General features: G+C 45.9%; 1 protein-coding gene and 1 long non-coding RNA gene across 3 annotated transcripts; one reads left to right on the forward strand and one right to left on the reverse strand.

The window, feature by feature from the left end:
• Positions 1-14,406: 14,406 nt before the first annotated feature.
• Positions 14,407-21,880, reverse strand: KLF10 (Kruppel like factor 10). Of its 2 annotated transcripts, none has more exons than XM_025394678.1 (4): positions 21,544-21,880; positions 17,804-18,037; positions 16,788-17,700; positions 14,407-16,013 (listed from the first exon to the last, which is right to left on the reverse strand). In XM_025394678.1, the coding sequence occupies exons 1-4, from the start codon at positions 21,577-21,579 to the stop codon at positions 15,754-15,756; spliced, it is 1,443 nt and encodes a 480-aa protein (XP_025250463.1). In that variant the 5' UTR covers positions 21,580-21,880; the 3' UTR covers positions 14,407-15,753. The 2 variants fall into 2 exon arrangements, with proteins under 2 accessions (XP_025250463.1, XP_025250464.1); XM_025394679.1 differs by lacking the exon at positions 21,544-21,880 and adding an exon at positions 19,412-20,338.
• Positions 21,881-22,451: 571 nt separating this feature from the next.
• On the forward strand, positions 22,452-29,117 carry LOC112630739. The gene is made up of 2 exons (XR_003120927.1): positions 22,452-22,751; positions 28,910-29,117. It is a non-coding gene; the product is annotated as an uncharacterized LOC112630739 (long non-coding RNA).
• Positions 29,118-71,456: the final 42,339 nt, after the last annotated feature.

Raw genomic sequence — 71,456 nt, forward strand, 5'->3', positions numbered from 1 at the left:
CATAAATATTTGTGTAACTGAAAGCAAAAGTCAGTATTAATGCTCATCACATAACATATTTCAGTTTCTATCCCTTAAACACACACACACACACACACACACACACACACCCCACATACCCCAAAAGCATGGATATCATGTGAATGGCTGGTTTCTCACTGTGAAAGGAAAATAAATCTTGGGGTCACTAAGCTAAAAGGAAAAGTCAAGCTGGGAACTGCTTGGGACCAACCTGCCCCCCATTCTATTCAAAGTCACCCCTCTCCTCGCTGACACAGATGCATATCTGATTGCATCCTTTGGAAGGGTTAATGAGAAACTCAGAAGATGCAACCATTTTTCTCTCATCTCTCTGTGACTTGGAAGCCCCGCCCCACCCCTTCAAGTCTTCCTGCCTTTGCTTCAAGTTGTCCTGCCCTTCTAGACCAAACCAATGTACTTCTTACATAATTGATTGATGTCTTATGTCTCCCTAAAATGTTTAAAACTAAGCTGTGCCCCGACCACCTTGGGCGCATGTCATCAAGACTTTCTGAGACTGGATCAGGGACACAACCTCAACCTTGGCAAAATAAACTGTCTAAGTTAACAGAGATCTGTCTCAGATTTTCTGGGTTCACACTGTGGTCTCCCCAGACTGCAGTCTGAATGCAGTGCTCTGCTGCCTGAGGGCTGGCCAGTGAAGACAGAGGTCCCTGAAAGTGAGGGTTGGAAGTGCCACATCTGATGTCAGAAAAAAGGCTACTTCAGCAGGGTGCGGTGGCTCACGCCTGTAATCCCAGCATTTTTGGAAGGCTGAGGTGGGCACATTGCTTGAGCTCAGGAGTTCAGAGACCAGCCTGGGCAACATGGTGAAACCCTGTCTCTACCAAAAATACAAAAACTAGCTGGGCGTGGTAGTGTGTTCCTGTAATCCCAGCTACTAGAGAGGCTGAGGCAGGAGAATCACTTGAGCCCAAGAAGTGGAGGTTGCAGTGAGCCAAGATCATGCCACTGCACTCCAGCCTGGGTGACAGACTGAGACTCTGACTCAAAAAAAGAAAACAAAGAAAGAAAAAAAGGCTACTTCAGCCCCCCAGTAATGTCCCAGCATCCTCAGTTTCCTCTGTGAGCATAAGCACAGGTCTTTCAGCAAGGATGGCAGCCAGGGTTCAGTCGGCAGGCAGCTCTGCCTAGCAGCTGATGTGCGGAAGATTTCAGGCCAAGGTTTCCCTGGAATCCAGTTTTGGTTTTTCTTTCCATCTCTTATTCCCTTCTCTTCCTTCTCTTTTCTGGCCTGAGGAGCCAGTTCGTGGTTCTTTGCTATGGCAGCCTGAACAAACAGATACAAACTCTTTCCAGGTGGCTCTGGGATGGGCCCTTTCCCTCCCCTGCCCTGCCATGGGCGTTAATCATGAACAGGAGTTGTATGTGTGCCATGGAGCGGAAGAAGACATTGCTAGACAAGAAAAGTAATAAGAGCAGAAACAGGCATTGACAGGATACTCTTGCAGTGGGGATGGCAGGTGGGAGTTAGGATAACACTGCTGATTAACATTTATCGAGCAACTCCTATATACATGCTAATTCCAGTGCAGTATGTCTGCTCACCCCTGAAACAATTCTTTGGAGGTGAGTCTTACTATCATGTCCATTCTATCCACACATGAGAATAATGGCTTCAGAAAGTTAAACGTTATGTCCAAGATTAGGTAAGTGGGGAAGCCCATGGGTTGAACCCAGGACCACAATGGTTTGTTTTCAAGTTTCCAAGCACAGGAGAATAGAATTTGTGCTTTAAAGCTCACCCTGATCTTCCCTTGGGGGTTTAGCCTGGGCCTGAGTTGAGCCTCCTAGGATCAGCCTAACCTGAAGTTGTTCTTGCCTGTTAACCTCCATCCCAGACACAGCCACTGGGCAGGTCCGGGGCTAAACCAGCCAAACCAGAGCAGAGGAGTCAGGGCTGGTGCCAAGTTCCTGCTCCAGTCCTCTTCCATGGTGGCAGCTGGCCACTGCAGAGACCACCCAGGGTGCCTGTGCACTGGCCAAGAGATGCAGGGTGGTTTAGGCACGGCCATATGTACTCCCATTAAAGAGGATTTTCTACACAGCTGCTAAAGAAAGCCTGAAAACAAAACCAAACAATCCCCCAAAATGTTCAGATTCCGAAAAAAAGGCTGAAAGCCTCTTCACTTAAGCAACAGCCCGAGGAGAAGGAGCCAGTTTGTAGCTCCAGTTTCAGCTCCTACAAACAGGCAGTCAGGGACTCAGCTGTCTTGCCTAACTCTGGAATCTTTATTATCAAATAGCACATGTGTCACTCCAAGAACCGTGCCTACGAAGTCATCTATGAGAACTCCCTTTTAGCCCCTAAAGACAAAGGTCCCAAATAGGTCAGCCTTACACGCAGACAGGATCCTTGTGGCTGTTGACACACGGACATCGTCATTCTCATAAGCACGTCAATGTGGCATTCGCTCTGTGCCAGGCATTCCTATGCTCCTATGTGCTCGTTCATTCCAACCTCTTACTTCATCCTCACTTGCCCAAAGTCGCTTAGCCAGCTATTGTTGGAATTAGGATTTCAAAGCCAACAGTCCAGAACTTGTGCTTTTAATCACCACACTACACTACCTTTCTTTTTCTTTTGTTTTGGGTTTTTTTTTTTTTTTTGAGACAAGGTCTTTCTCTGTTGCCCAGGCTGGAGTGCAATGGCACCATCTTGGCTCATGGCGACCTCCACCTCCCGGGTTCAAGCAATTCTCCTACCTCAGCCTCCCTAGTAGCTGGGACTACGGGGGCCTGCCACCACGCCCGGCTAATTTTGTATTTTTTGTAGAGACGGGGTTTCACTGTGCTGGCCAGGCTGGTCTTGAACTCCTGACCTCAGGTGATCCACCCACCTTGGCCTCCCAAAGTGCTGGGATTACAGGCATGAGCCACCACGCCCGGCCTACACTACCTTTCTTAAAATATTTGGGGAAGTAGAGCCAGGCACGGTGGCTCATGCCTGTAATCCCAGCACTTTGGGAGGCCAAGGCAGACAGATCACCTGAGGTCAGGAGTTCGAGGCCAGCCTGGCCAACATGGTGAAACCTCATCTCTACTAAAAATATAATTAGCCGGGCGTGGTGGTACTTGCCTGTAATCCCAGCTTCTCAGGAGGCTGAGGCAGGAGAATCGCTTGAACCAGGAGGTGGAGGTTGCAGTGAGCCAAGACTGCGCCACTGCACTCCAGCCTGGATGACAAGAGTGAGACTCCGTCTCAAAAAAACAAATAAACAAAAAACAAACAAACAAACAAACAAACAAAACTGGGGGAAGGAGATTACATTTTACTCCTTTAGCATGTATAATATCCTCACCATTGAAACTAGGCACCAGGCAGCAATTGCCAGTCCTATGTTCTTTCTTCTCTAGTCTGCAAAGCTGCTAAGGACAAAACTCTGGGGGCTGCTTGCTTCCCTGCTCCCTGCAGCACCTCCCAGAGGGTTTCACCCTCCCGTTGTCCTTCCTACACATAAGATGTTTCAGGTGAGAGGAGTAGATTATCACCATGAAATATTTGTGAATCCCAAAGTTAAGGCCTTAATTCCAGAAGGCCTCATGAGTTATCTAGATGGTGTCATTGGAACGATTAAAACAGTGGTTCATAACCTTTACTTTGTCTCCTCCAGCTCAACCATGGCTCTAGTGGTGTGTAAAGTGGGAGGCAGATGTAGCTTGCTCCTGTGTCTGGATAGACCAGGTAGACACTACCAGCCACCTTGCATCAGTGCTTCTTTGTTCAAGGTCCAGTGAGCTTGGATTTGGCCCCTCTTAATTATGCAAATATAAGGTACTTACTGTCAAGGAGGAAGAGTTTAGAGGTTTTTCTGTCCTTTAAAGTCACCCCTTTTAATACATTTTGATATGCAGAAGTGCCATATCAAATGGTGGCTGCAGCTGCCAGCCACCTGTGGCTACAGAGCACTTGGAATGAGGCTAGTCCCTACGGAGACTAGACTAGATTGCAAAGATTACCACGAACATTAAATTAAATGTTTTTTAAATAAAAATTTTAAATTTAAATATAAAGTTGTTTTTTGTTGTTGTTGTTGTTGTTGTTTTTGTTTTTTTTTTTTTGTTTTTTTTACTTTTTTCATGTGGCTACTAGAAAATTTCAAATTACATATGGCTCACATTTTTCTAAATCTATATAATCCACTGCTCCCTCCTTGGAAGGAGGGAATAAGTTCACTCGGAGGCAGTCTCATGAGACAAAAGGGATTGTGTCAGTCAGGATACATTATATAAGATATAAGCCAAAGTTCTGCTGTGGTAACAAATAATCCCTCCAATCACAATCACAATTAAACCAGCAAGGTTTAATTCTCACCCATGATTCCTTGTCATAGTTGCTGCAGAACTAAGGCTGACTAGCCCCAATATTGCTGGTCACCATAGTAGAGAGAAAGTCATTATTTCCATTCACAGCCCATTGGCCAGACCTCCCAGACACAAGGGGGAAGCACAATGCTACCATGTGTCTGAAAAACAGAGTCTGAAATGTATATATATATTTATATTTATATTTGTTTTGTTTGTTTGTTTGAGACAGTTTCACTGTCATCACCCAGGCTGGAATGCAATGGCATGATCTCAGCTCACTGCAACCTCCACCTCCCAGGTTCAAGCAATTTCCCTGCCTCAGCCTCCCGAGCAGCTGAGATTACAGGCATGCACCACCATGCGTGGCTAAAGAGTCTGAAATATTTGATGAACTCAGTCTTATGACCTCTATAGAGATGGGGACTTAGGCCCCCTTTCTGTATGAAAACTGTTGTTATTAGAACCACACTGGCAAAGAATAGAATGGATGTAATGAATGGTATCAGAAGGCATCATGGCCAGGCCATAACTCCAACCAGCAAAGCTGACTAAAACCTTGACTGAATGTTCCTAGTTGAACTAAATTTAAATTTGGGAAGAAAATATATAATCTCTTAGAAAAATCAAAGTGAACAAATCTAAATGTGGATTTAAAAAAAGACCATCATGATTAATGATATTGTTGGGAATAGAGAGAGGATTCTGAATCTGATTTATGTCCAAAGAAGGACAAGCTTACTTTGGGGATAATTAGAGAAAAAAAAGGATTGTCACAAATAATGCTTTTAAACATGTAATGAAGGAAAACTTTGTTGAGGATAAAGAATATTCCATGACCAAGAAATACGTTAGTGCATAGTTGAAAAATGTGTCTGCCTATTGGCTGGGAGTTGCACTTTGCACTGGGCATAATGTCCCTTTGTGACATGGGCTAAGGGTGTGGGAGCAGCTCTCTAGATTTACCAGACGCTAGAAATAGAAACTTCAGACCAGTTTAGAAAACACTGTTGTTGGTGGACAAGTGTGGTGGTGCACGCTTTTAATCCCAGCACTTTGGGAGGCTGAGGTAAGCAGACTGTTTGAGCTCAGGAATTCAAGACCAGCCTGGGCAACATGGTAAAAACCCATCTCTACCAAAAATTAAAAAATTAGCCTGGCTTGGTGGCATGCATCTAGGGTCCCAGCTACTCAGAGGTTGAGGTGGGAGGATCACCTGAGCTTGTGGAGGTTGAGGCTGCAATGAGCCCTGATGGCACCACTGCACTCCGGCCTGGGTGATAGACCACGATCCTGTCTCAAAAAACAAGAAAAAAAAAAGGAAAAGGCAGGCAGGAAGGAAGGAGAAATGGAGGGAGGGAGGAACGAAGGAAAGAAAGGGAGAAAGGAAGGAGGGAAGGAAAGGGAGGAAGGAGGGAAGGAAAGGGAGGAAGGAGGGAAGGAGGGAGGGAGAAAGGAAGGAAGGAGGGAGGGGGAAGGGAGGCAGGGAAGGGAGGGAGGGAGGAAGGAAAGAAGGAAGGAAGAGAAGGAAGGAAGGAAGGGAGGGAGGGAGGAAGGAAAGAAGGAAGGAAGAGAAGGAAGGAAGGAGAAGGAAGGAAGGAATGAGAGAAAGGGGGAGGGAAGGAAGGGAGTGAGGAAGGAAAGAAGGAAGGAAGGAAGGGAAGAGGGAAGGAAGGAGGGAGGGAAGAAAGGGAGGAAAGAAGGAAAGGGGGAGGGAAGGAAGGGAGGGAAGAAGGAAGGAAGGAAGAAAGGAAGGAAGGAAGGAAGGGAGGGAGGGAGGGAGGGAGGAAGGAAAAGAAAGAAGGAGGAAGGGAAGGGAGGGAGGGAGGAAGGAAGAGGGAAGAGAGGAAGGGAGGAAGGGAAAGAAGGAAGGAAGGAAGGAAGGAAGGAAGGAAGGAAGGGAAAGGAAGGAGGGAAGGAAGGAAAGGAAGGAAAAATATACTGCTATTGGTGTATTATGATGGAATAATATAGACTGACATGTTGACCAATTTTGATCCTTCCCAAAATTCATGTGTTAAAGTCCTAACCCCAGTACCTCAGAATGCGACTGTATTTAGAAATAGGTTTCAAAAGAGTTAATTAAGGGTAAATGAGTTCACTGGAACAGGCTCTAATTCAATATGACTGGTATTGTTAAAAGAAGAGATTACGGCACAGACACAGGAGGATAACACAGGAGGAAGACACAGGGGGAAGACAGCCACCCACAAGCCAAGGAGAGAAGCCTCAGGAGAAACCAATCCTGCTGACACCTTGATCTTGGCCTTCTAGCCTCTGGAACTGTGAGGAAATAAATTTCTGTTGTTTAACCTACCCAGTCAGTAGTTCTTTGTTATGGCAGCCCTAGCAAACTAATACAACCCTAGCAAACTAATACAAACGAATACAACTAATACAAACTAATACAACCAGTATACCAGACACTCTTCTATTTTTAAAAAAGGTTGTCAAAGCTTAGAAGTTTCAATACCGTTGTCCCAATTAGTAGAAATCTCTAGAATCTATATGTTCATTGTTCCTCTGTCTTGCCACTTCCCAAATATATTGTCCAATTAAAGAGCTAAAATCAGCATGGAAACTGGACTAAACTGAATGTTGTCTTTATTTCAGGACTTTGGGGTCTTACTGCCTACTCTGTAGAAATACTTTACTGCTTGTAATATCCATTGCTAAATCTGTGTTAGCAAATTATCCCAAAATGTAGTGGCTTAAGATAATTATATAATTTATTATCTATCACAGTTTCTGTAGGTCAAGAATCGGGGATGGCTTAGCTACCTTGTTCTGGCTCAGTGTTGTCAGAGGTTACAGTCAAAATATCAGCTAGGGTTGCCGTCATCTGAAGGCTTGATTGAGACTGGAAGATCTACTTCCAAGTAGCTCTCTCACTTGGTTGGCATCATGGTGCTAACTGTTGGCAAAAGGTGTAGTTCTCAGCATGTAGACCTCCGCATAGACCTGCTTGTGCGTCCTCACAACATGGCAACTGGCTTCCCTCAGAGTGAGTGATCCAAGAGGATCATGCTGGAAACAATAATATCTTTTATGAGGAGTCTTGGAAATTACATACCGTCATTTCTACACCATCCTACTGGTTGTATAGATCAACTCTAGTCAAAATGAGCAGACACTACATGAGGACGTGAATATCCAAGAGCAAAAATTATTGGGTGCCATCTTGGAAATGAGCTGCTTCATTGCTTCATCCCAATTTTGTGAACATTCGGAATTTGACCTTCCTCCCTAACAGGGACCACAACATGACAATTTCTATGCTGACATCGGATTGCTGCCCCACCTATAGGGGCCTTTTTCTGTCTTAATAATTGATCTGAGTTGTGACAGTACAATACCCACCACTGATATTTGGGCAGCCCTCTTAGTGTTTGACCCCCCTTCCTCCACTGCCAACACCCCCCCCCCAGCACACACACACACACACACACACACACACAGTTTTCAAGCCTAATTGTATCTTGAGAAACAGGTTAGATGAGCATTATAACCTCATTGTATAGATACTGAAACAAAGCTGTGAAATAGTTAAATTGCTTACTTAGCTTACATTTGTAGCCAGCATAGAAGTGATACCAGCATGATGGTCCCATGACCCCAGGAGAAGATTCCTTTCACAAGGCCACACTGTTTTACTTTGTCTAGTGGTAATAAACACTCAGTGCTAGTATTTATCTTTTCAATGAGATTGTGCAAACTAAAAGGGTGCCTTTTTGAAACTGATATTCAAGCTTCACACAGCTTAATCAGAGAAATAGGAAACTGCTTCTACCACAGCCTGGGTCATCCTTTCTTCATTTCACGTTATTTCTTAACTTTTCTTCTCAGAATTTTATATAGATTTTTCTAAACCCAGACTGTGCCTCCAGTTTAGAATTAAAATTTAGAATTAAAAAGTAAATTCTTCCAAGAAAATAAAAGAAAGATAAGGTGTCACCTTTTTATATTTTGGGGGCATTTTCTCCCTTTCAGCCTCTGGCTGCCAAGCTGGTCAATCAAGGTCATGCAGGGATTGTTGGCATCCATGGTAGAGAGCCATGAATTTCTAATCTCTGTCAAGATCAGGATGCCAACTGGCAGGGGAAGCTTAAAACAACAGACGGCTCCATTTAGTTTTATTCCTTCCGTTAGAACAAGCCAAAGATGAGAGAGTTGTGCTTCCTTGGAATTCTGTGTCTGTCAATTTGAGGCTGCATTATGTGGGCAGACATGGCACAGGTGTGGCCTGATGATTTCCTTGGGGCAGGGATGTTTTTGTCACTCATGCTGATCCTCATTCCCTTGGGATTGTGAATTCCTAGAGCTCTGGGCATAACTTTATATCATTTTTAGCCCATGCTTGATGGGCATCTGAGATTGGGCACTTCATCATGAATGAACTAAATTCAGACTTGGAGAATTCCCTCAAGCTGCGATCATTATAAAGAGAACAAAGGGATTTCGGTAAATTGACGAACTCAGTTCATACATTGGAGGCTTCTATGGTAACTCTACCCAAATGTGTGCTTTCTAATTAAATGATAAGTACTCATGCTCTAGCTTTCCTCAGCAAATGGCCATGGTTTCATGCTTTGTGCTTTCCTTCCCATTAGGTTGACCTCGCTGCAATGAGATTTACTGTAAATGGGGTACCCAAATAATTACCATACGTAGGTAGAAATGTGGGCACCCTGGATATCAAAATTCTCTAATCATCCAGTTCTAGGTGGCTTCCCTTTTTTAGAATTGGCAGCCACCCTCAGTGGGCATTCTAAAGCATCTGCTGCCATGCGTGTGTTCCCAGACACCGGTGCTGTAATGGTGCCAGCAAACATCGAATGCATTATACTTCCCAGGGGCTTTTGTGTACAAAACTTTATTTGAACTCATCAGTAGCTTGATGAGCTGAATAGGGCAGGTGCATTTAGTCTCATTTTTAAAGGCAGACCCAGACCCAGAATGATAAAGCAAGCTTCTTAAGGAATAAACTAGTTATCAGTGTAACCAGGACTGAAACCCAGGTGTGGTGTTTTGTTTGTTTTTGTTCAAGACAGGGTCTCACATGCTGTCGCCCAGGCTGGAGTGCAATGGCGCAGTCACAGCTCGGCAGCCTCCCAGGCTCAAGTGATCCTCCTACCTCAGCCTCTAAGTAGCTAGGACTACAGGTGTGCACCACCATGCCTGGCTAACTTTTTATTTATTATTTTTATTTTTATGTATGTATTTATTTATTTTTACTTAATCCCCAGTGTGATGGTAACGCCTGGCTAACTTTTTCCTTTTTTTTTTTTTTTTTTGTCCAGAGGGGATGTCCCTATCTTGCCCAGGCTGGTCTCAAGTTCCTTGGGCTCAAGCAATCCTCCTGCCTTGGTCTCCCAAAGTGTTGGGATTACAAGTGTGAGCCACCACACCTGGCCCATGGTGGGTAATTGTATGTGACAACTCGATTGGGCCACAGGATGCCCATATATGTGGTCAAACATTGTGGGGGTGTGTGTGAGGGTGTTTCTGGAGGACATGAACATGTGGATTGGTAGAGTGGATACAGTAGATTGCCCTCCCCAATGGAGATGGGCCTCATCCAATCAGTTGAAGGCCTGAATGGAGCAAAAGGCTCAGAAGAACCCTTGCTGCCTGACTGCCTTCGAGCTGGGACTTTGTCTTTGTTTTCCAGCCTTTGTAGTCAGATTGAAACATAGTCTCTTCCTGGTTCTTGAACCTGCTGGCATTTGGACTGGAACTACACTATTGGTTCTCCTGGGTCTCTAGCTCGCTGACTGCTGATCTTGGGATGTCTCAGTCCCCATAATCACATGATCTGATTCCTTTTATTCAGTTTCATATAAGGAATACATATGTGTATCTGTTCTGTTTGTTCCATTGGTTCTATTTCTCTGGGAGAATCTTAATATAACAGGTCTTTTAATTTGATCACTACTCTTTCCCTGATACTGACACCTCCAGGGCACAGTTACCTGTGTAAAAAATTAGAGGCAGTGCTCTTTGAAAACCAGCTTTATCATTTTTCATGCTTTGCTTAAGTTGGTCAACAAAATGCCAGGACTGGATTAAGGCATCAGAATAAAATTCCCTTAAGGTGTTGCCCAGAAGATCTTATCTAGTTCCAGGGCTTTGCTGATGTCCAGTGCGCTTGACGGAAGTCTCCATTTCTGTCTCCGCCTTATTCTGAAAGTCTTCTAAACAGAAGGGGTAGGGTAAGAGCCAAGGCAACACTTCTTGGCCCTTCCAGGCTGAAGCATTAGACTCACACCAAGGGCCTTAGTGAGCCTAGTGTATGTCTGTCTTGATCAGATTTCTTCCCTGCCCCCTTAAAAATGCAATGAAGAGAATTCAAATGCCATGAGACTCTTTAAGAGTTTGGAAGATGGAATAAATGGTCCTTCCAGCATGATCAAAGAATGATGGGAACAAGAAAAAGGCAATCTTCAGCTTCTCGCCTCCTTTTTCTGTATCCTGCACGTCATGTAACAACTTCCTAGTTGTTCTCCCTCCCGAAAATTGCACAGGCCTCTTTGTGGCTCAACTTTCAGTTTGGTAAAATTGTTAAGCCCCTAGCACATGTCGGGGACTGTGCTAGATGCTGGTAATGTAGCAGTGAGCTAGACCCACAGGATGCTTGTCCTCATGAAGTTCTACAGTCAAGGAATAAAAGACATGAAGTAAAGGGTAATAATGATTATTATGATAGTGAAAATGTCAAAGCAAAAGAGCAGGGAAGGCCGGGCGCGTGGCTCACGCCTGTAATCCCAACACTTTGGGAGGCCAAGGCTGGTGGATCGCCTAAGGTCAGGAGTTCAAGACTAGCCTGGCCAACATGATGAAATCCCCTCTCTACTAAAAATACAAAAATAAGCCGGGTGTGGTGGTGGGCACCTGTAATGCCAGATACTTGGGAGGCTGAGGCAGGAGAATCACTTGAACCTGGGAGGCAGAGGTTGCAGTGAGCCGAGATTACGTCATTGCACTCTAGGCTGGGCAACAGTGAGACTACGCTTGGGGGGGGTAAAAAAAAAGGGGTTGGGGGGCAGGGAAAACATTCCCGGAAGACATAGCACATAGGAAGGCTTGGAGCTTAGACACAATGTACAGTATAAGATGGAAAGTGGTGTGGTGGGAGGTTGGTAGAAGCCAAAAGGTGCAGGGTCTTCTAGACCTGTTTAGTCCACTGCAGCAGCCGCCAGCCACCTGTGGCTACAGAGCACTTGGAATGAGGCTAGTCCCTACGGAGACTAGACTAGATTGCAAAGATTACTACGAACATTAAATTAAATGTTTTTTAAATAAAAATTTTAAATTTAAATATAAACTTTTTTTTTCTTTTTTTTACTTTTTTCATGTGGCTACTAGAAAATTTCAAATTACATATGGCTCACATTATATTTCTATTAGACAGCACTGTTCTAGACCATGTTATAAAACCTAAACTTGACTCTGAGGGCACTGGGAGATTTCTGAAGTGTTTTAAACAGAAAAAGTGGCATGATCAGGTTTGCATTTTCAAAAGACTCTGTTGTGAGGAGACTGGATAGTAAGAAGACAGGACAGAGTCAGGGAGGCCAGTTAGGGGTGGCTGCACTGGCTTGAGTGAGAGATGCTGGATTAGACAGGGTGGCAGCAATGCAGGTAGAAAACACTTTTAAAAAGTAGTTACTAATACCAAACAGGTCTCGTTCCAGTGAGAAATGATAGGTTGAACCATATAAAATTTTCATCTTCAGTTATTAAAAATGGTTGAATACTGAAAGAGCTAATAAGGGCTGAAGATGGAACAACTGAGTCACAGAATAATTAAGTATACTGTTAGAACTCAAAGAATGAGATAAATATTCAAGTCCATGCTGACATTTAAAAAAACTGAATAAATGGAGAAGAAACAACTCTTACAGAATTCCAACTTAATATATAATGAGGGAATTAGCATATCACAGTAATAATTGCCCCAGGCAAGATTTCCTTAAGGATACTAAAATAAATGGGGAAAAGTGTAAGCAGAAACAGGTTATTTGCATAGTCTTAAAGTATGTCTCTCTGCATATTTAATAACTATAAAGAGAAACATGGTAAATTTACAGTGGAAAATTCCAGCAGATATTACCCTAGCCAAAGTGAGTGAGGTTAGCATCACTAGTAATGCATATGGACACCATGTGTTCGTAGGTAAGATGTGTTGAGAAGGGCATTATCACTCTGGGGCATCTTTCCCACATACCCCATAGCCTCAATCTAATCGTGAATAAACATCAGACAAACCCACATTAAGAGATATTCTGCAAAGTAACTGACAAGTAATATTCAAGTGACAGGACTCACAAACTACTACAGATTGGAGGAGGCTACAGAGACATGACAGCTAACTGCAGTTTGAGATCCTGGATTAGGTCCTGTAATAGAAAAAAGCAGAAAAGCTAGTAAAAAATTAAGCTAGTAAAAAGGTGTTTGTGCTTCAACTTTTCTCCATTTTAGTATCCTTATGAAAACTTAATAGTATTGTACTAAGTTTAACTTATTAGTTTTGGGCGCCTGTAGTCCCAGCTACTCGGGAAGGCTGAGGCAGGATAATCACTTGAACCCAGGAGGTGGAGGTTACAGAGCTGAGATCATGCCACTGCACTCCAGCCTGGGCAACAGAGTAAGACTCCATCTAAAAAAAAAAAAAATTAGATCCTGCTTCAACATTCAACTCAAAAACAATAACTCTATTTACAAGATTCTTAAGGAAAGATCTCGGATACTAACTAGGACTGCAAAGAACACAGACAACGGGTGGCACAGTTTCACTGGCCACATCATTACAAAGGACTGGGCATTAGGGGAGGCAGAGAATATTTCAGCCGTCTTCCTCCATTCCCACTTCTGGAGACCTGCCACCATGAAAAGCTCTAAAGGAAGAGGATCTTCCAGGCGCCCAACACCAAAGCTACCCAAGAGGCCAGAATGGCAAAGCCTCTCTCCAGCAGCTGTGTCATACTCATGTGGTATTAAGTTTCCAAGAAAAGTAGCAACAGGTGTACAGATGTCCCAAGACACTTGTCCTACAACTAGTGCCAAGTCAGTACACGGCCCCTTACCATGGTGTTTGTTCAACAGTAAGGCAGACTCTAGGTCACTGGTTAAGTTGGGCATTGTGGAAGATGTTCTCCTGACCACAGGGGGATTTCAGTGCAAGCTAAAATAGTAATCTACAAAATTATACTCTATGCACCAAGTAGCATTTACAGCCCTTAGTTTTTTCTACTGATGAGTGACTAACAAGTGTTTCTTTTCAGAAGTGGATTACTTTTCATGCAGCTTAAGTACCAATATGTTTATTGCATTTAAGGTATCACTTAATTGTCCGAGTTAACTTCTAGAGGTGAGCAATTTACTCACTGTTTAATAAGTCAGCCTTCTTTTCATTTGCCACAGCAGTTTCATTGCTTGTAATTATTCACTGTGGTGTTCCCTTCAACTTGAATACTACTTAACAAGATTTTATTGAGAGTCGGGGCTTTCAACCCCAAATCACCAAAATATTCAAGAATGCTTAAAAAGTAGCACTTTGGGAGGCCAAGATGGGCAGATCACTTGAGGTCAGGAGTTCGAGACCAGCCTGGTCAACATGGCAATACCCCGTCTCTACTAACATAAAAATTAGCCAGGCGTGGTGGCGCATGCCTGTAATCCCAGCTACTCTGGAGGCTGAGGCAGGAGAATCACTTGAACCTGGCAGGCAGAGGTTGCAGTGAGCTGAGATCATGCCACTTGCACTCCAGCCTGGGTGACAGAGTGAAACTATGTCCTGAAAAATAAAAAACAATGTTTAAAAATTAAATGTGGTTTCTTTAGAACTGGCTGGTTCACATATTACCTCACCAGATAGATAGATACTTGGCCTCACTTTGTATACTCTCTAAATCAATTCATGTTAAAGGCATACTCCTACAGTTCTAAATTTGAATGAGATCCTTAGAGAAATTCAGACGCTAAGTCCTTGGATAATAGAAGTGATCAATGTCAAGGTGAGAGTTGAGAATGGTTTTTAAGAAATGCAATGACCATTCTATATACCAAAGGAAATTCTTTATTGTAAACAAGATATAAAGTACAACAAAAGAAATATTGTGCAAATTGTAAGTCACAAGGAATTTTTTTAATTAAAACTTTTGTTTTCCAAGGGTCCAAGTTTTGATGTCAGAAATCCACACCCAATATACAAAAACAATGTTAAATGGGAAGATATAGTGACATTTTTCACTATATATTTGAAGCAATTTACTTTTGTTTTGCCACTGTGTATATCATCCACTATATAACAGAATAAAAGAGAAATACTGTTAACAAAAGTGAATGTTCTAATAATAATTTTTCTACCCAACTACCTCCACATCCCCAAAAAACTCCTATAAATTAACAGGACAACATTTGTCCACCTGTGAATAATAGTCACTAATTTTCTAATTCCATAAAGCACACATTATATCCTCATAACATAAAGGTACTTTACTGATGACATAAGCCATCTTTTTCAAGAAGTTATCTAAGATTCTTAATATCCCTTCTTTACAATATATATTTTCATCTTCAGATTTTTTTTCTAAACAAAGTGCAGTGTATCTTAGAGTCTACAGAAAACACATTGGTATACAATTTTCAAATCTACACAAGAAACTGCAGGCAAACTAAAGTTCAAAGCATAATGAAATGCCTAGATACAGTCATTTGTTAAACTTTCAAAACAAAAATACAAAAACAAATTGTAGCTGTGCTTCAAAGCAATTAAATTAAGGAGGATTCCAATTCTTTGGGCCCTCTTAGCAATATACAGCCGTTCAATTCCAAATATTCACAATAGTGTAAAAACGACAGTTCTAGATATATTTAATCACTACATCCACGATGTTGACTGGAAAGACTAGGAATAATAAAGAAGATAACTCTAGAAAAAGATGACAATATTTGTAATAATACAAACTGATTTTACATCTCCATCTCTGTACCGTAATGTTTATTTCCAGCCTCCATATTCTTGAAACCAGTGCTTTAGAAGAATCACATTGAAAAGTTGGTCTCAAGTATAAACAGCAAAAGTAAAGTAACAAATATGCACACAGATTCAAAATCTGTGCTACCTGTGTTGACCTCATCTGAAACCTTCAAAAAAATATTCAAAGGAATAAAAGCTTTCTCATCTCTCTTATGTGATAAGAAATGAAACCTGCCATTCTGTGACCTGCCTGTGGCCGAAGCCCTTTTTGTCACCTAACCCAGGAGGGGCCTTCGCGCCAGGCTATAGGGCTTCTGCTTTAAGCCCATGTTGTGGGGCCACAGACTTGCAGTGGAACCATTTTTACATCACCACTGGCTCCCGCTGAGACCAAAGTTAGTTCTGACTCTTCACTTTCCAGTCTGTCACTGTGTGGGAGCAGGGGTTGGAGGTAGAGCAATGTCGTTTAACTTGCTCACTTCCATCTGCCAGTTTGGTAGTTTCTTGGCTGATAGATGGCGCCGTGCATGCTTGGTCAAATGGTCACTCCTCATGAACCGCCGGTCACACATGGGGCACGCAAATTTCTTCTCACCCGTGTGGGTTCGCCTGTGTCTGGACAGTTCATCAGAACGGGCAAACCTCCTTTCACAACCTTTCCAGCTACAGCTGAAAGGTTTTTCTCCTAAAACAAAGAAATACAAATCATTGTTATGCATAAGATTGTGGTAAATTATATGTTCAAATCTAAAAGTATGAGGAGATATATTTTAAATAATAAAAGCTAATAAATCAAACCGTCAAATGAATACGAGATATGTATTGCTCCAATTTCAACTTGTCACTCGATCACATTTACAAAACTCTTCTCCTCATGAAATAAGGCAGCCGGGTGGGGTGGTATGTATCTGTAGTCCCAACTACTCAGAAGGCTGGGGCAGGAGGATAGCTTGAGCCCAGAAGTTTGAGACCAGTTTAGGCAACAGAGCAAGACCTCATCCCTTTAAAAAGCCAAAAATGAAGACTTCCAAAAATGAAAAGACTTCCTGACTTCAACTATGATTCAAAAGCTTTAAAGATACCTTATTAAAGTAACTACTCAGACATCTACAGAATCATCATTTGAGAGACTGAAACAAAAGCACATAAATCAAGTCTTTGTTTATACACTTATTTATTTTTAAATTATTTGTAGAGATGAGGTCTCACTATGTTGCACAGGCTGCTCTTGAACTCCTGTGCTCAAACAATCCTCCCACCCTGGTCTCCTAAAGTGCAGGGATTATGGCACTCGTGAGCGGCCTCCAATAAAGCCTTTTGGAGGACCTTGCACTGGTAAATACCATCCTCTAAACTAGCTAAGTCAAGTTCTTCCTTATCATCCTGGGTTTAAATGTGTGATCACAGCCAAAACCTCTTCATTTAAACACTAAAGACATAAGTAAGAAGTGGCTGGTACCTGTGTGCGTCCTCGTGTGGGCCTTCAGATGGGAACTTTTAAAGTATGTCTTGCCACATCCTGGGTGGCTACAGATGTGACTTCTTATCCTTGATGAATCAATCTGAGGAGTGACTTTTGCTGCTGAAGGGGAAAACCCAGGAGCAGGGGCAATGGGAGAGAGTCTGGTGCCATTCGGGCTCACCACTGGAGGCTTTGAACTTTGCACAACGGGCTGGGGTACCACAAACATGACGGCGCCTTTGGGGACTTGTGTGCCCATGAACACAACAGGGGGGCAAACGGCTGGTGGCTGGCTGGGAGGAGTGCTGGGAACGACTGTTGTCACAACAGGGTTGCTGGCAGGAAGGGGAACCATCTGGCAGATGACTGGCATAGGTGGCACTCCCCCTGCAGATACTGCAGGTGGAGAGACCAACACTGACTTCTGCTGTGGGGACACGGGGGCTGGCTGAGACCTGCAGATGACCGTCTCTGAGGAAGGCACGGAAAAGTCATAAAGTGCAGCACTTGCTTTCTCATCAACATCTGCCACTGTGCTTCTCTCACATTTGGATCTGTTTGGTGACACAGCGGCACATGGTATGTTCTTTCTTGCAGCCTCAACAGTTAGGTGGGTTCTTCTTCTAAAAGAATTGTCCTGATAGTTGAGGATGCTGGCTGCTTTCACTGGGCAGGACTGGTGGTTACACAGCTGGGCATCAGCTGTATGACGAATCACACTTGTTGCCTGAGCTTTGGGGAGTTTGGGGGCAGATCCTGGGCTCTTTTCTTCCTCTTTGAAAGGTGCAGCAATGTGAGGTCTGGCAGTATCTGAGAGTGACTTGAAGTGTACAGTAGATGGCGCTGGTGCCATCAGATTGGACACTTGAGAGGGTTCAAAGTCAGAAGGACTGTAAGGTGGAGTCAAACACTAAAGAAAAGGGAAATATATAAGCATGAGAAATCTACAGTTTATTATGTAAATTTTAAGAAATTCTGTAATTTACATCTATCTTAAAAACAATAATACTTACAAATGCTGGGATTGTATGAAAATCAGGTGTTCCAGGAAGCAGATTCTCTTCCTCTGACAAATCAGATACTGGTGTAACCGGTCTGTTTTCAACGTATTTCTTAAAGTCAGACTTCCAACTGCAGCTCATTGACATAAGTGCTTCTACAGCTTCAAAATCACTTTTCTCTGCAGTTTTGTTCCAGGAATACATACTCTCTTTTGGCCTTTCAGAAATCATTTTCATTCTTTCTTCCTATAAAAACAAGAGGAAAGTTTATAAGCATGTATTTTTTTTTTTTTTTTGAAACGGAGTCTTGCTCTGTCGCCCAGGCTGGAGTGCAGTGGCCGGATCTTGGCTCACTGCAAGCTCTGCCTCCCGGGTTTACGCCATTCTCCTGCCTCAGCCTCCCGAGTAGCTGGGACTACAGACGCCCGCCACCTCGCCCGGCTATTTTTTTGTATTTTTTACTAGAGACGGGGTTTCACCGGGTTAGCCAAGATGGTCTTGATCTCCTGACCTCGTGATCCGCCCGTCTCGGCCTCCCAAAGTGCTGGGATTACAGGCTTGAGCCACCGCGCCCGGCCTATAAGCATATTTTTTGTCATCCAAATGACACACAGAGATATGAGCAAATACTGTTTTTTTTATTAACAACTCACACAACTTTCCAAGTTAAAATCAGAAATAATTTTCCTCTCACACCTACTATGATACTTAGGAAGTTCAGCTACACTTGTTAGGTAGGTAACCCAAACCTCACAGTAGTGGCAATAAAATCTTCCTCATTCTTTCTCTAACACTTAAGACTTTAACATTGATATCCTTTCATGGGAGAGAGGCACACCTAGTCCCATTAAGGGGACTAAGACGAAAATTATCAATGCATTTGTGATCCAAAAAGAGAAGTATTCGGCTAAGAAGAAAAAAAAGTGTTTTATAAAGACTTTCCAGAGTAGCTACTTGCAACTAGAGTCGGACAAAATAAGGGAGAGTGCTGCGAAAACTTTATCTTTTTAAAATATTACAGGTATGGTATGAGGTCTTTTGAGGTACAAATTCCTGATAGACAAAAAGAAAGCCAAAACCTTCTAATAAAGACAAAATGTAGTAGAGCTCTGGCCTGTTGCTCTGGGTCTGACCTTTGGAAAGTCACTTTGCACTTTGGGATAAAAATCAAAAGATAAGGGATCCTCAGGGTATCTTTCAAGTTAAAATTGTACTATTTAAGATCTAAAGTTATTTGGTAACTTGATTATGGTGAAGAAAAATCAAGTGAAATACATAGAAAAAAATTCCAACGCTTATTTTAATTAACTTTCAACCTATTCATATTTGTGCTCCCTTTTACTGAATCTATTTGACACAATGGTTTGCCATGCATAACTACAACTTAGTTAATGCAAAATTACTAAAAACTGGATAATCAAAAAATGTAACATTCTACCTGGAATTTGCGAAAACCTACTTTAAAGAGTGAGCATAATCAAATAGAATATATTTTAATTCCTTAAAGAACTGCTTGATGACAAAATAACAGCACATGTTTTGCACTTATGTGTAGACTTCCTACCTAATGTTTTATAGTAAACTTCTTTGAACTACACTATAAAAAAAGGTACTACCCACCATTTCTCCTATTTTTCATTAAAAAAAAAAACAACTGTTCAGACTTGTTTGGTCAAAGCAGAGATTGTGTAAAAATACCAAAAAAAAAAAAAAAAAAAACCAAACAAACCATTCTTTACGTTGCAAGGGACTATCCTCAATACTAGTTTTTCAAAAAAGCATGATGCTTTCGTGTTGAAATCCTGACAACGAGCCATTGCTCTTGAAATATCGCTAACAATGCAATTGCATAATCGCGCCCGCCTTTATGTAAGCTGCAATGGACAGCGCGCGTGTGTGTAACAGCCCCAAGACGCCAATGCAAAGAAAGGAAAAAAGAAAGGCAGGCGGCAGGGAAGGAGAGCGTGAGCTGGGAAAGACAGGAAGGGAAACAGGGAGGGGAGGAAAGGGAGTGGGGCGCGAGGCAGGAAAGGGAAGCGCGGGCGGAGGCGCTGGCGGGGGAGGCAGACGAGGGGCGGGGGCGGACGGCGGGGGAGATCCTCGCTGGCCGGGACCGACGGATGGGGCCGCCCTAACCTCAATGAGGCTCGCGGGTGAGTCACTGGGAACATTCCTCGCCGCTCGCACGTCCCCGCGTCCCTGCCCCCGCCATTGGCCGGCCGGCTCGGCGGCCCGGGCCCGGATTGGCTGTGCGGCCCGGGGCGGGGGCGTGGGCGAGGAGGGGGCGAGGCATGTGAACAAAGCGTGATCAGCGGCTGCTCCGGGAGGCGCAGGAAACGTGAACTGGGAATTGCCGCGCCGTCACCTTTCCCCTACTTCCTGAGCCTGCGGGCCCCCGCCCGCGCCCGACCCGGGGGAGGGGCCGCGGGCGCCGCCGCCAACCGCCCGGCCGTGCGCGCCGGGCCCTCGGGGAGGGGCGGGGCTGCGGGCGCCAAGCTCCGGGAGGCGCCCGCCCCTTCCAGCTCCCCGCGAGCCGCCGTTCCCTTAGGAACCGACAGCGGGGCCGGGCCTCGCTCCCGCCCCTGGCGGAGGCCGGGGCTGGGTCACTCGGGGACGAGAAGCTCCCCGGGCGCACCCGCTCCCGACCCACCCCCGGCCTCCGCCTCAGATGCGGGAGGAGGAGCCAGGTCCCCGCGGAAACCCGGCCGCCGCCCTCCTCCCGCCAGCAGCCCCCGGGAACCCGGCCGAGCCCTCGGCACTTCCCGCCCACGCGGCCCACGGGACCTCAGACCACCCCGTCTCTCCCTGCAGACGCGGCGCCCCCTCCCCGTGGCTTCCGGCAGCTCCAGGCCCCTCCCGCCGCGCGTCTCCACGGGTTCCCAGACGTGCAGCCCCCACAGGCCCCGGCTCCAGACGCGCGGCCCCCGCGTCTCGCGGCCCAGCTCCCCCCGCCCACCTTCCCGCCCCAGCTGCTAAGTCCCGCTTCCCACCCTCCCGCCCCCGAGGCGGCTCCCCGCCTCTTCCAAGGGGTCGTCAGAAGGCGGCCACCTGCCCCTGGGGTAAGAGTCCCCCTCCAGACGTCTGGAGGAGCAACTCGTCCCCCAGGGCGGTCGGCGGGCCCTCGTGTCATCCCCTGTGCCGACGCCAGGCGCCCCTTCCCCCAGCCGCCGGCTGTCTGCTGAGCAGCCCCCGTCTTCCAAGCGTGGGTTCAGACCCCCAGGATGGGTAGCCCACTAGCCTCTCCTGTGGACACCCCGCCTCCCGAGTGCTTGCGAGCAGCCCACTCCTACCCTGGCTCGCGTTCCTGAGCCAGACCGGGCATCTCTCCTCGGTGCCAGGTGCAGGGTAGCCCCCTTGTCCCTCTCACGACTCCCCTTACATGCCGTACCCCAACCTCGCTGCAGGGCAGCAGCCCCCTCCTCACTCCTCCCCCGCTCCACAGTCGTCCTCCTCCTCACCAGCCCTCTCGGGTCTCCATGCGGAGTTGCCCCTTCCCCTCCTCAGTACATCTAGAGCAAGACCCCTGTCCCCGTCTCAAGATCCGAGCCCCCGGCTTCGACCCCCTCCCCAACACACACGCCCTCACTAATGCCCATAGTCTGCAGGCAGGAAGCCCTTTCCTTCCCCACGACTCCGCTGCAGCCCCGATTCTCAGGCGTGGCTGATGTCAGGAGCTCGGGGTTCGCGCCCCCTTTGACCCCCCCCAGACACGACCAGGCGAGGAAGCACAGGGGCATCCCCAAATGACTTACCGCAGTCTGCTGGAGAGAGGCACCGAAGTTGAGCATGGTTGGCTGCTTGGCCGCCGGCGGCAAGCTGACTGGCTGCTAGGCTGCTGGCTGCTTGGCCACAGACGGGCGCCCGGAGACACTCGACGTCGCTCCCGCCGCCGCCGCGCTCAGCGCCGTCTGCCCCCTCCCCATTCAGGTAGCCGCTCAGCCTGCCCCGCGCTGCGGGCGGGGGCGGGGGCGGAGCCTGAGGCTGGCCAATCAGCGGCAAAGGTGTGTGAGGCGCCGGCCAATGGGCTCGCGGGGCCACGCGTGATCAGCGACTGCCCGGCAGCGTGAAGCTGGTGTCAGTGGAGCGTGTACACAATCCCCGGCAGCGTGTTCCCTCGGCCCTGCCCGGGGGAACTCCAGAGGCCACCTGATTCAGTGACGCCCCCCGCCCCTCGCCCACTCCTCGCCCCTCGTCCCCCGCCCCTGCCTAGAGAGGCGGTGCAGCGGGCGGGTAGGCGCGGCGACGGCAGCGCGCCCAGGCACTGCGGAGGGCCGGCCCCACGTGGGGGGTGGGGAGGGATGCCCGCTCCGCCCAGTCCCCTTAGCACCGGGCCTCGTCTCAGCCCGCCACGGAGTGGGCGGGACGCCAGGCAGGCGGGGGACGCGGCGGCTGCCAGCCAAGGGGCCGGAGCCAAGAGATTTGCATTGGAAGCGCCATCCTCTTGCGCGTCTGATGAGGAAGCAGAACCCGGTGACCGACTGAGCTGCATTTCTGAAGCATTTGCTGGGTTTTGCCTCGCTGAGCCTCGGGGAGCACTGGGGCGCGGGATGGGGGACCCTGTCACGGAGCCGACACCTGCTCGCGAGCCCCTCCCCCGCTCACGCCGTGCCGCGGGCTCGCCCTCCCCATCTGCAGTGCCCGCAGCGCCTGCCCGCCCCGCCCATCCTTCCTCCTGGGCAACCGAGAGGACGGCGTGAGGACTCCTGGAAGCCCCAGGACGGGCCCAGGGGCGTGGTAGGGAGCTGTAGACCCGAGTTTTTATCGTCCTCTGGCGCCGACACTCGGCTGCGGAATCGAGTTTGAGCTCGGTGTAGCTGAAGTTTAAATTGTAGCTGTTTCAAAGGTAGACCCCATCTCACCCCCACCCCGGACCAAGACCTCTGGAAGCGTCCTGCCTGGAAGCCGCTTGTGGGGAGGGCTCTCCTAGGGTCTCCAGGCTCCCGATGGAGCACGCCTGGAGGTGGTTTGTCGGCCGTCCCCAGAAACCGCCACCACTACCGCCCCACCCACCCGCTCCAGCCGGTGGGAGGCAGGCTGGGTTTCTGAAAGGAAGCCGCCCGCGTGTTGCGCCCGGGGCTGGGGCTGGGCCTTCTGATCAGGAAAGCCCATGGCTCTGCTTTGGCACGGATTTGCCCCCTTTTGGCCGTTTGTGCGCGATCACAGCAGCTGTTGTTGGAGAGGAAGGCAGTGATAACGGGGCTTAAAGCAAATCGGAGATAAGATCTCCGATTTAGACAGGCTGAATTTAAGGCAAAATTCACTGTCCCTCCTGCGAGCACTCCCGTCTGTGTAACTGAAAGGCTGGTAATGCAAATGGCATTTCTATCCCAATGATCACAGAATGAGCCTAGAAAGGGAATTAATTGTTTTATAAACTGCCAATGCTATCCGTATCTTCCGATGTTTTTTTTTCTAATATATCTAAGGCCCAGGCTAGCGAACAACAGCAATAATAATGATAATACTGTTGGCCAGGACCAGAGAGGCCCAGGGCTGCGGGGATGAGGACGGAATGGCCTCCTGTCACCGCCCCTCCTGAGTCTGCTGGAAAGGCGCCAGCTCAGCAGCCCGGCAGCTCTTCCTGCCTCTCCTCACCCCATGTCCCTGCTTCTGTCTGCGGGGTGTCCCTCCCCACAGGCTTCCTTCCGCCTGGGCTGTCCCATCCTGTTGACCCAGCTTGAGGGCTGGAGCAGCTGGCCCTGGACACTGCGGCGGGAGAGGAAGCTCCTGTGTGCCCCTCCGCAGGCCTACCTTCCTTCCTGTCGGGGCCCTCCCCTGGGGTGGCTTCTGCCAGACCCTCCAGGCGAGAACCCTGTCCCTTCCTTACGAATGTGGGGCCTGCTGGCCTGGCTCCCCAGCGGGCTGAGAAGCAGGGAGCGGTCTTGACTTGTGAGAGTGATTCAAAACAGGAAAGAAAAGAGAAAAGGGGTAGGAGGAACAGTGTGGTGGTGGCACAATTCCTAGAGATTCAGAGAAAGATGTTTCCCGGACTCCTCAGATTCAACATATCCAAAACTAAAATTGCTGTTTCTACTCCTTCCCGGATGCAAACCTTGCCTCCTTCCAGCCTTCACCTTCTCTCTCAAAGCCCTGGATCTGATTGGTCCCCAGGACCCAGCAGTTTTGCCTCAGAAATGTCTCTGTTCTCATTTTCCATTTCTACCCTGGAAATGTTGCACTAGATCAATCTGTCATCAAGTCTTGCTCGGATTAAACAATCTGCAATCCCCCCACCCAACCTCCACCCACACTCCAGCTTATTTTCCACTGCCCAAGCTCCACACAGTGACTGGAATGGCTTTTTAAAAGTCATGATCCAATCATAACATTCTCTCCTTAAAAATGATCCGTGGCTCCTGTTGCCAGGAGATGAAAGGCCATTCAGTTCTGAGCTATCCAGTCCGCCTCCAACTATAGGACCCTCCCAACCCTCCCCACCTCGTCTCCCACCCAGACTTACCCTTGCCCACAGCCACAGCAAACTGCTTGCTGTTCCTCAAACATATGGTGCATTTTCATGTCTCGGTGCCACATCCTCATTCAGGAAACACTGTGTTGTGCATGCCTTTGTTCGTTTATCCACTCCATTCGACAACTATTTGTTGAGCATCTACTGTGTTCTAGGCACTGTTCCAGGCACAGCAGCAGTGAACAAGGCAGGCCAGGGGAGACAAAGATAAGTACACGTCAAATATACACACACACACACACACACACACACACAAGTACCATGAAGGTAAGTTCACTGCAGTGCACCAAATTGTAACAGGGTGATAAGAGTGTGACTGGGCAACTGGTTTGGTATGAAATATAGGAGAAGCTTGCTCCAAGGAGATGTTTAAGCTGAAAACCTCATGAGAGGATAGAAGGATCCCAGGCAAGTGCACCTAAGTAGAGGGAGCAGCTAAGGCAGTCTTATAGCAGGAAAGAGCTGGCCCCGTGGGATGCAATGTGGCTGGAGGTGCAGAGGGTGTCAGGGAGAGTGGGAGGGGATGAGGTTGGAAAGTAAGGCAGGAGGAGCTAGGCTACTGAGGAAGTTATAGGTCATGGTTTGAAATGGGGATTTTTTTTCTTTTTTTTTTTCAGACAGAGTCTTGCTCTTTCACCAGGCTGGAGTGCAGTGGCGCGATCTCGGCTCACTGAAACCTCTGCCTCCCAGGTTCAAGCAATTCTCCTGCCTCAGCCTCCTGAGTAGCTGGGATTACAGGCACACGCCACCATGCCCAGCTAATTTTTGTATTTTTAGTAGAGACGGGGTTTCACCATGTTGGCCAGGAGAGTCTCAATCTCTTGACCTTGTGATCTGCCCTCCTTGACCTCCCAAAGTGCTGGGATTACAGGCGTGAGCTACTGCGCCCGGCTGAAATGGGGATTTTCTAAGTACAAGGGGAGGCCATGTACAAGAAATGTACATTTGCATCCCTGAAGGCCTCCTTTGCCTTCTTGGCTTTCAAGATCTTTGTACCACTGTCACCTGGTTGAAGCCGTCCTTGATAACACCAGGATGAATCGATGGTTCTCCTTTGCTCCCAGCGTACATTGTCCACACCTTCATGCTGGGAGTGGAGCAGTCATTTTGCAAGAAACATTTTTTACAATACTGAATCCTGCCCATGCTCCACCCAGATCTGAACTCCTGAGATGGTGATCATGTATAATCGTCTATTTTTTTTTAGCCAGGGTCTTGCACTGTCACCCAGGCTGGAGTGCAGTGGGGTAATCACAGTTCACTGAACCCTCAGCCTCCTCTGCTCAAATGATCCTCCCACCTCAGCCTTCTGAGTAGTTGAGACTACGGGTGTCTGGTTTGAAATGGGGATTTTCTTTCTTTTTTTTTTTTTTTTTTTTTTACAGACGGTGTCTTGCTCTTTCACCAGGCTGGAGTGCAGTAGCGCGATCTCGGCTCACTGAAACCCCCACCTCCCAGGTTCAAGCAAGCACTTGACTAATTTTTTTTTCTTTTTTTTTTGGAGAGTCTTACTCTGTTGCCCAGGCTGGAGTGCAGTAGTACAGTCTCAGCTCACCGCAAGCTTCGCCTCCTGCTTTCAAGTGATTTTCCTGCCTCAGTCTCTGAGTAGCTGGGATTATAGGCACCTGCCACCACGCCTAGCTAATTTTTGTATTTTTAGTAGAGACAGGGTTTCACATATTGACCGGGCTGTTCTTGAACTCCTGACCTCAAGTGACCCACCTGCCTTGGCCTCCCTGTTGGTGTTACAGGCGTGAGCTGCTGCACCCAGCCTTGGCTGATTTTTTTTTTTTTTTTTTTTAACTATTTGTGGAGCTTAGGTCTCACTGTGTTGCCCAGGCTGGTCTTGAACTCCTAGGCTCAATCTATCCTCCTTTGTTAGCCTCCCAAAGTGCTTAGATTACAGGCATGAGCCACCACACCCAGCCTATAATCATCTTTTTGATCCAGTATCTGTTCTATACAAAGCACTCAAGTTTTTTGGTTTTTTGTTTGTTTGTTTGTTTGTTTTTTTAATGGAGAAAGTAATTGTAGATTGTCTGAAGACCCACTGGAGTTACAGACAGGATATGTGCAAACACCTAGGTGGAAGTGTGGGTCCTTCTATGCCTTTCCCTTAGCTTGTGTCATTGTAGGGTCAGACATGGAAAACTGTCATCTTGGGCATATATATGGTGGATATGGCTTGGCTCTGTCCCCACCCAAATCCCACCTTGAACTGTAATCCCCATAATTCCCACTCGTCGAGTGGGGGACCAGGTGGGGAACTTAGGCTGTTAAGGAAAGCAGCCCAGAACATGAAGTGCCTTTGCATGCCATACTAAGGAATGTATAAGTGGAGCTTTTATCCTAAGGACAAGGGGGACCTGCTGACAGGTTGTAACAGGGATGATGGTGTAGGAAGCTCATTCTGGCCCAGTGTGGAGAATTGAGGGTCTGTCACCATTGAGAAGGCTTTTGCAGGCAGCAAAGATGATGCTGGCCTAAACTAAGAAATGGTGGCAGGTCTGGAGAGGATGGAATAGAGATGCCAAGAGCAAGCAGGATTCGGTAATCAATTGGATGTAGACATAAGGAAGAGGGTAGTATCGAGAACTGCCAGGTTTCTGGCTTGATTCACTGTATGAAATAGAAGGGACCACAGAGACGTAGTGGGCTTTGGTGGAAAGGAAGAAAATGCCATATTTCAGGTCTGGAGCCCAACAGAGAAAGATCTAGGCTGGAGATTAAAATTTTAGCAGGGTGTAATGGCTTATGCCATTAATCCAAGCACTTTGGGAGGCTGAGGCAGGAGGATTGCTCAAACTCAAAAGTTTGAGACCAGCCTGGGCAACATAGGGAGACCTCTGTCTCTACAAAATGTCAGAAAATTAACCAGGTATGGTGGTGTGTGCCCGTAGTCCCAGTTACTTGGGATGCTGAGGCATTCATTGCTTGAACCCAGGAGGTCGAGGCTGCAGTGAGCCAAGTATAAAATGAGTATGTTGAAAACTGTAGCTGTCACTGCAGAGCTGAAAGAAACACACATGGACTGTTTCAGTTATCTCTTGCAGTACAGCAAACCACCCCAAAACCCAGTGACACTCCTGCGGACAGAAGCGGGACCATGGAGTGGAGGGGAGGCAGCCTGGGCTGCACTTCTATTTATTGTTCATGATTCTGTGGGTCCGGGCTTGGGGATGGCTCATCTCTGCTCCATGTGGTGTCAGCTGGGCCTGCGTGACTGGGGCTGGCGGGTCCCAGGTGGCCCTGGTCATGTGACTGGAGTGTTGGTCCTGGCTGTTCATTGGGATGCCTTGGTTTTCTCCATGTGGCCCTTCTCGTTTCACATGTTCTCTCATTATTCAGTTTAGCCTGGGCTCCTCTGCCTTGTGGCTAGTTTCCAAGAGGATAAACACAGACATTTCAAAGTCTTCTTAAGATCTAGGCATGGAAGTCCCACAGCACTGCCCCAGATTCTCCTGGTCAAAGCAAGTCACAGGCAGGGCCGGCCCAGAATCAAGGTTTAGGGTAACAGACTTTACCTCTTGATGCAGAAATGGCAGAGTCACAGTAGAAAGGTTACACGGGACAGGAAGGGTTGTGGTGGGCTTTTAAGCTCATAAAATGAAGTTCATAAGATTACAAATGAAGCCATTATATTGATAACACAGTTATCCAAATATAAAAAGATAGGCTGGATGAGGTGGTGCACGTTTGTAATCCAAGCACTTTGGGAGACTGATGCAGACGGATCTTTTGAGCCCAGGAGTTCAAGACCAGTCTGGGCAACATAGGAAGACTTCATCTCTATAAATAATAAAAAAAATAATTAGCCAGGCATGGTGGCACATGCCTGTAGTCCCAGCTGCTCAAGAGGCTGAGTTGAGAGGATTGCTTGAGCCTGGGAGGTCAAGGCTGCAGTGAGCCATGATGGTGCCACCACACTGCAGTGTAGGTGACAGAGAGAGACTTTGTCTCTAAAAAATAAAAATATTACATATGTATACACATATATTGTGGTACTTTGGCATTATAGTGCTGCTTTAATACATTTATTTCTTTTATTATTATTATTATTATTATTTTTGAGACAGAGTCTCGCTCTGTCACCCAGGCTGGAGTGCAGTGGTGTGATCTCAGCTCACTGCAACCTCTGCCTCCCATGTTCAAGCGATTCTCCTGCCTCAGCCTCCTGAGTAGCTGGGACTACAGGTGCGTGCCACCACACCCGCCTAATATTTGTATTTTTAGTAGAGATGGGATTTCACCATGTTGACCAGACCGGTCTCGAACTCCTGACCTCAGGTGAGCCGCCATCCTCAGCCTCCCAAATTGCTGGGATTACAGGCGGGGGCCACACTGCGCTCCACCTATTAACACGTTTAATAACAAGATCTAGTGTGGGTCTAACAACTGAGGTAATAATGAAGTTATCATGAGCATAAATGAGATTTCAAGGTCTGCAGTAGGTGTTATGCAATATGGAAATATCTGTGATTTCTCATAGTGACAAAGTCACAGGTCACAGGTCCTGCTGAACCTAGTGTGGTTTGTTTCCTGTAGTTATAGTAAAGAAAACGCTAGGTGTGGTTAAGAGGTTAGTGCAAATAAAAATATGAAATATTTTTCTTAGCCAAGATCACAGACTCCTTGAATTCTATCCACAGATGCCTTGGGAGTCTGAGGAACCCCAGATTCAGCACCCCTGCTTAACCTGCTTTTAAGAAGAAAAAAATGCAACTTGGTAAACTTCACTCAAAGGAGAGACCCACTAATACCTCCACCTACCTCACACCCAGTGAAGGTCTGGCTGTCCCTCTTTCTTCATCTGTTCAGGCTGCTGTAACAAAATGCTGTAAGTGGGTGACTTATAAACAACAGACATTTATTTCTCACAGTTCTGGAGGCTAGAATGTTTGAGATTAAGGTGCCAGCAGATTCAGTGTTTTGTCAGGGCACTGTTTCTCATGGATGGAGTTTTCTCACTGTGTCCTCAGACAGTGGAAGGGACAAACAGGTTCCCTTGGGCCTATTTCCTAAGGGCACTAATCCAAGAGCCCGCATGACCTAATGACCTCCCAAAAGGCCCCAGGTCCAAGTACCGTCATCTTGGGAACTAGGATTTGAATCATAAATTTTGGAGGACACAAGCATTCAGACCATAGCGTGCTCTGAACTCCTAACTGAGACTTGCAGTGAAGGTAGAGAAGAAGGACTGAGGCCAAAAAGCAGTGAGCATTTTTGGTTCCAAACCAAATCTGCCATATTTCAGGTCTGGAGCCCAACAGAGAAAGATCCTGAGGGTTGCAAGACTTGCAGACCTCGCCTCCAGTGGGCAGCTGGAGTGAGGAAAAACAAGGCATGGGGTGAAAGGGATATAAACAAAGTATGGCCTTGGGGGTTAAAAAGTCTGTTTTCATGGGGTTCTTCTGAATATTCTTGGGCCAGTTATTTTAACCTGCTCAGCTTCAGTTTCCTCAACTGCAACGTAAGATTTACATAACTATACCCAAGGAAATCAGGGGTGTTGAGAAGAGTTTAAGTGAGATAATCAATGTGAATATGTTTGGCAAAGACTGAAGTAGTGCTATTCCAACTGTAATGTGCATGGAATCCCTTGGGGATCTTGCTCAAACAGGTTCTGCTTCAGTGATTCTGGGTTGGGCCCCAACATTCTGCATTTCTACCAAGCAGCATCCCAGGTGGTACCTAAGATGCTACTCTGAGGACCACGCTTCGAGTAGCAGGGTCTAAACTACTCTACAAATGTGCCTTATTATTATTGCCTTTTTTTTTTTGAGACGGAATTTCGCTCTGTTGCCCAGGTGGGAGTGCAGTGGCACAGTCTCAGCTCAGGGCAACCTCCACCTCCCAGGTTCAAGTGATTCTCCTGCCTCAGCCTCCTCAGTAGCTGGATTACAGGCATGTGTCACACCTAGGTAATTTTTGTATTTTTAGTAGAGACGGGGTTTTGCCATGTTGGCCAGGCTGGTCTCAAACTCCCGACCTCAAGTGATCCATCCACCTCAGCCTCCCAAAGTGCTAGGATTACAGTCTTGAGCCACCATGTGTGGCCCTATTATTGCCATTTTAATATTCTACCCTCTGACCCAAGGAGAATGATAGCTGAAGATAGGGAGGTAGGCCCAGCTCATCTCATGAGGCCAGTCTTCTGCTCAGCAGGACACGCTGGTCTTGGAACTCCACCTCCCCTTTGCTGCCTACCACCACCAGGTCATGATGAAGACTGGCCACAGCCAACTCAAAGAATGCTTCAAACCAAGTCAGTAGAAACTAGTCAAACATGGGGGGTGGGGGCAAAGACTGAATGGGATATTTGTGCAAAAAAAAGAAATGTATGCAGAAAATATTTTGCATTTGTAATGCAGAATATCTCACAAAATTCCCAGAGAATACAACATATGTTTCATCTTCTGGTTTTTTAAGTAAGATCAATCATTCCTGCACAGTTCTTCGAAAGCATCCCCTTTCTCATGGCTCTCATGAAGTGAAGAGCCTTTGATAGCTCTTGTTGGTTACATTTACTCTAAGCTTCTGTCTAAGAATGACCAGGAGCAGAAAGGTCAGTGCAGCTGAGAATGTGGAAGATATTATAGAACTCTTGGGCACTGTTGGAGGGAGTGTCAACTGGAACCAGTACCACCACTTAGGAAAGCAATCTGGCTTTAGACAGAAGCTTAGAGTAAATGTAACCAACAAGAGCTATCAAAGGCTCTTCACTTCATGAGAGCCATGAGAAAGGGGATGCTTTCGAAGAACTGTGCAGGAATGATTGATCTTACTTAAAAAACCAGAAGATGAAACATATGTTGTATTCTCTGGGAATTTTGTGAGATATTCTGCATTACAAATGCAAAATATTTTCTGCATATATTTCTTTTTTTGCACAAATATCCCATTCAGTCTTTGCCCCACCCCCCATGTTTGACTAGTTTCTACTGACTTGAGATGTTGAGATGAAGCATGCACATATCCTGTGATCTGTGAAAAACTCTGGAATATATATTTTTTCCGAGGAAGTTCTCCCACAAGTTCATAAGGATGCTCATCTTGAAACTGATTGGGGTAGCTGGATGTTGAAGGCAGTTTAGGTGCTTATCACTAGAGAAAGGGATTAATAAAATATGGCAGATGTGGACTGCTGAATACTAAGTAACAGTAAGAAATAACCAACTGGAATTATACTGCAGCACTATAGATCTTTAAAATCCAGGGGTAGCCAGGCACAGTGGCCCATGCCTGTAATTACAGCACTTTGAGAGGCTTGGATGGGAGGATTGCATGAGCCCAGGAGTTTTCAGATTAGCCTAGGCAACATAGTGAGACCCTGTCTCTACAAAAACTAAAAAACTAAAAAAATAGTTGGGTGTGGTTACAGATGCCTGTAGTCCCATATACGTGGGAGACTGAAGTGGGAGGATCACTTGAAGCTTGGAGATTGAGGCTGTAGTGAGCCAAGATCGCATCACTGCACTCCAACCTGGGTGACAGAGTGAGACCCTGTCTCAAAAAACAAACAAAAAAATACCGAGGGGTAAGGGAAAAACATAGGAAATAGGAAAGGATATATAGTACATTATCATTTTTAAAGACATCTCACCTAAAATAATGTAACTTTTGTAAGAAGGCATCCATGCATATCTAAAGATATATTAAACATATTAAAGTAGGTGCTATGAGTTGAAGGAAATATAATTAGGGTTTAGAGGTATAAAGGAAAAATAAAAAGTAAAGGGAAGAACTTTGTTTGGATTAATGATGAAGTACTTAAAAACTGAGCTTTTAATTCAGATTTCTTCACCTGCGGTAGAAAAGTATTAGAGCAAAATCACTCCTCACTCCCCAAACCCTCTTCTACCACAGTGTGTAAGGGTCTTCACAGTCCATCCCTGCATGACCTAAACCAAAGCTAGTTCTCCATCTCGGGTGCCATCTTCCTCACCATCACCTCACAACAGGTCTTTAACTCTTCCTCTTTGACATTTTTTGTCTAGAGTCAACTTCTTTTCATCTTAGCTTCTTGCTACATCCACCTTCAATATGTCCCTAGCAGACAGGGCTGAGTCCCAGTGTGATGTGGACAACTTCAGATAAAGATGTATTAGGGCCAGGTGCGGTGGCTCATGACTGTGATCCCAGCACTTCGGGAGGCCAAGGCAGGGGGATTGCTTGAGTCCAGGAGTTCAAGACCAGCCTGGGAAACATGGTGAAACTCCATCTCTACAAAAACCACAAAAATTATCCATGTGTGGTGGGATGTGCCTGTAGTCCCAGCTACTTGGGAGGCTGAAGTGGGAGGATTACTTGAGCCCGGGAGGCAGAAGTTGCAGTGAACCAAGATCATGCCACTGCATTCCAGTCTGGGTGACACAGCGAGACCCTGTCTGGAAAAAAAAAAAGTTAAGATGTGTTAAATCAGGGACTTGTCTTCTGTGGGTTTGGTGACACCACTGATTTGACATAGAACCTTAGGAAGTCCCTTCATTGTGTTTCTCTCCCCTGTAGCACATTCCACACAGCATGATCATCTGTAATTCAGGTGTCTCTGTTCTCCGTTAGACCGTAAGTTCATGGAGGATCAGAACCTTAGTTACTGATGTCCACTGCCCAGAACTAATCACATAAGAAGCCTGTCTCTAATAATGTTTGAGAAATGAATGGATTCCCCAGTCCCCTGAATCAGATGATGGAACAATTTGGCCTCTAACTAACTTACACATCTAATTCAAAACTTTAATTGGTTGCAGTTTCAAAGTACTTGTGCAATGGTCCTAGAGTATGCCACATAATAAATATGCAATAACAAGGAGAGTGTTGGCATAGTTCTGAAGTCCTGGCATAAAGTACCATGTCCATATTTCCCTTTCCTTCAGGACGCTGAGAGAATGTATGTGTGCTCCAGGCAATGACTGGATGAAACAAAAAAGAGAGTCTGGATACCATTAAAGTGTTCGACTCTTGGATTCCTACGGTTTGGGATGGGAAGCAGAACTGGGTGAAACTGTAGGTGAGTGCCCGTGCAGGAAAATAGTGGTTATACATCACTGGCACCTTGCCTCTTTCAGAAAAATCAAACCTGTCTTCTGTGCAGTCAGCTCTGGCGTGCCCATTACCAACAGGGTTGGATATGTGCCTGGTTGGCTGCTTATGGGAAAGTCTGCATTTTTCCCACTATTGGAGTGATAGATACACGCAGCAGCGGCCACACCCACCTCCAGCCAAACTGTACAGCACATGACTCAGCATCCTGGGACTCTCTGGCCTAGCTCGGACTACAGGTGCACCCGTCCTGATTGGCACATTCTCCAGGAGGTGATCAGAGCCTCTTGAGATCTGGAGGGAGTATGGCCTGGGAGTGGGGAGGAGCAGGCTGTCATGCCTGTGGGTAGAGGTCGCAGGCTGTCATAACCAATGTGGACGCAGTGCCCAGTACAAGGCCTTGGGTCTCTGGAACTGGCTTTTCTTGTACTGATCACTTTCTCAAAAGGAAATATTTTAAAATGTGCTTTTTCATGACTGCCTTTATCAGACAAGGTGAAAGGCAGTGGTGAAAAAGCACATTTTAAAGGACAGGACATTGTTTCACACCCAGCTAAGTGGAATGCAAAGACCCTCACAGCCCAAGGGAGAGCAAGTAGGTGGTGAAACGGGTTCAGCTAGGGCCTGCCTCTAAGGTCCCATCAGCACAGCAGCAGCAGTGTTCAGTTCCAGAAGTCATTTGTGGTCTGCTGGGACTCCGGGTGGTTGGCTTCTGCTGCCTGCTGCTCCAGGATAGAATCCAAACTCCAAGCATATGCAGAACGTTTCAACTTAAATTTGGGTATACGGCTGCTGTGGGAGTGGTGTTTGTTCCCTGGTGCATTCAGGTTTGAAAGCTGCCGTCTGTCCAGCTGTAAGCAGGCTGGAAGGACTAGGAACGTGCTGCTCGGAGGTTGTTTACCTCCCCTGTTCCCCACTCCTGAGTCTCCAACCCTCCCTTTCCTCCCTTCCTCCCCCAATCCCGGGTCCCCACCCCACCCCTCCTCCTCCCCGACTCCTGGGTCCCCAGTCCCTCCACCCTCCTCCACTCCCTTCCCTGTCCCTGGCCTTCCCTCCCCTCTGATGCTCCTCCCACTTTCCTGGGTCTCCAGGTTCCCTCCCATCTCTCCCCAACCCCATCCCCACCCAGTCCCCAGCCCTCCCACCCTCCTCCGCCCACTGCCTGTGGCCTGAGTTCACAAAACTCCCTTCACCCTTTGGGGCAGTGGGCTTTAATAATTCTTGGGATATAGCAACACTAGAAAAGGAATAGGATTAACTGGGAGGAAAAAGTGGAAAGATGAGGAAAAGGGCCGTAGTGGAAGGTGATATAGGTCCTTTAGCAAGAGCAAAAATTAGGAAAGATTAGTGTATCTCAACCTTGGCTGCATGTTAGAATCACTTGAGGAGGTCTTAAAAATCACCACTTCAGGCCAGGCGCGGTGGCTCATGCCCATAATGCTAGGACTTTGGGAGGCTGAGGCAGGTTGATCACTTGAGTTCAGGAGTTTGAGGCTAGCCTGGCCAACATGGCAAAACCCTGTCTCTACTAAAAATACGAAAATTAGCTGGGCATGGTGGCCCACACCTGTAATCCCAGCTACTCGGGAGGATGAGGCTGGAGCACCCTTTGAACCTGGAAGGCGGAGGTTGCAGGGAGCCAACATCGTACCACTGTATTCCAGCCTTGGTGACAGAGTGAGATTCCATCTCCAAAGAAAAAAAAAAAAACCCCACTTCAGCCACATCCAGTACCAATGAAGGTGAGACTCAAGACGTGTGTAGTTTTTAGAGCTCTCCAAAGAGATTCTAATGTGCTGCTAAGGTCGAGAACCGTTGCTCCAGATTCAGACAAGACATTAAGGAAAGGACAGTGGCTCTGTTTGTTTGTTTCTTTCTGCTCGTTAGCTGAAGAATTAGACAATTGTCCAAACGATCGCTGGTGCTTGTGCGCACTCTGTGTCTTACCACATCTGACGATAATTGCTATCAGGCAAGGACATTTAGTATGAATCCACTTAAAAAGAGAATCATGATTTTGTAATCAATGTGAAAAATGTTTGATTGGAACTTCCTACTGAGAAGTGAAATTAAAAGATATTAAAATATATTTTCTTAGTTTAACAAATCTAAATTATAATTGCAACTATTCATTAATTGTTACAAAATGAATTATATGTTAGTTACTTTTCTCAATATTCATTTCCTAACAGAATTCTATATGATAACATGTTTCACTTGGACTTTTAAACCCTATCATAGAAGAGGTGGAGTTTTTTGGTTTTGTTTGTTTTGCAAAATAAGAGTTTATCAGCGTGGGCAACATGGCAAAACCCCATCTGTATGAAAAAGTACAACAGCAATCAGCTGGGCATGGTGGTGCCTGTGATCCCAGCTACTTGGGAGGCTGAGGTCAGAGAATCGCTTGAGCCCAGGAGGTGGAGGTTGCAGTGAGCCAAGATCATGCCACTGCACTCCAGCCTGGGCAACAGAGCAAGACCCTGTCCCAAAGAAAAGAAAAAATATAAAAAAGAGTTTATTAGTTTTCCTAAAAGCCTTTTTTTATTCTTTGATATTTAAATTATTTTCTTTTGAAGGGCCAAGTGGCACTGTCCTTCTCAGCACTCTGCTCTTCAATTGTGAACTGGTCTAAACATGCCAAATCTTCATTTGTCAATGTCTTGACAAGTATTTGTCAATTTGCCAATATTACTTTTGTCACTTTCATGAAATCCTGTATCTTTTGCAAGTTTTGCAGCTTCACTCTGAAGGCAATTTGCATAATATTTACATTACATTTGCTGAATTTTTACAATGGCAAGAGACTGACCCACAGAAACCTAATCAGTGGGGCAGTAGTGTTAACTGAAGTGATGTTTTAACCTAATCGGTGGGGTAGTAGTGTTAGCTGAAGTGATGTTTTAATAGGGACCAGTTTTGAAACTGACTAATATATTCACTAATATGTGTATTGTGAATATATTATATTCACTAATATATGTATTGTGTATATAATGTATATAATATATTCACTAATACATGTATTGTGAATATAATATATTCACTGTATATTAACTAATATATGTATTAGTGAATATTTTCACTACTGAACTTCCTAACTTCAAGGAATTGGATAATGAACACCTGAGTAATGATAAATAGACATATACTTATTGCATATTGACCCCATATATACACAAAAGAGGTAACTGTGCACTGTAAAGTATATACTGGTTAACACAGATTATTGTACCTTGTACGTAAATGTGGCATTTCAGACAATGTTATTATTTCCTGTACCTGAAGGACTAGGCATGTTAACTGAGTTTTAGTCAGTGTGTCTTCACAAAGGAAGTGACTGCTAGTTTTTCTGTATAGTAATCATAATAATCTCTAATACTTATTGAGCTAAGGCTCTGCTCCAAGCCTATTACCGTATATACAGCAGCTCTCTGACCAATATGAATAATGCTATCTCCAGGTTGTAAATGAGTTCACATGGATGCTCTATGTTGCTAATGCCTCTTGAAATAACTGGAAGCATTCTGCAACTGGTCTTCACCGGTAGAAAGCCTCTCTCCTTAGTCCAGCCTGAAAAAGCATTTCCTTGGCCCTGGACAGGAAGATAGCGCTGTATATATGGCTTTCTGGCCTGAACATTCATCTCAGAACCCTGAGCTGGGTTGGACTCCTCCGGCAGCAGTTCAGACCCCTCCCAGTACAGCCCCTTAGCCCCACTTCTACACCCCAGTGCTCAGATGTCCACCAGCTCCCGAGGCACCTTGTTTTCTTTTTCTTTTTAAACAATTATAATTGTTCAAAAGTTTTTCCTTGTGCCAAGATTTTTCCACCCACCCCACCAATCCCAGTTCCGCTGTTGGGGAATTACTACCCCAAACCAATAGAATTCCTTTTCTTTCTTCTTTTTTTTTATAGGCAAAGGCTCACTCTGTTGCCCAGGCTGGAGCCTAGTGGCTCAAACACAGCTCACAGCAACCTCAAACTCTTGGGCTTAAAAGATCCTCCCGAGTAGCTAGGACTGCAAGTGCACACCATCACACCTGACTAATTTTTTTACTTTTGTAAAGAAGAGATCTCATTATGTGGCCCAGGCTGGTTTCGAACTCCTGGCCTCAAGAGATCCTCCCATCCCTGTCTCCCAAAGCGTTGGGATTACCGGCATGAGCCACTGCATCTGGCCTAGAATTCCTTTTCCGTGGGGATATTCTTCAAGGAGTGGAAGGCACGATCACCTGAACTGTGGCGAGATCCTCCATGCTGTGGGTATACACCTCTGAAGCACTTGTTCAGCAGGCTGTAAACCTAGAACCAGAGATTTTACTGGAATTGAGCAGTCAATTAGTGAAATAAATTAGGACCCATTGAATAAAGGTTAAAAACAGGCCAATAAATTACTTGTAAAATGTTTGCCTCATCTTCCAAAACAAAGGGTGGGTTTTTCCCCCAGACACCGTATAGAAGGTGCCTGAAGCTATTAAGGAGAATGTGATAAAGGGTCATGAGGTTAATAACCCACCTCCCGGGCCTGGCTGCCTACAGTTTGAGATTCCCTCGGGGAAGTGCCTCTGCATCCGTTTGTTTTGACAGCTGACCTCTTTCTGAAGCAGAGGTTCTCTCAGAGATGGCCCTGGAGTCTCAGTGGCCACCATCTGGCTGGCTCCTCCCTTTCAGAAGGATGACAAGCTTGGTGCAGGAGAAGAAGCAGCCTTGCAGTTCTATTTCGCTGGGCTCAGATGAGGAAGGCAGGTGGACTGTGTACAGAAGGGAGGAGGCCATTTTTAGTTTCCTCCTTTTCTTATGTTTTTTGAGACGGTGTCTCGCTCTGTCATCCAGGCTGGAGTGCAGTGGTGTGATCTTGACTCACTGCATCCTCCGCCCCCGGAGTTCAAGAGATTCTCCTGCCTCAGCCTCCTGAGTAGCTGGGACTACAGGCACCCGCTGCCACACCCATCTAATTTTTGTATTCTTAGTAGAGACAGGGTTTCGCCATGTTGGCCAGGCTGACCTCGAACTCCTGACTTCAAGTGATCCGCCCACCTCAGCTTCCCAAAGTGCTGGGATTACAGGCGTGAGCTCCTGGCCTGCTTTCTCCTTTCATATGTTGAAGAATGTTTCTGGGTTTGGGAGTTCAGGGGCTTTTCTCTGTTCACCTGTCTCCTCATCATTTACCTGGGGAGAGAATTGGCCTAAAGGAGCAATGTGAAGGATGGCACCCTCCTGTCCTCGTGAGGGGACTCGAGACCTGCTGAGGGCTCCTCTGTGGCCTACAGCATCAGTCCTCCCCACAAGCACATGCCTGTCCATCTGATGGCCCAGCTGGCAGCCCAGTTATGGGTAAGGGCAGGAAGAGTGAGGGTGCTGGATCTAGAGAAGAGAGGGCAGGAGGCATGGCTGCCTTTGAGAGAAAATAGCAGTAAGACTGGCACTAAACCCTAAAATCAGGGTTTCAACCCAACTGTTGGGTCCTTGATGGAAGCTTCCTCTCTGGGCTTCACCACTCCCTCAGAGTTTTCTGAGCATGTGTAAAGCTTCCACCATAGCCATCCAATCCTTTGATGCCAGGTCTGACTTTGGTGGAGTCCAGAAAAGGAAACTGAGAAGCTGGGTGTGTTGCTAGAAAGATGAGTGTGATAAGGACCAAACACAACTGCACTGGGCGCTGGGCTACATCTCTGTGAAGTTATCTCCTTTGGCCTTACTACAAGCTGCCAACATGCCCTCCTCCACAGAGGAAGGAACAGAGGTGCACAGAGAGAAGTCTAAAAACAAGTCACATCGCTGGTGGGTGGACAGGAGCCCAGGCAGGCTGCTCATTGCTTCCCTGTCCTGGTGTGGTGTGTGCCTGGGGACCATGGCCACTCTGCCAGGCTGGGCCCACCAAGTGTTCTCTAAAACCTGGAGTCCTTACTCCTGGTTACAGGAACGGTTCCCAAGCCTGGGTGATCATGAGCTGCCCATTAGGAAGTCCAAATACAGATTCCTGAGTCCCTTCCCTGACTTCATACCTCTGGCATAGGGCCTGGGAGTCAGTAATTTCCAAGCTGTCCTCAAGTGGTTTTGATAATCAACCAAGTGCAGGAACCATTGGGTTAGATCATTAGTGGGGCCTTTGTAATGAACATCACCTAATTCCAGGCACGTGCTTTCCTGGACTTAGACTCAATTATAAGGCTGCAAAACACACTAGTGTATATCTCTGGAACTCTAAGTCTGGCTCTGGCCATTTAGTCACTTGACCAATGTACATGAAATACCCATCTTGTACCTGTGCTGTTTCAGGAATGGGGATATACCAGAAGAGGCAGGGCTACTGCTCTCATGGAGCATGTAGTCTAGCAGAGATATCCAAAACCCCTTTGCTTCCACTCCAGCACCTTTCTTTCCACCACCTTTACCTCCTTGCATCTTTTTTATTTTCCTGGTCTTCAGACCTTATGAGATCATAAACTTTCTTATTAAAAAAAATTTTTTTGAGACAGGGTCTCACTCTGTTGCCCAGGCTGGAGTGCAGTTGTGCAGTCATAGCTCACTGCAGCCTTGACTTCCTGAGCTCAAGTGATCCTCCTGCCTCAGCCTCCCAAAGAATTGGGATTACAGGCCTGAGCTACTGCACCTGGCCCATAAACTTCTCCTTTCAAAGTGGAATCTGTGTCCAATTCATTTCTAGACTATCATTTTCTCCTGGACTCACCCCTACGCCCAGTCACCTATACCTAGTATAATAGTTTGCACTCAGTAAATATTTGTTAAATAAATGCGTTTATTCATTCATCAAAGATTTAGAGTGCCTACGATGTGCCAGGCATCGTTGTTGGTACCAGGACAATGATGAGAGTGAAGCAAGCAAGGTACTTAGGGTGCACAATTTAAGGAGACACTTACTCTAGGATCATGCAAGTGCACCTGAGCCTGAGGACCTCCTTAAATGTTGTGCCCTAGGTGCCCTGGCTCTTTGCAGGGATATGCATGTTGCCTGTCCTAAGTCTTTTTCATTTGTGTGTGATCTGCCTTTTCAACCAGATTGTGAGGCCTTATTCTGGTTTGTCTCTTCCTCCTCTTCCTGCACTACCTCCTGCCTCATACGGTGTTTTCTAGAATCTTGTCCCCGATCATCTGCCTGGGAATCCCTGGTAGCCCTTGTTTAAAATTCAATTTTCCAGGCCAGGCATGGTGGCTCATGCCTGCAATCCCAGCACTTTGGGAGGCCAAGGCCGGTGGATCACTTGTCGTTAGGAGTTTGAGACCAGCCTGGCCAACATGGTGAAAACCTGTCTCTACTAAAAATGCAAAAAAATTAGCCAGGTATGGTGGCATGCTCCTGTAATCCCAGCTACTGGGGAGGCTGAGGCAGGAGAATTGCTTGAACTTGGGAGATGGAGGTTGCAGTGAGTCAATATCGTGCCATTGCACTCTAGCCTGGGCAACAAGAATGAAACTGTCTCAAAAACCAAAAGTAAAAAAATAATAAGAAGATAAAATTCAGTTTTCCAAGTCCCACCTATTGAGTCAGGTTCCTTGAAGGTGACACTGAGGAATATGCATCACTGACAAGCTCCCTGAGTGGCTGAGGCACATTGAGGACCCCTGGCTCACTGGTTTGTTCAGTCAGTAGGATTAATGCTGAACAATACTAGAAGAAGAACACAGGGAGAAGACGGGGGAACAGGGGTATTTAATATGCATCAGTGCCTTTGGATTCTGTTTACAAAGACAGAAAAGGAAGGCAAGGGAAGAAGGCAGTCTAGAGGTGTACATGCTGGCCTGGACTCTGCCCTATATGCTCTATAGGAAGATCTTGGTCAGCTCACCCTTGCACTTTAGCTGGGCCACTCTGGGCCCTGCCTCCTCCTCCCCTCCTCCTCCTCCTCCTTCTTCCTCTTCCTCTTCCTCTTCCTCCTCCTCTTCCTACTCTTCCTCCTCTTCTTCCTCTTTTTCTTTATTCTTTTTTTTTTTTATACAGTGTCTCACTCTGTCACCTAGGCTGGAGTGTTAGTGGCATGATCTCGGCTCACTGCAACCTCTGGCTCCCAGATTCAACCAATTCTCAGCCTTCCAAGTAGCTGGGACTATAGGCACATGCCACAACCCCTTGCTAATATTTTGTATTTTTAGCAGAGATGAGGTTTCACCATGTCGGCCAGGCTGGTCTGGTACTCCTGACCTCAGGTGATCCACCTGCCTCAGCCTCCCAAGGTGTTGGGATTACAGACATGAGCCACTGCACCAGGCCCTTTGACTCTTTTTGAGTTGCCCACACTGCCTGCCCAAGGAGCTAGAGGCTGACACTGTCAGCTGCTTTGGCAGCTGTGCCAAAAGTTTCTCTGGTGTGGGGTAGGGGCAAGTGGGTTGATGGCTGGCTGGGGGATGGGCATGAGTGTGGCAGGGCAAACAAAGCACGTGGGAAGGTCTGTAAGTTCATCTCTGACTTCTAAGACGGGTAGCTATCATTTTTACGTGCTTCACATGGTACGCTGCATCAATGCCCACACACTTTGGGGTGACAGATACATATTGTTTAATGGTAATTATCTGGATGAGAGAAATCACTTGTGTGAGTTACCAGTAAACCCAGTTTGCAGGGTGGAGCACACCTTTGGCTTTCCCAATCCATTAGCCCCTTGGCGGTATCACCATGAGATTCCTCTTGCTGTCCAACCACACCCAGCTCCCTCATAGAAGAGTTCAGGAGTGAGTCTCAAATCTGCATTTTAGCTTGTTCTTAAAAGGATTCAGGCAGGGAGATGGAGGACATAAAGTTCAGCTCAGGAGGCAATTTGGGACACTGTTGGCATCTGGGTAACCATCCAAGTGCCCCTAAATGACAAATTATTGACATAAGGCTTCCAACAGCAGGTCATTAAAGTTGAATTAATTAATAACCTATTATTTGCTTGTAAGGTTGAGGACAGTGGTTTTGAAGCTTTTATGTGTATCACTATCACCTATTAAGCTTGTTAAACAGGTGCCCCACCCCAGACTCTTAAGAGCTGAGGCCTGGAAATTTATCCTTTCACCAAAACTCCCCAAGCACTTCAAACACACACACACACACACACACACACACACACACACACACACACACCACGAGCTTATCTCTGGTTCTTTGAACTAGGAAGTTCTGCAGTGTTTTTTTCTTTATTTCTTTTTTTTTTCTTTTTGAGACAAGATCTGGCTCTATTGCCCAGCCTGGAGTACAGTGGCGCAATCTTAGCTCACTGTAACTTCTGTCTCCCAGGCTCCAGTCATCCTCCTGCTGCAGCCTCCAGAGTAGGTGATACTACAGGCACACGCCACCACACTTGGCTAATTTTTGTATTTTTTGTAGAGACAGGGTTTTGCCATGTTGCCCAGGCTGGTTTCAAACTTGTGAACTCCAATAATCTGCCGGCCTCAGCCTCCCAACACTGAGATTACAGGCATGAGCCACCGCACCTGGCCAAGTATTTGCTTCTTAATTAAGGCAGGGTATTCTGCCTCCACCCTCAGCCTTTTCTTCAAATGTGATGGTTTCTGCTCTGTCCACTTGGCCAAGATGGAACTACCTTTTCGAGATCCCCTTCCCTGTACAGTTCTGAGTTAAATTTGGCCAGAAGAAGAATTTGTACCAGGTTTGGAAGATGTGAAGCAGCAGCCATTACTCTCGGAAGGTCGTCAGGGTTAAATGTGGTGACAGACACAGGCCAGCGGGTTCCAGCTTGTGCTTGCTGTCCTGCACTGCACATCCAGTCCTCTTCCTGACTGCTGATTCCAGGACCGGCAGCAGCGCCAGCCCCTCCCTCAGATGGCATTTCCATGGAGGAGGGACCACAGGCTTCTCTTTTCCGCCCCTCCACAGCGGCAGGATGTGCTTAGCTTGTCCAAGGGACTGCTTGGCAGCTCCTTCTCTGATCCTCCCATTCCTCCAGGGCCTTCGCCTCTCCAGTTCCTCCCAAAGTTGTGTAAGATCTAATTCCTATAAGTGTGTCCCTTATCCCATAACTCCAAGGGGTTCCCTTCCCTGACTTAACCCTGACTGTTCAGTAAAGAAGTACTTCCCATGTCTGAAATAAATCAAGACCTGGGAATTAGGACTTCCATTTAGATCCAAAGGAATGTCCATGGGATGTAAAGATGTGTAAACACTGTGAAGGCAGCTAAAAGCTCACCCATCGGTCTTACCTTCCATGATTATAGGGTAATTGAAAAATGTGATTTCCCCAAGTTCTCTACTGGCAAATACAGTACCTTGGGCAAAAGCAGTACAAGTCACCCTTCCCTTTTCCTCCTGCCTTTCCTTTTAAGCTGGTGTCCTTGTTCAGACCACAGCGTGCATATATGGTATGTATGTGGTAGCTTGTCATTTACTGCAAAGAAGCGCTGAGTCCAGCCTGTAACAGAGTCCATTCCTAGAATCATTAAGTATAGACAGGTCACAGAATGGCCCCACCAAAATGCTTCATGAAAGGATAGGCGTTCTTTGGCTTGTTGTACAATTTTTTCTCTGCTCCAATGCCAGAGCATTGGTCAGCCATTCTTTTCTGACCACCCATGTGAAAAAGCTCTGGTAGGATCCTGGATCGTCCCTACCATAGCCTTCACAATACTGTGCTGCTACTATTCACTGGATGTCTGTGTTATGCACTAGATGGCAAGTACTCTTTTTTTTTTGAGATGGAGTCTCGCCCTGTCGCCGAGGCTGGAGTGCAGTGGCGCAATCTCAGCTCACTGCAAGCTCCACCTCCCAGGTTCACGCCATTCTCCTGCCTCAGCCTCCAGAGTAGCTGGGACTACAGGCACCTGCCACCACGCCCGGCTAATTTTTTGTATTTTTAGTAGAGATGGGGTTTCACCATGTTAGCCAGGATGGTCTCGATCTCCTGACCTCATGATCCACCCGCGTCAGCCTCCCAAAGTGCTGGGATTAGAGGCGTGAGCCACCGCGCCCGGCTGATGGCAAGTACTCTTAGGATGGTGTCTCTCATCCAGTCACTTGGCTCCCCAGTGTCCAGCACAGCACCCGCACAGAGAAGCATGCAGTAAACATTGGTGGTGTGAGTGATGAGCCATGCGGAGGTCACATCTGCTTTGAGGCTGGGACTTTCCTATCAGGCTATATCCTCATTTGAAAGGGCCTGGAACCAGGGGCCAGGTCTGTGCCCCCTTTAGAGTATGAGGCCCACATACCAGGAGACGGAGTTGTAGAAGGGCCAGCTACTGGCCACCAGAGACCTGACTGGTGTGTGACCTCCTGTGGTGCCTGGCCAATGTTGGCTGATCACAGGCTACGTCAGGGTTGATAATCCTGTGGCACAAGAGCCCCCCACTCCATTCTCCAGAGCCCACACTCCCTAATCTATTATGGCCCTTGAACCTTCTCAAGATAACACCTAGGCAGCTGCTACCAGTCATCAGAGTGGCAGCTATAAATGGAAGCCATTATTCACCCTCAGGCAGCCTCTGAGATCTGTCTCACCATCATCCCTGCCATCCGAGGCATCACTATTTTTGTTTATGGGGAGGCATGAATACCAAACCAAAATATCAACAAGTGAAGTAGAAATTGAGTTGTAAATAAATGATACCAAGTTTATCCAACTCAAGCAACCAATAAACCAACCACTTGACTGGGAGAAAAACATTTTTCTCCCACTCAAATGGAAAAGGCAAAAAGATGGCTTTGTTTATATGCTATGATGTCACTTTTATTTATTAATTAATTAATTTATGTATTTATTTATTTTTAGAGACAGGCTCTTGCTCTGTTGCCCAAGCTAGAGTGCAATGGCATGATCATAACTCACTGTAACCTTGAGCTCTTGGGCTCAAGTGATCCTCCCACTTCAGCCTCCTGAGTAGCTGGGACTATAGGAATGTGCAGCTAATTTCATTTTTATTTTTAGAGATGTGATCTTGCTGTATTGCCCAGGCTGGTCTCAAACTCCTGGTCTGAAGTGATCCTCCTGGTCCTGCCTCCTAAAGCACTGGGATTACAGGCACAAGGCATTGCACCCAGTCAATGCCACTTTAAAATGGGAGTTTGGTATGGACTCAAATGTCTGGGGACAAGACTGCCCCCACTGGGGACTCCTTTACTACAAAGAAACCTCCTCTCCCCCTCCACAGCCCCACATGCAGGTCCGGTAGGAGTCTCCAAATCCCATCTGTCTCCCTGCGCTGCAGTTGCCTTGCTTTACCTGCAGAGTTTGGCATCCGGTAGCAATGTCTTGAACCCCTGGAGTGTCAGGTGAGGAGAGGAGAGGCCAGCACTGTGGTACAATGGAAGGAGGGGACAGGAGGCAACCACTTGGCTTCTCGCCCCAGTTCTGCCACTTACAAACCATGTTACCTGTGATAAGTCAACATTTGGGAGCTTCCACTTCCTCACCTGTTAAAGGAAGTCAAGGCAGTAGTTATTAGTTGCCTGTATGTATCTCGTTGGGATATTGATAATATCATATAACACTGAAAAGGCTAATGTGAAAGTGCTTTAAGTAAGAAAGGGGAAAGTTTTTGTTTTGTTTGCTACTTTATAGCACACAGCCTGGCCCATAGTACAGTGGGGTGTTCAGTAAAAGGTTTGTTGAATGAACAAATGTGAACACAAAAATCTTGCTCCCCTGGGAGTGGAGGGGGAAGTGAGGTGAGGAAGGTGCACACAGGGGGGCCTCACAGGTGGAGGAGATATTGTATTATGAGACTGAAGGGGGCTACATGCTACATGCTTTCTAGTTCCTCTCTGTGTTTGTGTGTTGAATATTTTTTGTATGTATTCAACGTATAATGAAAGCATTTTTAAAAAATTAATGAACAAACAAACAAGTAGACAGAAAAAACCCCTGTGAAGTGCCTTCCCAAAGGAAGCTATTATTAGTGTGAGTACAGCTTTTGCTCTGCCATTAAAACAGTTCTAAGTGATCTCACTTAATTCACAAAGGTTCTATGTTGGGGCCAAACGTTGCTGAAAGGTGGAAGAATTCATGGAGAGAAGGTTATACCAGAAACCAAGATCTGCTTTTTAAAAGGAAACATGCACGCTTATCTTTTTTGGCTTGAATTCACTGCCTTTCACTATGTGTGGTCCCTCCTGTGCCGAGTCAGCACAGGGTTCAGGTAAGCTGTGGTTCTTTGCTTGTGCAGTGGCCTCTGCCTCGCTTCTCCTTGCGAGTCTTACTCATCCTTCAAGACCTATCCCAGGCGTCATCCTTTCCGGGAGGTTTCTCTGAAGCACCTCACTGGATTAAAAAGCATTGCACACCTTAGCATGTCTATGGCAGTGGATCTCCATTGGGGGTGGGTGACCTTGTTTCACTGGGGACGTTCAGCAATGTCTGGAGACAATTTTGATTGTCATGACTGGGGGTGGGGATGGAATGTGTACCACTGGCATCTAGTGGGTAGAGGCCAGGGATGGTGCTAAACATCCTACAGTGCACAGCACAGCCATCCCCACAATAAACTGTCTGATCCAAAATGTCATTAGCACTACTGTTGAGAAGCCCTGCTTGACGGTATGAAGTTATCTCTTTGCGTCTCAGTAAGGACCCATATCAACCTGGGAAGACCCAAGGTTGATTCAGCCTTTTGTCCCAGCACCCAGTACACTGCCATTAACCACACACACAGATACACGTGTGAATATGTATATATAAACTATGTATATCGATATTGGGTGGGGTTTTTTTTGAGACAGGATCTTACTCTATCACCCTGGCTGGTGTGCACTGTTGTGATTATAGCTCACCACAACCTCCACCTCCCCAGGCTCACATGATCCTCCTATCTTTAGCCTCCTACAGGCATGCACCACCACACCTGTCTAATTTCTGTATTTTTTGTAGAGACAGGTTTTTGTCATGTTACCGAGGCTGGTCTCAAACTCCTGGACTCAAGTAATCTGCCTGCCTCAACTTCTAAAAATGCTGGGATTACAGGCTTCAGCCACTGTACTTGGCCTTTTTTTTTTTCTTTTGAGACAAGGTCTCGCTCTGTCACCCAAGCTGGAGTGCAGTGGCACGATCACGGGGCTCACTGCAGCCTTGACATCCCTGGTTCAAGCAATGTTCCCACCTCAGCCCTTCTGAGTAGCTGGGACTTCAGGCAAGCACCACCGTGCCCGGCCAGTTTTTTAAATTTTTTGTAGAGATTGGGTCTCACTGTGTTGCCTAGGCTGGCCTGGAACTCCTGGCTTCAAGTGATCCACCCACCTGGGCCTCCCAATATGCTGAGATTACCGACATGAACCACTGTGCTGGCCTGTGTTGTTTTTTTCATTCATTCATTCCTCTATTCAGTGTAAAGTGCAGTACTTAGCTGGAGATGCACAGAACTAAGGTTCCTGCTCTCAGGAAGCTTGGCAGTCAAATGGAGGAAAAGTTCACGTCAACACCCAGTTATTCACAAGACAGGTTGAAACAGGGCCCTAATAGAGGATAGGCAGAGCGCTCTGGGAGACCTGATGATTAGGTTGAACCAAACTAAGTTGCTGACATGCTACCTTTTTAACTGGAAAAAACAGCAATTTTGTATGGTTCACCCCAAAATGTGGTTTAACCTACATGCTTTGGACTGGGTTGAAGGTGACGATCAGACTTCACAGAGGAGACACAGAAAATGTTTCCAGTCTTGACTTCTCCACTGCATGGTCCTTCCCTGAACACAAGACCATGTATTTTCTTCCCCAACATCACACTTCCTGGGAGAGTGTCTTGCATTTATAAGGCCTTAGTAATTGTTTTGTCGACTAGGGTTCAGGTAACTATTGGTACTGCAAGTTGGTTTTTATTATTGTGACTGCACTTTTACCCCCAGAAACTCTGAAGAACAGTGTTACACAGGCACAAAATTTGTAGTATTTTCCTAGTGGCAACAGGTGTAAGAAAACACAGTCCCCTAATACCACCCAAAGCCACAGCCTGTCAGGGGAACCATCGTGGAAACTGTCAGGAGCTAAAGGTCCAGGGCATAGCTGGTGGCCATCTGGGAGGTCAGCTGCCCCTGGCGGTGTCAGGCAGCCCCATACACACCAGGCCATGAGCCTTGGCCACTTACTCACCTTGTGTTCTGCAGCAGGTGGTGGAAGATAAACAGCTCAGAGCTGGACTCAGAACTTGGCAGAGTCCTGCTTTCAACTATGTGCAGCCAGAAAACTCTGGAAAACTGAACTGTTTATTAGGGTCAAACTTTGGTAAGTCTGATAAAGTCTGGCTCCAGGTGTCAATCTAGTCTCTTGAAAGAATTGCCCAGAAGCTCATTGCTGACGGCTGGATGTTACCAGTGGCATACAGCCTCTGCTTGTGGGTGGAATTCAGCAGTTCGGACACCGCCCCACGGCTCCTGATGCAAGCCTGGGCAGGAGCTAGAGCTAGGGGCTTGAAGCCAAGGAGGAGATAAGCCCAGGGGAACCCTGCAGGCTCTCCAAACATCTGCCAGCTGGACTAGCTCCAGGCCACTGGTGACCCCTGCCATGACACTGGACACCAGTAGCAAGAAAGCCTGCAATCCAGTATGCTTCTCCTTTCCTTTCTACAGGTCTCCTAGAGAGTGGAGCTAGCTCCCATCCTTCCAAATGCAGCAATGACATTAAGGACATGTGTTCACATGGATCACAGTTGGTGTTGGAAAGTTGTCCTACCTGGACATTGCTGTCAGAGCCATGGACTAAAATACTCAGTTCTGGCGTAAATAAAGCAAGCTCTCAGTGTCAAAGACTTTTTTTTTGAGATAGAGTCTTGCTCTGTTGCCCAGGCTGGAATGTAATGGTGTGATCTCAGCTTACTGCAACCTCCGCCTCCCAGATTCAAGCAATTCTCCCGCCTCAGCCTCCTGAGTAGCTGGGATTATAGGTGCACGCCACCACACCTGCTAATTTTTGTATTATTAGCAGAGATGGGGTTTCACCATGTTGGCCAGACTGGTCTCCAACTCTTGGCTTCAAGTGTTCTGCCCGCCTCAGCCTCCCAAAGTGCTGGGATTACAGGTGTGAGCCACAGTGCCTGGCCTTTTTGAGGACTGTTATACGTAAAAGAAAATTCAGACCATGGGCATAACATTCCTTTAGCTGTTTTGCATAGACATGTTTTTTTGCTTTAATATGGGTCCACTGGGAAAAGGTTTGTGGAAATCTGAGCAGCTGATGTTTGTGCACTCAGATTCTTTGGGATCTATCTGTGAGACTTGGTGAGGCAATACGGCTTCCACCATTTCCCTAGGGAAAAGGTTACTCAAGGTTACTGAACTCATGAAGCCATGTGGATTTCCAGCATGTGTTATTATAATCTCACTATCCTTCTGATTTTAAAATGCTGTAAGTCTGCAACTTTTTTCTGTGGTCATCCCTTCCCCAAGGTATCCACCTTCCAGTTTGTCCTATGGAGCATGCTCTTGGCAGAGTTTGGCATTATTTCTTATTGGGGGTTTTATTTTTGTAAAATTGTGTTAAATCACTAATAAGGAAGACTTTGCTTAATTTGTATTTTTGGAGGGAAAGAAATATTTTTTGGTATAACCATCATAAATCTTACCAGCTCGTAAGTGGAGCTTCATTTCCAGATACTGTATGTTAAAGCCACCAATGTTTCAAGAGATTCTAGAGACTATGATGTTTGTTGAATGACTGAGTTTTCCAGCATCATTTCTAGCCTTCATCATATGTTATCATAACAATAATTATATAAGTTATAAAGAGTCTAAACCCATAGTTGGATAAATGAAATCAAATACCCTTCATTTTTTGTAAGGTTTTCCAGCCTGAGCAATGTCTCACAGGTAAAGAAACAACACAAAATTAAGGCAATTACTTTATTTTGAACAAGGAAGTGGCATAATAATTTTGGGAGAAATAGCTGTCTTCTATCTGGTTAGTTATCTACTGTTGCACCTTCTTTTTTTTTAAATTTTTTGAGACAAAGTCAAGCTCTTGTCACCCAGGCTGGAGTGCAATGGTGCGATCTTGGCTCACTGCAACCTCTGCCTCCTGGGTTCAAGCAATTCTCCTGCCTCAGCCTCCCAAGTAGCTGGGATTACAGGCACCTGCCACCACACCCGGCTCATTTTTGTATTTTTAGTAGAGACAGGGCTTCACCATGTTGGCCAGGCTGGTCTCGAACTCCTGACCTCAGGTGATCTGCCTGCCTCGGCCTTCCAAAGTGCTGGGATTACAGGCATGAGCCACTGAGCCCAGTGCACCTTCTTATAAAGTAAGCACCACATCATCTCTAGAATGAGCATCTAACTGCTCATTGGGAGATGAAACTTTCATTCTGGTTTGAGATGAATGCATGGACTCACATGGGGCTACAGAACCACTAGTCTTGACTGAGTTAGAGAAAATGAAGGTAACATGTTTATATTTCCAAGTTGCTTCCATTGTAAAAATAAGTTTTATATCTCCTTTTGTTAGAAAATATTCTGGTCAAATAATCTTGCAAAGGGAAGATAACCTAGCCTCAAGTCCATCATATAAAAGCAAAGAGACAATGATTGATTTTCTGCTCAGTTATCATGTTTAGGACTTTTACAGGGCACATGTTAATTCCCAGGGAACACTGCTATGCTGTTTGTGCCAGAAATTTCCTGTATTCTCCCCAGGCATCAAAAAGGTCACCTGGCCGGTTGTACACAGTCCACACTGGGTCTCCCACAAACAGCCACGTGGCCTTCATATAGATCTTTTCCTCCAGAAGAAGTGATACATTCCTGTGGGGAGAGTGATAATGTCTCCTTACTCCAGAAAGATCCCCATCCATTTGTACTCTTTTATCTCTCACATCAAAGTGCCTGCTGCAGGAGGTGTGGTGGCTCGGCTCACCTTGTAATTCCAGCTACCTGGGAGACTAAGGTGATCCCTTGAGGCCAGGAGTTACAGACCAGCTTGAGCAACATAGTGAGGCCTTGTCTCTAAAAATGAAAAAAAAAAGGCAAGGGCGGCGGGGGTGGCTGGGGAAGAAAAAGAAAACAAATGTATCAGAACTCATCATCCAAGTGCAAATACCCCTCATAAAACATCTTAATCTTTTCTTCATAACTTGATAGTTTATCTTTGCACATGGTTGCTATGTCCATCCAGGAGTAGTTTCTCTCCTTTCGTATTGTTCTAATTCGGAATCATTCTGATATTGGTAAGCATCCAGCTTCTAGTAGTGCACCCGAGGCAGCACGGGTGCTTCAGACCCATGAGCAGAGGAACGCAGGCAGCTGTCCTCGGGGGCTCATCCACATATCAGGACTGGCCATGGCCTCAGATGCCCTGGCAGAGCAGGCCCAGCAAGCAGACGGTGGCTGCTGGAGAGGGGAGGGGTCGTGGTGGTCCAATCTGAAGGTTGGCAAGCTCTCTAAGAAACACTTAAAAAAAAAATCTAATTCATCTATACTAGAGGCTACTGGGACTCCTATATGATCAAGCCCATAGTTTGTTGCAATTAGTATTTAAAGCCTTTTCTCCAAAGGTCACAGGGATCTTTGCAGCAGCTTCCTGGAGGTGGTTCATACCAACTCCCCAGAGTCAACATGTGCCTCTCTTCCCAAGTCTGTGCTCAGAGACCAGGTATTGATAGTTTGAAATCAGCCCCAGTGGAGTATTTACACCAAAGAAATTGCAAATGCCACAAATCAGGATTTTTTTTTTTTTTTTTCCTGGAGATGCTGGTTTTTAAACATTTGCTGCCAGTCCGCCAAACAATTGTCTCAAATACCATATAATAGTAGGTTATGTACCCTATGTCATGATATGTTTTTAAAAACTAACTAGTGGCTACCGGGCTCGGTGGCTCATGCCTGTTATCCCAGCACTTTGAGAGGCCGAGGTGGGTGGATCACGAGGACAGGAGATCAAGACCATCCTGGCTAACATGGTGAAACCCCGTCTCTACTAAAAATACAAAAAAAAAAAATTAGCCGGACGTGGTAGCAGGCACCTGTAGTCCCAGCTACTCAGGAGGCTGAGGCAGGAGAATGGTGTGAACCCGGTGGGGATGGAGCTTGCAGTGAGCCGAGATAGCGCCACTGCACTCCAGCCTGGGCAACAGAGTGAGACTCTGTCTCAAAAAAAATAAAAAGAAAAAGAAAACTAACTAGTGACTGGTCGTGGTGGTTCATGCCTGTAATCCCAGCACTTTGGGAGGCCAAGGCGGGCAGATCACTTGAGGTCAAGAGTTTGGGACCAGCCTGGCCAACATGGTGAAACCCTGTCTCTACTAAAAATTCCAAAAATTAGCCGGACATGGTGGTGCACGCCTGTAATCCCAGCTACTTGGAGGCTAAGACAGGAGAATCGCTTGAATCTGGGAGGTGGAGGTTTCAGTGAGCCGAGATTGCGCCACTGCCCTCCAGCCCGGGTGACAGAGTAAGACTCCATCTCAAAAAAATGAAAAAATAAAAATAAAACATAACTAGTTTTTAAATAGAAAAAGCCATACATGCAACATGTGTGTTGGATAGAGTACAGTATAAACTTTTGTTTAAAAGGGACCTAAAAATATAGTGGTTTAAATAAAATAGAAGTTTCTTTTTCTCCCAGGTAAAGGTCCCAAGTTAGACTTCCCAGAATCATGAAGGCAACTTGATTTTCCTCAATATATTGCTTCTGTCTGTGGGTCTAAGGTGGCTGCTCCAGCTCCCACCATCATGTCTGCATCCCACTGATCCAGAAGGGGAAAATGACAAGGGCAAACTTTATCTATTCCTTTGAAAGGCATGGCCCAGAGATTACACATATCCTTTCTGCTCTCATTCTACTGTCTAGAACTTAGTTACATGGCCTAGTACAAGGGAAGCTGGGAAGCATAATCTTTAGTCTGGCTCCCCCAGGCCCAGCTAAAACCCAGGATTTCTATAATTAAAGGAAGAAAGAGAGAGTGGATATTGGTGGCTAACTAGCAGTTGTGGTCCCTATAGTGTAAAAATTCAAGTGATATGACAGATTGGACAGAGAGCTGGCATCCCTCCCCCAACTCTGGCTTCTAGTCTTCCTCCCTAAAGGGAGTTTCCAGAGTTTCTGTGGCTGTAATAGGGTATGTGTATATGTTCTCTCTTGGGAGGCCACGTAGCCCCAAAGATTAAAATATGGACTTAGATGTCAGAATGCCCTGGGTGTTGATCCCACCTCCATGGCTGACTAGCTGTGTGAACATGGGCAGTATACTTAGCCTCTGTGCTGTAGGTGTCCATATGTAAAATGGAGATGACAATAATACCTACCTTTCTGGGTTCTCATGAAGACGAAATGTGATCATATATAAGTAAACACTCATATAGGGGCTGTTATAATTCTACTTGTATCAATTTAATAACATGGAATGTTTATTTATTTAAAAATAACACCATTGATTTTGTGCACCTCAGCTTTATGGTCCCCTTGGCTCTGTTGCTCAGAAGTGATCAGTTCTCATCACAGAGGAAACAGATGGGTTCTGGAGTTAGAAGACCTGGATTTGAACTAGTATTTGAATTAATTTGAACTAGTATTTGAATTAATCATTCCAACTCTCTGAGTCTGCGTTTCTCAATTTATAAAATAGAGAAAATAATATTATCTCCCAGAGCTGTAATGAGGATCTAACAAGACCATGTAGGTGGAAATGTGTCATAACTATTAAATTGCTATTCCATATCAAATCTGAGAATAACCACATTGGGAAGCATTTTAGAGGTCATTTGGTCCAACTAGTTACAGGGTGAAGGCAATAGGATGGGCTTCTTGCAATGAAACTGACCCAGTGGTCCTGTAGACAGTTTGTTTTTGGTTTTTTTGTTTTTGTTTTTGTTTTTGATAAATGTAGAAATTAACCCTTCTGGTCTTAAAGCTTGATGCTTAGATTGGTTTTATCTGAGTTCCTTCACTCAGCAAAGGACCCCCAGGCCTCTCAAAAAATATCGCAGAACTGAAACTCACAAGATCATCAACGAGACGCCAGGCCCCTCATTCATCGTGATTGCTTCCTTACTCCTACTGAGTACCTGTTTTCCCATATCTTGTTACATTTCTTTCCTGCTGTATAAAACCCTAGTTTTAGTGGATCAAGGAGTTGGATTTGATACTAATCTCCCATCTCCTCACCTGTAGCAACCGATTAAAACCTTCCTTGGCAATAATCATTGTCTCTGTGATTGGCTTTCTGTGCAGCAAGCATCAGGACCTAGACCAAACCCCTGGTATTTCGCTAACAGCAGCACCTGCACACAGAGGCAGGTTGCCGGCAGTCATCTGTACAGATGACTCAAGAATTCACATTGAATTGGTTATTTTCTGTCTCCCTCACTGCCACCTCTCCAGGCAAGGCCAAGCAAACACCCATCCACACGCGAAGTACTGGAATGACCTCTTAAATGATCTTCCTTTTTTAAATTTTGTCCTTTAATCAGCCCATTCTCCACACAACTGTCAGTCATCTTTTAAACAAAACAAAACAAAAGGTCTGATACTGTGTGTCTTCTCTGCTTTCAAACATTTAATGGACTTCCATTTTCAATAATATGATGGGGTAAGCTTCAGACAAACCCTCCATTGTACAATACATACTCAGAATCTTAAAGGTATCAATGACTTGGCAGGATAATAAAGAGTTGTCTGATAGGTTCAAATCCAAGTAAAACTGCGAAGCCAGAAAGGTAAACAGAGGATGGGAGCTATTTTTTTTCCTGAGGAGATTTGCCATAACTGGTGAACTCTGTAATGCACATTATTGTCTGGGAGTGATATTCAAAATGACATCAACAAAGTGAAGCCTAGACCAGATCTAGCCTCTAGACTGCAAGTAGGTTAGGGGGAAATGTGGATAATGGTTGGTGTTCCCTAAACTCCAAGTTTGTGTTTATTACCATTGCACTCTTGATACTGACTCTCAGAGATTTCCCTAAACCCTTGGCTCTATGCCTACCGCTTAAGGAGATTTCTTCTAAACAGGTGAGAGAGTTACATTAGAGAGAATTACAGAGTCTTTATCTTCTAAATGTTTTTTAATTCTCTGGCTTTCTTTTCCCTTCCATGGTTTCTGAGTCATTTCTCTGTTGTTAGGCAAGGTGCCCAACACTTCGTAGCTCGTAATTCCTCTTCACTTTTCAGGAAGTGACTAGACTTTTCAAATCCAGTCTTAGGGCACAGCCTTCTGCTGGCAGAGCTCCCTCACCGGGCCTTTGGAGCTGCACGGAGGCAGAGATGCAGGATATCCAGGTAGACAGACCTTCTTGACCGAAGGGCTCCAGACTTTTAAAGTGGGGAGTATCCGTGTTTCAGTATCTCTGCACCCTAGCTTAGTAGGGAGGGTGGACAAAATGGAAGGACAAAAATCCAAGAAGGACACAGTGAAGATCTGAGAATCAAAATAGTGCAGTGTAGACATTAAGAATCTGGACTTTAGGATAAAAGAGATCTAAGACTAAATCCTGGCTCTGCCACTTTAAAATGGTGTGATCTTTGCCAAATTATTTAAGCCTCAATTCTTTCATCTGTAAGCTAGCAATACTATGAGGTTGAACCACAGGAAATGGCTTTTATGTAATTATTTTCAAATTATTGCCAAATATTTTCAACTTCATATGGGCACAACCTGATAAGTTGGTACCTACCTCATACAGTTGCTGAGAATGAAAGATCATTTATTAAAAAGGGCATAGCAGGCCAGGAGTGGTGGCACGCATCTGTAGTCCCAGCTACTCAGGAGGCTGAGGTGGGAGGATTACTTGAGCCCAGGAATTCTAGGCCAGCCTGCGTAACATAGAGAGGTCCTGTCTCTCTCTCTTTTTTTTTTTTGAGACGGAGTCTAGCTCTGTCGCCCCGGCTGGAGTGCAGTGGCACCATCTCGGCTCACTGTAAGCTCCGCCTCCCGGGTTCACGCCATTCTCCTGTCTCAGCCTCCAAAGTAGCTCGGACTACAGGCACCCGTGACCACGCCCAGCTAATGTTTTGTATTTTTAGTAGAGACGGGGGTCTCACCATGTTAGCCAGGATAGTCTCGATCTCCTGACCTCATGATCCACCCACCTCGGCCTCTCAAAGTGCTGAGATTACAGGCATGAGCCACCACGCCCGGCCGAGAGAGCCTGTCTCTAAATAGAGAGAGAGAGAGGAAAACAAAGGGCCTAAGACAATGTTTTTTGTTTTTTGTTTTTTGTTTTTTTTGAGACAGTCTCACTGTGTCACCCAGGCTGGAGTGCAATGGCGCAATCTTGGCTGCAACCTTCGCCTCCCCAGTTCAAGCAATTCTTGTGCCTCAGCCTCCTGAGTAGCTGGGATTACAGGCGTGAACCACCACACCCTGCTAATTTTTGTTTCTTTGGTAGACATGGGGTTTCACTATATTGGCCAGACTGGTCTTGAACTCCTGTCCTCAAGTGATCCACCCGCCCTGGCCTCCTGAAGTGCTGGGATTACAGGCCACCACGCCTGGCCTCCTAGGACAATTTTTAAGGAGTATTTGAGTAGAGAACTGAAGGAAGTATGTGAACAAGCCAGGCAGAAGGAATGGGGAGTGCAAAGTCTCCAAGGCAGCAGCATGCTTGACAGTGTTCCAGGGACAGCAAGGAGACCATTGTGGCTGGACCTGTGAGGGAGTGGGCAGGACTAGACCACACAGGGCCATGTGGGCCTGTGTGTGTGTGTGTGTGTGTGAGACTCAATGATGAAAACAAGAGCTAATGTTTATTGTGAAGGATATTCTGAACACCTATGCAGCACAGAGTAAATGCTCAATAAACAAAAGTTCAAGAAGCCGAGGATGTAGATGGTCTGCAGGTGAATGAGACACAGAGAAGAAGGAGCAGACTCTAAATAACAGAGCTAGGCAGCACTAAGTGGGACTTGCTAGGGGAAGAGCTGCGGATTGTGCTCCCAGATGCTGTCAAGAAGGACTCTTGGTCCAGGGTCCAGGATAAAGGGCTGTCTCATGGTGCTTGGCTCATCACGCATTGAGGGCAGGCCAGGAGGTTATTCATGGGTGACTAAAGCTGGTAAATTTAGCATCTTTAGCCATTAGGCACACAGACTCTGGACTCAGCTCTCCCAGTTACTTGTTCTGTGACATTGGGCAGGCTACTTAACCACTCTGAGCCTTAGTTTCCACTTTTGTAAAACAAGAGTAATAATGCTACCTGCCCCTTCTGGAGCTGCATGAGGATTAAATGAGATAACTCAAGTAGAGCACATTGTAACAGTCAGTAATTGTTATCATTCCTGGATGCCTCGAGCCCATTAACTACTACTTATGTTCAGGCACTTGTGTGAGGACCAAAGGCTACGTCAGAAGAAACCTGACAAGCATCTCCAGGGCCCAGGAAAGCCTGGATAGGAGACTGCAGGCCTTCAGGACAGGCTTCAAGTCAAGCACTGGGATTAGGGGAGAGAAAGGAGTTGTGAGAAGTGCTTGAAGAGAAATGTAGACTTTATTGCAAACTAGGATTTGATTTTTTGGATCATGAGTTAATGAGGAAGAGCAAATCTCCCCTGGCTTGAGGGAGAATGTAAGGGGAAGGGGGTGATATGTGCAGAAACATCCTGTGCTCCATGCCCCGTATACGCCGCTCATTTAAACCTGGCTAAGGGTCTTCTCGCCTACAAGGAAACTCAGGCAAAGAGGCAGAGCCAGAAGTTGGAATCGACCTAATAATACTTACAGCCTAATATTTATGTGAATAACAAGGAGATCTCAGATATGACCCCTATGAGTTAAGATTCTGTTGGTTGCAAGAAGCAAAAATCAATTGGAGCCAGCTTACGTAAAAAGAGAAAAAATTTAAAAAAAAAATAATATTTGGGGGAGGATCCCAGGAAGAGTCTATCCACTAAATTTCAGAAGGAACAGAGATGATGGAGAGAAACTGATGGGCCCAGCTGTGTTGAGGGACAGGACCTAAAGGACCAACATGGCTGCTAGGCACCACATGCCTTGGAGCTGCTTCCAGAAGATGGGAATTGCTGGACCTGTGTGACACCCCCAGAGCAGTCTGAGACACAGTGGGTTTCTGCAAGATTCCAGAATGGGATGAGGCAATAAGAGAATAACTCTTAATTTTTTATTAAAAATAAATGTAATCACTTTGGAGTTTTAGTCAGGGTCATTACATAAATTTATTAAGTGCCATTGGATAAAACACAGACCACCCAGATGACATTTTTGAGGGTTCACCTATGGGTCTAGGGGATTATCTGGAGAGTACAGGTGGTAATGTATGAGGGTACTGCTCTGGTGACACTACCTGAAGGTTGGGGGACAGTGGGAGTGTACTTTCTGAATTATGAAGGCATTATGGAAGTCACATGACAGGAATTTAGAAAGAGAAGAAAAATGTCAGCCATAATCCCACGACCATAATTCCATCATTCTTGTCACTTCAGTTGCCATCACGGTGTTTGTGCAATTGTTTAACCTGCTTTTTTCCTGTTGGCATGAGCATTTTTATGCTGCTCATAGTCTTCACAACCATGACCATTAATAGCAACACGACACGAATGCACTTTGTATAAAATGAGCAGACTTGGCATGGGGAGGGCAAAATTGACATTTTTGTCAATAAAATACTAATGGTGAATGAAAAGTCCTAAACCTGATGCCATCTACCAGCCGACCTGATTTTTAAGTCATCACCTGTTCCTGAATTCTTCATGGCCATGCTCTTCCTGCCTATTGTGATCTGTGTCCAGATCTGTTGCTTCAAGATGGGAGTGTGCAAGGCATAGAAAGTAAAGCTGGAATGAGATAGAGTCCCTGCAAATTGTCTGGATGTCTAGATTGGTTCTCCACTAGAGGCACCCACCCACTGAGTGAATATTTGGCAATGTCGGGAGAAATTTATGGTTATTACAACTTGGGGTGGGAGAGGGGTGTTGCTGGCATCTAGCGGGCAAAGGCCAGGGATACTGCTAAACTTCCTACAGTGCACAGGACACCCCCACAACCAAGAATCATCCCATCCAAAACATCAGTAGTGTCAAGATTGAGACACCCTGATCTAGACTGGAGTGGAATTTCATTTAAAATGTTAATGGCGGCCAGGTGCAGTGGCTCACGCCTGTAATCCCAGCATTTTGAGAGGCCGAGGCAGGCGGATCACCTGAGGTCAGGAGTTCAAGACCAGCCTGGCCAACATGGTAAAACCCCGTTTCTACTAAAAATACAAAAATTAGCTGGGTGTGGTGGCGTTCGCCTGTAATCCCAGCTACTCGGGAGGCTGAGGCAAGATAATTGCTCGAACCTGGGAGGCGGAGGTTGCAGTGAGCCGAGATTGCGCCTCTGCACTCCAGCCTGGGTGACAGAGGGAGACTGAGTCTCCACATTAATTAATTAATTAATTAAGATATAGTAAAATGCTAATGAAGCCAGGCACAGTGGCTCATGCCTATAATCCCAGCACTTTGGGGGGCCAAGGCAGTTGGATCACTGGAGGCCAACAGTTCAAGACCAGCCTGGGTAACATGTTGAAAGCCAATCTGTACCAAAAATACAAAAAGATTAGCTGGGCATGGTGGTGGCTGCCTGTAATCCCAGCTACTCCAGAGGCTGAGGCACGAGAATCTTTTGAACCTGAAAGGTGGAGGTTACAGTGAGCTGAGATCTCGCCACTGCACTCCAGCCTGGGCAACAGAGCGAGACTTTGTCTCAAAAATAAATAAATAATAAAATGTTAATGGATGAGCACACCCTAAGTTTTGTTTTCTGCCCTTGTTTCATTTGGGAAGAATTCTGATTTTTATTTTTTGTTTTTTTTGCTAAGGATTATGAGAATGAATTATAATAGGTTTGCAAAGGACTTGAAATATAGCACGAGGCAAAAGAATGCAGAGGTTAAACATAAAGACTTTGGAGTTTGAAATAATTTCATGGTTGAAATCCTGGACCACTGAGTAAACTTTCTAAGGCCTGCAAAATGGGATGACGCCTGCTTCCTAGTGCCACGGCAGGGACCAAATGAGGTCATGCGTGTGAAGCACCCAGCACACTGCCTGGTGGGGAGGGAGAGTGCCATGAATGGTGGCAGGGGGGATTATTGTGCCAAAGTTCAGGTTCACAGAGTTTATCACTTCCCTAGCCTCTAAACTGCAGTTGCATTTGGTAAATTCTTATTTCAGGAAAAATAGGTTTTAACTGATTTTTGTGATCTGGGCTTTTGAGATCTAGGCAATGTAGAACAGATATCTGACCTACGTAAATTTTATAGTATGAACTTTTTGGGTGTGAGTTGTCTAACTGAAATATCTAGTATATTTTTCTGGTGATCTTTCTTTTAAATAACTTATTGTGTATTCTCAATTAAGAATTCCTGGGTTTTGGCTGGGCGCGGTGGCTCACACCTGTAATCCCAGCACTTTGGGAGGCCGAGGCAGGCGGATCACGAGGTCAAGAGAGCAAGACCAGCCTGGCCAACATGGTGAAACCCTGTCTCTACTAAAAATACAAAAAATTAGTGGGGCGTGGTGGCAGGCTCCTGTAATCCCAGCTACCTGGGAGGCTAAGGCAGGAGAATCACTTGAATCCAGGAGACAGACGTTGCAGTGAGCCTAGATCACGCCATTGCACTCCAGCCTGGGCAAAAAGAGCAAAACTCTGTCTCAAAAAAAAAAAAAAAAAAAAAAAAAAATTCCTGGGTTTTTGTTTGTTTGTTTTTAACATTCTTCTTTGGTTATTTTGTATCTATTGAGAATTTAAGAGTGGACCAAGCTAAGGTAAAGATTGCTGTGTATCTGGACAAAATTATTGTTCACAGATACGATAAGAATCTTCAGTGCAGTGTAAGGAGATCTTTTATCCCCCATCCTGAGCTAAGTGTCTGATTATCAAAAAGCAGGAGAAGGGCCCAGCGTAGCTTGAAGGCTGGCAATCACTTTATGTTCTACAGCTTGTTCTTGTGTGTCTGAGAATCCATGAGGGGCATTGAACATCCCTTATGAAAAGCATCCTGGGCTTCCTGGGGGAGGCACATTCTTGAGTCCCAGTAGATGGAAAGGGCACACCCAGGACAGCCTGGTGCAGGGGCCATTGCTGGAGGCTGACATGGGCACATTGAACAGGCAAGGGTGGAGAGGGTAGGGTGGGACATGCAGGAATTCTGGCCTCCAAAGAAGAAAGAGGAGAAAGGAGATCCACAGGGTAAGAGCTGCTCCTGACACGGCAAACACTGGTCCTGGAGAAGGAAGATGCAGCCAAAGAGCACAGGGGTGCAGAAAGGGGGGCTTGGGGATTAAGCCTGTTTTTGCCTTTGGAAAGCTGACTCATAGCAGAATATTCACAGCCCTTCCAAGCCGGCATGTTCCTCCTTTCGCTCCTCCTCTCATCCACCCTCAGCATTGTCATGAGGCTCCGTGCTGTTTTTATGAGTTCCTGGATGCTTTGGATCCCCTGGGAGTCCTGGCTGGGAAAGACCACTTCTTTCTTCTTCAGCTGGCCTGTGCTTTGGGGCCCACTGCAGCCCCTGGAGGAGGGCAGAGGAGCACCCATGTGTCATCTTCATTCATGGCCTTGATCTAGCACATTTCATTGTCTTTTTGTGAGCCATTTCTCTTCTCCCCAGAACTTTCAGTGAGCTGAAAAGATAACAGATATGCAATAATTGGTTTGGGTTCTATAAATAGTGTAGAAGAAGAAAAGGGAGAGGGTTATAATAAAAAACAATGTGTGGGAACGTAGTTATTGAAAAAGTGTGAAAATCGGGGGTTGAGAGAAGGGACAAAAGTGAAGCAAACGGCGGAAGAAAGACAATGTGTCTGCAATGCAGCCTTGGTGGGATGAGGCGAAGTCAAAACCAGCAGGCCTTGGAACACGCTCCTGAGATGAGGAGGAAGCACTGAGGGAGCCCGGCCAGAGGATCCTGGAAGTTTTGCATTAGCCTGGGGCCTTCTAAGCTGTAAAACTACAGATCACATAGGATGTTTGGGGAGCGTTAAAGCATCTTTCAGGAATTCCCAAAAGTTGTTGGAAGATTTGTGTGTATTGGAAATTTGTGGTTTTTCTAGGATGAGGGTACAGAACCACCCGCGTTAGTCCATTTGTGCTGCTATAACAAAATACCCAAGACTGAGTACTTTATGAAGAACAGAAATTTACTTCTCACAGTTCTGGAAGCTGGGAAGTCCAAGGTCAAAGTAGCAGCATTTTCCTCACTGGTAAGGGCCGCTCTCTGCTTCTGAGATGATCCTTTGTTGTTGCACCCTCTGGAAGGGGAAAAGCAGTGTCCCTGCAGAAGGAGGAAGGGCAAGCAAAGGAAGCTGAACACTGTGCAGTGTGAAGCCTCTTTTATAAGGACTTTAATCCCATTCGTGAGGAGTGGAGCCCTCATGACCTAATCACCTCTTAAAGACCCCGCCTCTTAATACCATCACATTGGCCATTAAGTTTCAACATCTGAGTTGTGGACGTGACATATTCAAACCAAAGCACCACCCAGGCGGCAGCTGCATGCAGAAGCCTAGATCATGAGAGGAGCTGGACCTCTAGACTGGGAGAGTGGTTAGCATGGAGGTGGTAGGGCAGGCCCTGTGTGGGTGGATGGTCCTGGATGGGTCCAGACTGAGAACAGAGCCTCAGATGACCCCTGGCAAACAAATAAGAGGCCCCAAGTGAAAGGGGATCCAGAAAGAGCTGGAAAGCTGAAAGGGAAAAACCTGGGAAAGAGTGTTATACAGCAACCGAGAGAAATGGGAGTTTCATAAAGAGAGAGTGAATAACAGATCAGATCATGTAAGAAAAGACCTACAGGGGTTTATCGGATGTCAGTAACGGTATGGTCAGTGGCGTCTGTGGTGGGAGCTGTTTCCCTGCAATGGTGTGGTAGGAAACCAGGTGGGGGTATGAAGGGAAATGCCAGGAGAAGGAAGGAGAGAGCTAGTGCCACCTGCTCTTTGAGAAGGTCAGCTTGGAAAAGGAAGCCTACAACACTTACTGGGAGTTGGATGCAGGATCAAAGAGTTATTTTTCCTTGTCTGGTTTTTTTTTTTTCAAAAACCCAGTCTTAGCATGGGTGCAGCCTGATGGAAAGAAGCCAGGACAGGCCAGGGGAGAAGGGTGCAGGAAAGAGAGTGGACAACGGTAGAGCAAAGACCTGGAGCAGGCCATATGGAATGGGATGGAATGCAGAGCCCACGGTGCAGCTTTGTGCATCGGCCTGGAGGATGACAGTTGAGACAATTCATGCCTGGTAAGCTCTCTTCTCCGTGAAGTGGGAAGCGTGCTCAGTCCTGAAGGGACTGGGCCAGGGAAAGGGTGAATTGCCCAGGGAATTGGGGCGGGGTCTACGGGACTGAGCAAGCAGTTGCTACTGGAAACCATATGTTGGTGGCAGCTCCGGGTATCTTGCCTGGGCATTTTCTCCAGCAATGAGACTACCATGGATGCCCCATTCTACCAGCCGGGCTCCTCCTCCCAGCCTCCTGGGACCCAGCCCCTGCCTATCTACCCACTGCCCCTTCAAGAAAGTGTGCCATGCCAGGCAGGGTGTGTGTGTGTGTATGTGTGTGTGTCAACACCTGTCAACACCCCATTGCCTGAAATGAGTCCAGCCTCGTTTGAAAGTTCTCATCACGTTGACCCAAAACCCACTTCCCAGGCAGTCTGTGTTTTGGAGTCCTGATAACTTCCACAAAGCTGTTTTAATTCTACCTTCCAAAATCAGACCAATCTAGGTTTGAATCCTATTTCTGCCCCTCATTAACTCTCTGTCCTTGGGCAGAGTTTTCCATAACTGTTTTCCAGTTTCCTCAACTGTAAAATCAGAATAATAATACCGTCTTATGAGGTCATTGAAGGATTAAATGAGAAGGCGTGTGAAGCATTTTGTACAATGTCTGGCTTATAGTGTGAGATCAATGCACGATCACCATAATAACAAAAAATTAGAGATGATCCCTAATGTTAATCTTATTAAGGTTAACAATAATTATAATCACAGTTCTGCAAATATCTGATGTCCGTGATGTTGCCATGAAACTCTGTTTTCTAGTTTAAAAGTCTCCAGTTCTTTTGACATTTTCTGCTGGGGAAGTTTTCAAACAGCAGCTCTGTTGGAGGGAAGTGGGTCCCACGTCTCTGGAGAAATGCAAGCAGAAAATGGAAGGTCACTCGGCAGGGATGGGGCTGCAACTTGTGATTGAGGCTCCAGCTGGCAAATCCTAGGGGCCCTTCCCAGCCCTATGTCCTTCCAACCTTCTGACTTAAAAACAAGGTCAGAAAATGAAGTGTGCACTTAATGCTACTCAGTATCATAATAGTTATCACTGTCGAGGCCAGGGTTTTAATAGAAACGTCTATCTTCTCAACTCTAAAATTAATGGAGAGTGGTCTCATTAATCTACAAAACCTCAACAGCATCATACTTGATTCCTAGAGCTGTAAAGGTATGTAAAGTGTTACTTTTCTGGATAAAAATAATAGCAACACTTGTATAGATAGTACTTATCCTTTAAGTTCTGCATATTTCACATGTATTAGTTTCCTTAGTCTTCATGAAAACCGATGAGGAAGGTACTGCTGTTACCCTCATTTTATAGAGGGGGAAACTGAGGCTCAAGAGGATGCATGACATTCTTTAGGCCACCGTGCTGGGGAGTGCCAGAGCAGCGCTTGAACCCAAGCAATCTGGCTTCAGAATACTTTCTTGATCACTAAGCTATACTGCCTCTCTGGTGAGGATGGAAATTGTAAACATTTCCTTTTGAGATTTTGTTCCTTTTGCCAGAAAAGTTCAAGCCACTTAAACCAGAAATGAGTTCATTTTCTAGCTACAGTCTTTGAAACCACTTTGTTCAGCCCCCATACCACAGATGAGGATGCGGAGACCGGCTGAGTTTGGGCCTTGCCTGGAGCCCAGGTCTTTGGTTCTCTGCATAGTAGCTTCTCCACCCACCATGCTGTTGATCTTTGTCACTTCTCTTCAAGGGGTTGAATCCGTCCCCCGCTTGGGCATTGAGCCCCGTTTTCTGACCTTGCTGGGTGCTGACAGAGAGGGTCAAGGGAACACAGTTTCCCCATCTCAGAGACTGGTGTTTCTGGGCCACAGTCAACAGGCCTCATCTGAGCCTTTCCAGAGGAGTGGACTCAGTCCTGTTGGTGAGTAGACGCCCCTCTGACCGGGCACCTTGATTCAAACAGGCCCTTCCAGGCCACATGGGGTAGCTCTTTGCTGATCTGCCCCCAGCTTTATCTGTTTGTGCTGAAACCAAATAAACAATCTCACCACTCAGGAAGGGTTAGGAGTAAATTGGGAAATCACTATCAGAGGAACAACTTGATTGGGAACAACTCCAGATGAGTAATTATGACTTCAAAGGGAATTCGCTGAGTCGCTGCAGCTTTGGAAGAGGGACTCTTCACGTGTAAACGGGGCCATCTCACAGCTTTGAGTCTAATAATTTAATTAGCCCCATAGATAGTTAGACGTTATCAAAGCCAGTGCAGCATGTCAAATAGACAGTTTTACAGTCGCCGTGCGGGCGCCTTCATGATCCGTGTTTGTGAATACCAGACATCCTGAGCTGTCTGCAGAGGCTGCAGTGCTGATCAGGGCTCCCCAGGGCTGTACCAGAAACCTTCTTAGCATCTCACCAGGTACCTGTTTTCCATCTGATCTGAACTGGGAAAACTCTGCAGTTCAGCTCTCAAATTTTATTTTATTTTATTTTATTTTATTTTATTTTATTTTATTTTTTTTTTTTTTTGAGACGGAGTCTTGCTCTGTCGCCCAGGCTGGAGTGCTGTGGCCGGATCTCAGCTCACTGCAAGCTCCGCCTCCCGGGTTCCCGCCATTCTCCTGCCTCAGCCTCCCGAGTAGCTGGGACTACAGGCGCCCGCCACCTCGCCCGGCTAGTTTTTTGTATTTTTTAGTAGAGACGGGGTTTCACCGTGTTAGCCAGGATGGTCTCGATCTCCTGACCTCGTGATCTGCCCGTCTCGGCCTCCCAAAGTGCTGGGATTACAGGCTTGAGCCACCGCGCCTGGCCTTCAAATTTTAAAAATTAGTTTTATTCATTTGACTGTTTTCGAACATTTTAAACATACACAAATATAGAGAGAAGGGTCATGAAGCCCCATGGACTCCAACATTCAGCTTCAATCATTGTCCACATTTTTTCCCGCTGTTTTTTGTTTCCTCTGGCCTTCCCTGCCCCCCAAAACAATTCTATTTAATTGCTTGTTGGTTTTTGCTGAAGTATTTTAAAGCAAATTCCTGAAGACATATCATGTCATCCGTAAATACTTCAGGACTGATCTCTAACCAACAAGTCCTTTAATAAAAACGTAACGTGCCAGGTGTGGTGGCTCATGCCTGTAATCCCAGCACTTTAGGAGGCCAAAGTGGGAGGATCATGAAACCAGCTCAACGGTTCCATAGAACTGATGTTTATGGTTTCTTTAAATAAACACATAAATTAATCCTCCCAGTCTTTTTGTTTTTGTTTTTGATTTTTTTGAGACAGGTTTCTCTTCTCTGTCATCCAGGCTGGAGTACAGTGGCACAAATGTGGCTCACTGCAGCTTTGACCTCCCAGACTCAAGGGATCCTCCCACCTCAGTCTCCCAAGTAGCTGGGACTACAGGCACTCACCACCATGCCCAGCTACTTTTTGTAATTTTTTGTGGACACGGGGTTTCACCATGTTGCCCAGACTGGTCTCAAACTCCTGAGTTCAAGCAACCCACCTGCCTCAGCCTCCCACAGTGCTGAGATTACAGGCCTGAGTCACCATGCCTGGCTGGGCCCTCCCAGTCTTAAAACTTGAGAAAGTTACATTTGTCTGATCTGAGTTTCATTCTCAAGAAACCAACCATCAAACCTCCCAGATGGTATCAAGGAGCTGAAATGTACCAGATCACTGTGTCCTGACAATAAGACATCAGACCCTTCACCCCTCATGATTACCTAACTGACCACCTGCTTCCTGTTAACCAACTTCTCTTCCTTACCCCTCCCTAATTCCTGTTTCCCCACACACGGTTAAATTTCTTCCCTGCTATGTAGACCCCTAATTTTAGTCAGTCAGGGAGATGGGTTTGAGACTGGCCTCCCATTTCCTTGGTGGCAGCACCTGATTAAGCCTTCTTCCCTGGCAGTACGCATTGTCTCAGTGATTGGCTTTCTGTGCAGCAAGTGGCAGGACCTAGACCAAACCCCCGGCATTTGGTAACAATCACTTGAGGCCAGGAGTTTGAGACCACCCTGAGCAACACAGCAAGACCTTGTCTCTGTATATTTTTTTAAAAGTATTTATCACAGCTACCACTACCCAAAACTCCTTAACATCATCTAATATCCTGTCTGAGTTCAATCTTCCCCAGTTGTCTCAAAAAAATGCCTTTTAACAGTTGGTTTATTTGAATAGAATCCAAATAAGCTCCACACATTGCCTGCCTGTCTCCCTCCCTTCCTTCCTTCCTTCCTTCCTTCCTTCCTTCCTTCCTTCCTTCCTTCCTTCCTTCTTTCCTTCCTTCCTTCCTTTCCTTCCTTCCTTCCTTCTTTCTCTCTCTCCCTTCCTTCCTTCCTTCCTTCCCTCCCTCCCTCCCTCCCTCCCTCCCTCCCTCCCTCCCTCCTTTCTTTCTTTCTTTCTTTCTTTCTTTCTTTCTTTCTTTCTTTCTTTCTTTCTTTCTTTCTTTCTTTCTTTCTTTCTTTTTCTTTTTCTTTCTCTCTTTCTCTCTTTCTTCTCTTTCTCTCTTTCTTTCTTTCTTTCTGGCATTTCTTAAATGCTTGTTAAATCTGTAACAACTTCCCCTCCCCAACCCACCTCCATTTTCATGCCATGTATTTGTTGAAAAGCGAAGTCCTTTGTCATGTAGTTTCCCTCACTCTAGGTTTGGCTAAATGCATCTTTATGACAGTTAACGCGTTCCATTTATTTAAATTTATGTTTACCATAAAATGAAGAGACTCAATTGAGTCAGGTTTGGTTATTTATTTGCAAGAATTCTCCATAGGCAGTTCTGGGTTGTCTCCATCACGTCACCTCAGAAGGCACATGGTGTCTGGTAGACTCAGTCTTTGAAATTCAGATTGATCAGGGGCTTCAGATGATATCAGCCTGATCCATCCATGCTGAAGTCACCATCATTGCTTGCATCTATTCCTTTATTAGGGTTTGCCCAGTCTGGTTCTAATAAGTCAACCAGACTTACTTTTACCTTTAAAGGATAATAAACTTAAGTTCCTATTAGTTGTGATAGTTCATTTCTAGCATCAGGGTTCTTTTGCTTTATAAATTCTGTATGCCATTTTAAATGACCTTGCTCCTGTTCAGAAATGTTCCCCTTGGGAGAGCAACTGACTTCTCTCCTTCCCTGGGGCTGATGAGCTGAGACCTCCATTTGGGGAGTTTTGCATTACATCAAGGCTAACTCCACAGCACCACCACCAATCCCGAGCCGATTTTGTTAGAAAATCAAATTTTTTGATTGTTTGAGTTCCTTTTTTCCTTTTTCTTTCCATCCCTCCCTCTTTAGATTTGTTTAGATTGTTTAGTTGTTTTAGATTGATGAGACAAAGAGTATTTCCACAGAAAGTCTGAATCCTTGGGTTTCTCATGTCTTGACCCACAGTTCAAGTTGACATTTGTTGGGTACATCCGTGTGCTCAGCTCTGTGCAAAGCATGTTCTCTGTATGTTCTTGCTTGATCACCACAACATCCGTGTGATGTAGGGTGTTCTCACTAGCCCTGTTTTTCCAGTGGAAAAGCTGAGATTCTGAGCAATTCAGACTCTAGAGCCCATGCTCTTAGCCACCATGTCACTGTTTCCCAGGCTATGCTGGGGGCTAGGGGCTCTGTAGAGCTGTGTTTGCCTGTTTTCCAGGAATGTTTACTCTTGGTTACAGGAAACTAATTCAGAGGTCATGAGGGCTGCAGAGACAGTGAGGAGTCAGAGCGCCCAGCACTTAAGCTCTTAATAATAAAAATGTGTTGAATGAATGAACTCAGTTATTTAGTTGTTTTGATCCTTAATTTGTTTATATTTATTTATTTATTGAGACAGAGTCTCGCTCTGTTGCCCAGCCTGGAGTGCAGTGGCGTGATCTCGGCTCACTGCAACCTCTGCCCCCCGGGTTTAAGTTATTCTCTTGCCTCAGCCTCCTGAGTCACTGGGACTATAGACGTGCACCACCACGCCTAGCTAATTTTTGTATTTTTAGTAGAGATGGGGTTTCACCATGTTGGCCAGGGTGGTCTTGAACTACTGACCTCCGGTGATCCACCCACCTCAGCCTCCCAAAGAGCTGGGATTACAGATGTGAGCCACTGCGCCTGGCCCTTAATTGGTTTATTATTTTTTTTTAATGGAGATTTTTAAAAGATCTTTTCAGAGTTGTTATAAGATTCAATGAGATTCTAGCACAAAATAGGTGCTGGGTAACTGGAAGCTATCATCATATGAACAATTTTAAAAAAGCAGATAATCTCAATTATCCCTATATTTAGCTTTGGAATTGCATTGCTATGGTCTGAATGTTTGTGTCCAAATTCATATGTTAAAATCCTAGTCCCCAAGGCGATGGTATTAGCAGGTAGGGCTTTTGGGAGGTGATTAGGTCACGGTGATTGGTAATTACAATCAGTGCTCTTAGTAAAAGATACTCCAGAGAGCTAGCTAGCCCCTTCCACCATGTGAGGTTACAGCAAAAGGCAACTGTCTAGGAAGTGGGCCCTCACCAGGCATCAAATCTGCCAGAGTTCTGATCTTGGGCTTCTCAGCCTCCAAGAACTGTGAGAAACAAGTTTCTATTGTTTTTAAGCCACCCAATCTATGGTGTTTTGTTATAGCAACCCAAATGGACTAAAGCATGCTTTTTCTGATTTAGGCAAAGTTTCACTTTCCTAATTAGGTTTCGTCTGGGCTGGTGCCGTGAAAGCCTGGTCCATGAAATTCTTGAGATGATCTGCATGTGCACTGCTCTAGCCAAAGAGCGTAATAAATGCTCTGAGCAGGCTGGTAGCAAACAAAGATGTTTAAGTCAAAGTGAGTGTCCCAAACACTTCATTATGGAACCCCCTTTTCAAGTAATACTTATTGAAGTCCTACCAAATTATTTTCTGTAGACCACCATTGGATAATGCTGGTTTAGACAAATGTTAGAGTCTTTTTTTTTTTTTTTTTTTTTTTGAGACAAAGTCTTGCTCTGTCACCCAGGCTAGAGTGCAGTGGCACGATCTTGGCTCACTGCAAAATCCACCTCCTGGGTTCAAGCGATGTTCGTGCCTCAGCCTGCCGAGTAGTTGGAATTATAGGTGTGTGCCACCACCCCCAGCTAATTTTTGTATTTTTAGTAGAGACAGGGTTTCACCATGTTGGCCTGGCTGGTCTTGTATGCCTGACCTCGTGATCTGCCCGCCTCGGCCTCCCAAAGTGCTGGAATTACAGGCGTGAGCCACCATGCCTGGCCTTATCTTTATTGTAATTTTTAAGCTTCCTATTTATGGTGAGTGACACTGGCTTTCCACTTGTAAAGTACTATAAAATTCCATTTAAATATATTTATTTATAATTAAAAAGGTGATATGATTTAAAGGAGGCCTGAGATCTTTATGTGTCAACCCAAATGATCTCTAGGACATATTTGTTAAATGAAACAGCAAGACGTGGAGCTGTGTGTATAGTATAGGTACACATGGAAATAAAATAAGACAGTTATACATATTTACTCTTAAATCTAGAAGGACGCAGCAGATGACATCAGCTGCTTCCAGGGAAAGAGATTGTGTGACTTGGAGGTAGAGAAGGAAGGAAGATTTCACTCCATACCTTTCTGTTTTGTAATTATTTATTGGGTCTCACCCTGTCACCCAGGCTCTGGAGTGCAATGGCATGATCATGGCTTACTGTAGCCTCAACCTCCCAAGCTCAATTGATTCTCTCACCTCAGCCTCCTCAGTTGCTGGCACTACAGGCGTGCACCACCATACCTGGCTAATTTTTGTAATTTTTGTAGAGATGGCATTTCACCATGTTGCCCAGGCTGGTCTTGAACTCTTGGGCTCAAGTGATCCACCCACCTCGGCTTCCCAAAGTGCTGGGATTACAGGTGTGAGCCACTGCACCTGGCTGTTTTGTAAATTTTAAATTTTGAACCGAGGAAATTGTAGAAGGCAGAATAATGACCCTGCAAAGATGTCCACGCCTTAATCCTTGGAACATGTGAATATGTTATGCTACATACCAGGGAGGAATTAAGGTTGCAGATGGAATTAGGGTTGCTAATCAACTGACCTTAAAATAAAG

The sequence above is a fragment of the Theropithecus gelada genome, chromosome 8 (assembly GCF_003255815.1).
Source record: "Theropithecus gelada isolate Dixy chromosome 8, Tgel_1.0, whole genome shotgun sequence".
NCBI lineage: Eukaryota > Metazoa > Chordata > Mammalia > Primates > Cercopithecidae > Theropithecus > Theropithecus gelada.

What these genes read in the sequence shown, in the direction of transcription:
- KLF10 (XM_025394678.1), bottom strand. Translation starts at nt 21,579, where the DNA reads ATGCTCAACTTCGGTGCCTCTCTCCAGCAGACTGCG. An exon ending in CCTCTCTCCAGCAGACTGCG is followed by an intron (nt 18,038 to 21,543) that starts GTAAGTCATTTG and finishes TTGTTTTTATAG; the next exon opens with GAAGAAAGAATGAAAATGAT. An exon ending in CCACACGAGGACGCACACAG is followed by an intron (nt 16,014 to 16,787) that starts GTACCAGCCACT and finishes TCTTTGTTTTAG; the next exon opens with GAGAAAAACCTTTCAGCTGT.